Source organism: Telmatherina bonti, assembly GCF_933228915.1.
Source record: "Telmatherina bonti genome assembly, chromosome: 7".
In the NCBI taxonomy this organism is placed as follows: Eukaryota; Metazoa; Chordata; class Actinopteri; order Atheriniformes; family Telmatherinidae; genus Telmatherina; species Telmatherina bonti.
Genome location: NC_136625.1, coordinates 13022639 through 13094383, shown reverse-complemented (window position 1 = coordinate 13094383; position 71745 = coordinate 13022639). Strand labels below are relative to the sequence as shown.

General features: G+C 38.2%; 5 protein-coding genes across 7 annotated transcripts in view; all 5 read right to left on the bottom strand.

Moving 5' to 3' along the window:
- Positions 1–17928, bottom strand: part of st6galnac3 (ST6 (alpha-N-acetyl-neuraminyl-2,3-beta-galactosyl-1,3)-N-acetylgalactosaminide alpha-2,6-sialyltransferase 3) — a gene marked incomplete at both ends in the record, with an annotated part of 100396 nt that extends 82468 nt beyond the window's left edge. The window contains one exon of one of the 2 annotated variants that reach the window (XM_079243373.1): positions 17881–17928. In XM_079243373.1, the coding sequence (XP_079099499.1) occupies positions 17881–17898 (18 nt within the window). The remainder of the gene's footprint in view (positions 1–17880) is intronic. The other variant, XM_079243374.1, reaches the window with a different exon arrangement.
- Positions 17929–35565: 17637 nt separating this feature from the next.
- Positions 35566–44134, bottom strand: rabggtb (Rab geranylgeranyltransferase subunit beta). Its single transcript, XM_079243972.1, has 9 exons — positions 44100–44134; positions 43652–43759; positions 42255–42452; positions 41689–41794; positions 41120–41172; positions 40646–40756; positions 40280–40405; positions 36926–37075; positions 35566–36637 (listed from the first exon to the last, which is right to left on the bottom strand). Exons 1-9 carry the CDS (start codon positions 44100–44102, stop codon positions 36497–36499), a joined length of 996 nt encoding a protein of 331 aa, XP_079100098.1. The 5' UTR covers positions 44103–44134; the 3' UTR covers positions 35566–36496.
- A 472-nt stretch (positions 44135–44606) lies between these two features.
- acadm (acyl-CoA dehydrogenase medium chain) lies at positions 44607–53404 on the bottom strand. The gene is made up of 12 exons (XM_079243093.1): positions 53331–53404; positions 52044–52152; positions 51689–51786; positions 51384–51453; positions 50978–51078; positions 49063–49143; positions 48409–48539; positions 48046–48154; positions 47214–47354; positions 46396–46491; positions 46032–46280; positions 44607–45947 (listed from the first exon to the last, which is right to left on the bottom strand). The coding sequence occupies exons 1-12, from the start codon at positions 53343–53345 to the stop codon at positions 45876–45878; spliced, it is 1272 nt and encodes a 423-aa protein (XP_079099219.1). The 5' UTR covers positions 53346–53404; the 3' UTR covers positions 44607–45875.
- A 1519-nt stretch (positions 53405–54923) lies between these two features.
- rps8a (ribosomal protein S8a) lies at positions 54924–58411 on the bottom strand. The gene is made up of 6 exons (XM_079243228.1): positions 58374–58411; positions 57196–57302; positions 56858–56957; positions 56449–56624; positions 55860–55989; positions 54924–55077 (listed from the first exon to the last, which is right to left on the bottom strand). Exons 1-6 carry the CDS (start codon positions 58375–58377, stop codon positions 54968–54970), a joined length of 627 nt encoding a protein of 208 aa, XP_079099354.1. The 5' UTR covers positions 58378–58411; the 3' UTR covers positions 54924–54967.
- A 986-nt stretch (positions 58412–59397) lies between these two features.
- On the bottom strand, positions 59398–69656 carry hectd3 (HECT domain containing 3). 2 transcript variants are annotated; one of them, XM_079244288.1, is made up of 20 exons: positions 69591–69656; positions 68782–69229; positions 67605–67858; positions 67389–67524; positions 66695–66816; positions 64622–64735; positions 64438–64520; positions 64162–64327; positions 63901–63982; positions 62931–63113; positions 62785–62837; positions 62525–62693; positions 62314–62427; positions 61404–61493; positions 60913–61119; positions 60665–60794; positions 60201–60344; positions 59985–60066; positions 59798–59869; positions 59398–59628 (listed from the first exon to the last, which is right to left on the bottom strand). In XM_079244288.1, the coding sequence occupies exons 2-20, from the start codon at positions 69133–69135 to the stop codon at positions 59544–59546; spliced, it is 2640 nt and encodes an 879-aa protein (XP_079100414.1). In that variant the 5' UTR covers positions 69136–69229; positions 69591–69656; the 3' UTR covers positions 59398–59543. The 2 variants fall into 2 exon arrangements, with proteins under 2 accessions (XP_079100414.1, XP_079100415.1); XM_079244289.1 differs by having other exon boundaries at positions 60201–60275.
- Positions 69657–71745: the final 2089 nt, after the last annotated feature.

Below are 71745 nucleotides of genomic sequence, written 5' to 3'. Positions count from 1 at the left end.
GGGTGATCAATATGAATCAATTAAAAGAACAATCAGAAAACAACTAATTCAAACCGTTTTAACCATGAGCCTCACTGAGTCGATGCAAACTTACCCAGACTGCACAGCAGCATTTTAATCTGCACAAAAATGACCAGAGCAGCTGAATGTTTCAGAGCACACTGCAGATTATGTCAGGAAAAAAAACTGGTCTTTATTTAATTCCCTCATTTAACCACCAGCCTGTATTTATGCCTCTGCAGCTGGCAGAGACACTCGGCCCCCCCAGTGCTGTAGACCAGAGCATCTCCAGCTTCCACTGGAGCAAGTAGCTGTGACGCTGCAACCTTTTATTACCTGGTTTGGTCAGTAATCCTCAGGAAGGATCGCCAGAACATTTTCCACTGATATTCCAGTCAAACTGAATCGGGGATCTTGGAAAGGAATATCTGATGCTGTATGTTTGGCCATGATTCTGCAGAGGGATGAAAATAAATCCTAATATGTCAAATTAAGCTAAAAAAGCTGGGCTTGGGGGAGTGGGCGTGGCACACAGCTCGCAGTTGGACAACACTAATGCAATTACAGGGATTTTCTGCTTACTCAGAGGCTCGGTTCAAGGGCAAACTAAAAGCTGAAGGAAGCTGCACAAAATCTGGCATTACTCTGAGTTACAGCCGAGCCTGATTTTGCCACCTCACTGTCAGGAAAAGCTGATGAGGAAATGCATACGGGATCACAGCAGCGTGCCTCTAAGATCAACGCTATCTGCTTCTCTCTGACGGACCCAGCCTGCATCAAACTCAGCTTCACTACTCTGGATTCTTGTATGTTGTGAAATAAATACTTTGGGGGGAAAAAGCACCAGGAAGGGTGTAAGTAAGTCAAGAAAATTTCACAAAACTACCAAAACTAAACGGAGACTCTAAAGAAGGGATTTGCTCAAAAAATGATAACAGAGTTGGAGAAAAAACAGCTGCAGCTAAAAGAAAAATAATATACATTTTTCTTCTGTTAACTACAATATTTGCCATCAGTCTTCCATCTCCAGCTGCATCACTGATCCCAGTCTTGTCATTTGGACAACATCTCTATACCACATGAAGGTCTAGAGAACTCTTCACCAGCCTCTGTTGATCTGTCGCTTTGGTTTGCCACTGAGCCAGTGGGCAGCTGGACCTTGCCAAGAACAGAAGCTCACAAGCCCTGCCAGCCACACAATGTGCAAAGAGAGTCTTGCCAAACCTGATTCAGCATTAGTGAAACTCACTCAAATGAATCCAACTGGCTGGAGATTGTCTCGGTAACCACTTCACGTTTGGAGAAAAAAAAACACCAACTGAGGCCATGAACTCCTAAAATGTGACTAATTTGTCTAATCTAAATCTAAATGTGACAATGACTGAAATGTGACGAGGGAGTTCCAGAGAGAACGTAGTACACAGCAGGGCCGTCGCTGTTCCCCAAATCTCAAATTCAGACATTTATACCCAAACATCTGTCTTTAAAGTCACTTGTTTCTGCAACTATCAAAACATGGAAACACAAATGTTTGGCACAAGTGTCATCATAATATTCAACGACATACTGATTTTACCTAAGTAATAGAAAGCAGAGAACTACAGTCTTCTCAACTCACATTTATGTATAAAGCACTGTGACACAATGCTAGTTGCAACAAAGTGCTGAAGATAAAATGTTAAAAGATAAGATAAAGTGCAGAGTGAATCAGAATAAAATAAAAGAAAAAGGAATAAAGTCTAGACTTTAGGACTCTGTGTGTCTCCAAACACAGTAAAAATATCATAATATTTACCAATGTAAGTACAAAAGAAAGCCCAAAGTAAACTGATAGCATTAGCAGTGGTGTGATTCACAGCCTTTATTCAGCTCCAACATTCATGAAGCAACAATGCCGAGGACCTGCCGATCCAACCCTTTGAATTAACAATATGCGTTCTGTTTTATAGAAGTCATGATGTGAAAAACTGTTTTCACCAAACAACATGAAGACTTTTCATCAAGCTGTTGAAAGTTGAAATACAACTCCCATCACAAAGTTTTGGGGTTTTTTTACACTAAAACACTTTTAAAGTTCAGCAGAAAAACAATGATGCATGAACATAATGATGCAATTGTTCAAACAGAATTATTTAATGGTATTTATTTACTTTTATTTACTAGCTATCATGATTTCCACTCAGTAAGCTACTACAGCAGCAGGCACTACTAACACATTGGCACCATCCGGTATTAGTCATTTCCGCCACTGCTGTTATGGTGGAAAACGGCTCATCCAGGGAGCCATCAGGGCCGGAGGATGCCATCTAACCACCAGCGGACTGTTATCTTGGCACCTTTGCCCCCGTGTTGGGACTGTGCTCAGTCAGACGCTTGTTAATTCCTTACCCACAAGTCAAAGCTGAAATCCAACTGCCTTGACCAGGCTCGTGTTAATATGTGACCCTTTAAGCTCTCAGGAGCCGTACAAGCTCAGTGTCTCTTTTCTGCAGGAGGTTCAGACAGGTATACTAACAATTACTGACAGTTATCCTGTCACCAAAACACGACTAAACGCACTGTTATAGTACCAGAATCAAACTAAGAGCTATTTAAAGCCGTAAGGACCCAAGTAAGAACGTCTTCACGTTTGTATCTGACTGATGGAAAACCTTTTAACACAGGAGCTGAACTAAAACAACTTTTACATTATTATGCACTGATAGCTTAAACATAACAGTATAAACTAAAGACATTTGGATTTTTTTTTATTCATATTGAACATTCTTATATTCAAAGCAAGTGTCAGGACTTATTATTCATTTCGATGGCACATTTTCATTTATTATGTACATTCCTGGAGCTGTCATTACTCTGCCGTATCCCAGGGCTGAGAAAACACACTTCACAACTCCTTTTTCCAGCCCGGCACATCATGTGACAGCTATGCTTTGCTTTAAGGCACCGCATCACAAGCTAGCAACACACTGGCTATTTGGAAGATTCACCATAGCTGATGGAGCAAAGAAATGCACGAAGGCATTGTTAAAAACAGAAAAAGTAGCTACAGATAAGCCAAGAGTCAACATCAGACTGACTTCTACTGGCTGGAGAAGGCTCAGAGAAGAGAGAGGATGCAAGCCTGATGGTGAATTAGCTGATTCTAGGGGGGCGGCATTAAAGTAAGAAAATCTGCTTTAGTTCAGGGATGCAGTTTAAAAATGCAATTTGCAAAAGATAAATGTGGCAATTGGGTTAATTATAAAGATAGAAAAACAATTCAGCACATACTGACAAAGGCTGACTGATCCTCTGAATGTTTTCAGACATTTAGATGCAACAGACTTTAAAGAATTATATTGAACATTTGCACTTTATCATTTGAAAAAATTGTTTTCTATGAAAATTCTTTATCATGGGAATAATAATGCCAAACAGTGGACTTTAACTATATAGCAATTAAACAAAAACAGCATATTTCACAAATCATGTTAACAGTCGTGTCGTCAGAATGAAATGAACAAAATGCTAAACATTTAGTTCTTTAAGTGTAGCACAAATGTATAAAATATAAGGTAAAACCAAATGTGATGACGTGAAAATATCAAAAAGCAATTATCATGAACATATTTGCTACACAACATAGAGGACATAGTTTAAAACAGTAATTTTACTATTTCATGAAAAAATGTGCTGAACTTGACTGTTATTGGCTGCAAAATATATTCAAGCTGCAACAAAGCAACAAAGGAAGTGATTTATTCCTAAACTAAAGTGAGCATATTAATACGCATGCATTTATAAATATTCTATAATCAGTACAAAGCCTGAATGAAACGCAGGAATAAATTAAATTATATCCTCACTTAAAATAACCTCATGCATTTTCATTATTAAAGCATGTATTTATATTCCAAAAGGACACAATGCATTAACCATTATTGTCGCATCGGTTTGGTTTTTGACATTAATAATGAATTTATCAAAAGTAATAATTAGGGTGTAAAGATTCTAAATTACAACTGTGTCGCTTAGTAAAGAATAATCATGGTTTTAAATTATTATTTCTATTTACAGTGTGCGTGGGCTAAAATCCAAAAGATGCTTAATGCTGCTTTCCAATAATTCATTACATTTGCAATCACGTAGGCAAACTAATTATGATGTGCAATAATTGGGAGTAATTAATTTTCTCTGAAGGGCATGCCCTCACTCCCCCTTAGCTGGCTCCTTTTTTCCCTACTGGCTGTCTAGTCCATATCTTTTTGGAAAGCAATGCAGCTTCTTTTAACAAACAAAAGAAAAAAATTTGGACAGAATATTAACGGGAATCTTTCAAACTTTATTTGCAACCTGAGAGAAAATGATAAAACCAGAGTTAAATCATTTTTTACAATAAGCAGCACACTAAAAAGTACAGGTATGGAAATATAAATGGATTAAATGCAGAGCATTCAATGCAAGATTTACTTGTGTGATTAGACAAGAACAGCAACCGTACCAGCACGGATCACAACTCGACAGCTGCAGAAGCTGATTCAAGATGAAAATGTCAGATGGCCAATGGGGACGCCCTGATTACAGTTACAGCTCATATTAAACTTAACGTGGGAGGCGGTCAGTCTCTCATAACAATATTATCTGCTCTAATGGCTCGCTTGCAGTAAACACGATAACACATTTATGTCTTGTCTTAATATGAATCATCACCACATGTCAAGACAGAGAACTTAAAAAGGAATTGTTTGACCAAATGAAACAAAGAATAAAGTTTTTTTCAAGTTAATTGTGTGACATGCTTAAACCAGAAAACCCTGCACCAAGAGGCAACCTCCAGCGATAAGAAAGGGGAGTGGCAAAAAGTTTAGTCCCCCCCCTCACCGACGAGGGGCTGTGAAAGGAACCCCATCACAATGTTAAAAAATAACATTTCAGGTTTTATAGGTTTACCTGAGCAATTTGTTTAGATGTTTTTTAATCTTGAAGTTCTTCATAATTAGGTACGTGTCTTTTGAGTGACGGTGGCAAGAAGTCAGAGTGTAGCACAGCTGCTAATAGCCCGCCTCATCTTTAGCCCGCCTACCTCCGTTAGCTGGTTAGCTACCATCAGATCCAGGTTACCTCGCCTAGTTCTTAGCTCCTTGCCCATTTCCGTATCTTCTGGGAATGATGACATGCATGATGCTGCCAAGATGGCGTCGGTGGGAACCGCCCAATGAGCTTCAATTCAGCTTTTCAAAAATCTTTGTGTAACATCACAATCTCTGTCCATGTTTTATATGAACAGAGACTGTGTTACTTTATATGAGGTGAGCTGAACTTTTGATGGGATGAATGCTGCTTTGGTAACAATTATTCATTTGTGTGTTTAGAATTAACATAAAGTTAATTTTACCTGCCCGAAGTCCTGCCTTTACCATGGAATTTGGTCTTCTGGCCGGGTAAGAGGCTCTAGGTTAACTATAAAATAGAGTAAAATATCCCATCCCTTCAAGTTAAGTCAAATACATCATTCTAGGGTGTCAAGGTTCAGTTTTTTCCCCCAATGAAAATAAGACGAAATCAAGGTTTATTTGAAGGAGTTGAAAGGTCAAACTATGCTGCCTTCTATTCTGAAAGTGAACATTTAATTTCAGTCAATACAAGCTACAACATTCTTCACTTTCTGAAGAAAAAGCAGCCACATGCTCCACTGTATTGATTTTCATGTTTCCTCTGATGTCAAGAAGAACAATGGTAGATTAATGACTGCACCCACTTCTTTCCTGTATGAATTTTCACTTTCCTCTTGTTTTAGGGTAATTAAAGTGTAAAGCTTCCACCTTGACACCACAGTTTCTCTGTGAAAGCATGTACAGTAATAATAGGGGTTGTGGCCCAGAGGTTGATAGTGAGTGGCATGTAATTTCAGGCTGCTGACCGTGACTGCAATTACAAAGTGGAACTTAATTTGTAGCTTGCCATATCAACCCTTTCATTAAATTCTGAGGGTCTTTTCTTAGTGATTTGTCCAATAGCACTGACTGGTAGCTGGGCTCCTGTCTGACAGAGTCCAAGCAGCCTGAACTGGCAAAGCGGCACATGATTAAACACTGCAGGATTACAGACGATGTGAATAACACAACTAACAGCACTAAGTAAGATCAAGTAAAGCCCTCCCAGATGCTGATAAGAATCCCTTCGAGAGTGAAGCGTCCGCCGCTGGCCGAGTTACCACTGTGGATTAATGCGGTGGGAGGTTATCGCCCACTGTGAATAAGCTAACCTTGCTCTAGCTTCTGCGGCAGCATGTGAATGTCAGTGTGTTTGCACAACACATGTAGGTCACATTTCCATTATAAAGCATTCACACGCTTAAATGGTACCCTGTTGGCTCAAACGGGGGCCTGGAGAATGGACTGAAAGCAGAGCAAACACAAAGACTGTCTTTCAGGACGTTCAATCAGGAAGTGGACTCAGATCAAGCTGAACTGAAATGTGATTTCTTTTCACGCTACGTGGAAACTAAGTGGAATCTGAAAGACAAGAAACTTGTATGAAGAGTGACAGGGTTCGTTGGGAGCGCTGTTACATTGCAGCTCTGCTCTTCCTCACAGAGCTTTGCATTGTTTAGAGATTCAGCTGGGACTTTAACGCTTTGCCTCATTCCCACTGCACTCATTGTGTTGTTTTCAACAGAAAAACCCCACAGAGCGGCTCTTAGTTGCTAAACAGCAAGGCATTTTTAGTTTGGAGACGGAAAAAAAAAGGTAAAAATTGATGTTAGATTTAAACTCTCCGGATGGCTGGAAACAATACTTTAAAGCTTTTTTCATACATCTGCTGCTTTCCTTCAATCTGACAGCAGCTGCATGTGTTGCTATCAAGTTTAAACCGTCCCGCCCCCTCCAGTGGTTTTCTGTAAAAACCCTTTTCTGTCAAAGAGGCTCTTATTGGATGTTCAGAAAAATCCTTGAGATTGTGATTCTGCACCATAATAATGCAATTTAAAGTATCCGACTCAATCTGATCGGTATCATTCTGATTCGACCGGGTAAGAGAAAAGGATTAAAGGAACCTGAGCTCGCAAGCATTTCAGCTGCTCCTGTCTGCCGCTGATTTGATGCACGGCAATGTGATTGCTAGCTCGATGCAAATGTTTAAAGTGGAACTATTATGTGCATTTCAGGCTAATTTATTTTTATTTCTGAGACCAGAAGGGCTGGGATTGATCGAGTTATTGTCACAAATCGCTTTATTTACTTCAGACCGACCCTCTCCGTAGGCTGTCAGATCAGCCTGCGGGCAAAACGAGTGGATTGAGACTCTTCCGCATTAAGCCCCGCCTCCCGCCACTGCACTACATCGGGAGCGCGCACCGCACCTGCTTTCGCCGTCATTGTAACATCTCATAAACAGAAGGATTAGGCTAATATGAACTCAATTAAAAAAACAAAATACAATGTCAACACATAGCATACAGCCCTACATGTTGGAACCTGAATCAGACCCTGAAAACGAAGTGGAAAACAGCAACCCACAGCAACGAATGCAGCAGGATGTCTCTCTTTGGTAAACTCAGCAGCCATCGTTGGAAATAACTTTATCCCACGTTTTCCACCCGCCTGATGTATTTGTACATGCCCTTGTTAACCAGTAGAAGGTAACCAATCACCGAACCTTATCCCCCGGGACGTCACAAGGATTTCCAAGTAGAAAAAAACTCTCTAAAACGACGCATTTTCGTCGCCATGGAAACCGAGCGGAGAGAGTGCTGGAACTCAAACTCAAACACGCGTTTAGGTGATAAAAAACGGTGCCGTTCACATGTCTGATGAGGATTCAACACTGTAACACTGTAGAAAGCTCAGAAAACTCGAAATACCATAATAGGATCCGTTTAAGAAAAAGGATGTTTTCATCGTAAACTGTCACATGATGGGTTGTTTGTTCTCCCGCAGCAAAGACTAAGTTAAGTTCCCTGCTTCAGTAAAAGGTTTAAGTCTTACATCCCAGGCGGCATCACTTTTAAAGGAAAACAATACAGATATGTTTACATGAATGGACAGCCATGCTCTGTAATGAACAAGCTCCACATCTGGGAGATGTTTTGAAAGAATGCTTGTTACAATGCTGCTCTCTCTCATAAGCATGGCTTGTCGTGGATAATGCATACATAACTAAAATAAACTAAAAAGAGGGGGAATTAAATAAATACAAAAAACAACACAATACAGAAGGAACTGATTTGTCAAAATGACACCTTCAGTCCGATGGATCTGACTAAGGTGGACTGCTGTGGGACCCTCAGGAGCAGGACCCCGGCTTGTTTCTCAGTCTCTGTTTTGCTGATTTTAGGTAGAAAAACAGTTCAATTTATTTTTAATATTTAATTTGATCTCTTATTGCTTCACCAATATTCATAAATTGATGTGCCGTCGCTGGCACATCCAGATGCAGCACATTAATGTAAACATCACCTCGACCAAAAGCTGGTTCTTTCATACATTATTAAAAGATATTAAGAATTCATATCTTATGTCTGAAAAGGCTGAAGTAGGCCAAATGCTGGCTAGTTGAGGGGTCTGCAACCTGTGGCTCTTCATCCTTTCCTCTCTGGCTCTACAGGAAAATAAGTAGGGCTGTGACGATATGCTTTAGTCCCGATTCGATTAGATTCTGATTTTTTGGGTACCGCTTCGATTTACATTTAAATTCTCATGATTGCTCAATATTGCTGATATTTTAGACTTAAAAACAACAAAAAAAAATGTACAAAACCTTTTTTTGCTTGTCATTTTTCTTGATTTCAATGATGAAAAAACAACACAGTAGCCAGACCATCATTCTGCTGCTATAATGCCCAAGAAGACCAGTAAAAAGATCAACAAAAACAATAAAAATGACAAATATTTTATAATGATTTTTTTATTTATTTATTTAAAAAAATAGATTTTTTTAACAAAAAAAAATCGATTCTAAAATTGTGAAGCAAAAAAAATCCCGATATTTGATTTTTTGATTCAATTTTCTCACCCCTAGAAAATAGAGTGTAATTCTGCCTGGATAGATTATTTTATGGTCATTGCCAGTCATGCTGGCTTATCTGTATGCTTGATCCGTGCCAGGAAATCAGCAAATAGCAAAAAGTGTAGCATTGAAAGACATTTCCACCATAAACACACAGTATTTTCTGAAAAGTACCAGGCTGAAAAAAGATGAGCAAAAGAAAGCGATTTTAGGGAAAGCTGATCAGTGAAAACAAACACGTGCATCCAGTTCATAAAACCCAACTCCTGCTACAGGTCAGGCTGGAAACTGTGGGGATTATAAGGCCGTTCAGAAATGGAGAGAGCATGAAAGAATCATTCACTAAAATCTCAGAGAATCTATCCTTAGATAAATCAGTAAAATTGTTCAGAAAATAAAAAGTATGTCTCTCTCTGCAAAGACATGAAGGACGGACCATTAAAATGACAACAAACTCATCAAACTGATGCAGCTTCAGCACCCTCAGTCATTTATGATGAAGTGAGCGATGATGATGATGATGCCCAGAAAGCCCTGTTGTGTAGAAATATGTGAAGCTTTGGTATTTTCTACTATTAACAAACTATAAAATGTTAAAAGTTTTATTTGGGTATAAATTACTTAGAATAATCAAGGTTTTGTGGCTCTTCTGTGTTTGTTAGGTGGTACAGCAGTAGAAATGGCTCTCTAGCCTGCCCTAGAGCCTTACAGCGACAGGACGGGTAAATAAGCATTCAGTTCTTCCCTCATGCTGTACCAAGTAATCACTGTCTGTTGACAAATTTTCCATTTTAACATAAAACATGATCAAACATATTGATCAACCCCAATCAAAACAAATAATGCTCTATGTTTTCAGATGAGCTGCTTCCAGAGGTGCAAACACAGAACCAAATGGTTTAGTTTACTTTTTAGACACATCACAAACATTTTTTAAAAAATTATTTAGTTTCTTATTTCTCATTTTATAAATCTGGAACTGCTGAAAAGTTTTTTGAAAGTAATTTGAAAGAAACGCATCCAAAATCAGAATGCTATCAGCCTATTCCACTCTTATACAAAATTCCTAAAATAAAACATTTATGCAGAAATAAGGCGTCGCTGCAAAGATTACACAAAGATTTTATGCCAGTATTTATTCACCTGGTTTTGGTTTCCTGCCACATGATGAATTTACACCTGAGATGACAACTAAACCATTGCTGAAGTAGGTTGGAGCCATGAAAATTTCATCTATAAGGTTTTAAGAAGCAACCTATTTCATTTTTTGTATTTCTTCTGCAAAAATCAAACTAGAGACAGAGCAAGAGATTCCCAAGAGTCACCTGTGAACTTCTAAATCTAGAAGCGGAAACAGAAAAAAAAGGACAGTGACAAAAAAAAGGGATGTAAGTACAAATTTGATGACGGCTTAAAGATAAACCAGAGTATCAGGCTTAGTCAGCATCCTGTCAGGGCCCTGTGCTTTCCCAAAAAACTGTGACGGAGCACTTTATCACCCTGCTTTCTGCACTAACACTCACACGGGACAAGAAAGACTCAGACAAGAAACACAAGAAGTAGTGCTCTCTACATTCGGAGTTGTTACAAAATCACTCAAATACAAGTTTGTTTGGGTCGACCGGCTCATGTGAAACTTTAGTCAGTTTCTGTTTTAGTTGCTGGTGACCTTGTCACTAAAACTGCCTGCTCTGGCCTTGTTCTGCCATATGTGGTTAGAAGAAATAGCAGCATCCCTGTTATTTACTGTACACCTTTGTTAAATCACAAAACCAGGAGTAAGCCTGGAACCAAAGCTCTCCCTGCAAGCCTCCTGCAAGAGAAACTGCTCGTATTTACAAACTGCTGGATTAAGAAATGTTTTTTCACATCTTAATGAGTTTTTACCATATAACTGGCAAATTCATTATACAACATTTTATCTACTTAATGTTTTGAGTGGAAAACTTTCAAATAAAAATACATATACCAAGATTTGTGGTTGATAAGAATGTAAGTATATTTACAAAAACATACATTTCTTCTAACTTTTACGTTTTATAAAACCAAACTATATTCACTGGGGTGAACTAACAAACAGTAACTTAAAGGGATCCTATTATGGTATTTCAAGTTTTCTGAGCTTTCTACAGTGTTACAGTGTTGAATCCTCATCAGACATGTGAACGGCACTGTTTTTTATCACCTAAACACGTTTGAGTTTCAGCACTCTCTCCGTTCGGTTTCCATGGCAACAAAAAACGCGTCGTTTTAGAGAGTTTTTTCTACATGGAAATCCTTGCGACGTCCCGGGGGATAAGGTTCGGTGATTGGTTACCTTCTACTGGTTAACAAGGGCATGTACAAATACATCAGGCGGGTGGAAAACGTGGGATAAAGTTATTTCCAACGATGGCTGGTGAGTTTACCAAAGAGAGACATCCTGCTGCATTCGTTGCTGTGGGTTGCTGTTTTCCACTTTGTTTTCAGGGTCTGATTCAGGTTCCAACATGTAGGGCTGTATGCTATGTGTTGACATTGTATTTTGTTTTTTTTATTGAGTTCATATTAGCCTAATCTTTTGTTTATGAGATGTTACAATGACGGCGAAAGCAGGTGTGGTGCGCGCTCCTGATGTAGTGCAGTGGCGGGAGGCGGGGCTTAATGCGGAAGAGTCTCAATCTACTCATTTTGCCCGCAGGCTGATCTGACAGCCTACGGAGAGGGTCGGTCTGAAGTAAATAAAGCGATTTGTGACAATAACTCGATCAATCCCAGCCATTCTGGTCCCAGAAATAAAAATAAATTAGCCTGAAATGCACATAATAGTTCCACTTTAACATGACTCAGACAGTAAGAACAGGAACATAAATTAGGGAAAAAAAACGGTAACTTGAAATTAAATATTGTCGTCCACAGAGTTAAACTAAACGATTGCGATGAAAACGTGCAAAAACCACAACATTTCTGGACATTTCTGGGTTTTCTGCATTTCATACTGATATCTGAACTAATCTGTCCTGATCGCTTGGCTGAGCAGGAATAGTCATAAAACACAAGAAAATCTGGTTTAGTCTGCAGTGAAGATGGTAAAACATAAGATCTACGAGGAGCAACGGTGGACTTCCACAAATTCCTATTTAGAGCAAATGTAAATGTTAGATTTCTTGTATGCATTTCACCATTTCATGCATGATTCAGTTCCATGGCCTCCTTCTACTCTCATGTTGAACAGCTGTAAATGGACAGAAATGGAGAACTGGTGCCTGGTACATGTTTTACCTCTATGCAACCAAGATGGTTCACTTAAAATAATTCACATTTTCTCTTGTTGGCTGTCTGGAAGTTACTTGTGGCATGCTCAAAATAATAGCCAGAAAACAAGTTTTAACTAAATATATTGTTGGAAAACACAAACTTACCAATTACAGCAATGCCTCAGTTTATACATCCATTACTGCTAAGACTCATAATCCACACAGAAAAGCAGAAAATCCACAAAGAGCCACAGCAGACGTTATAAAAACAAACAAGATCATATGAAAGCAAACTGTTGCTGTTTTTCAGAAGCTGTTGTTTCTGCAGATGTTTACTTTTGCAACCAATCAACCAGTTAACACAGTGACGCTGGAGAGCAGTGTGATGACTGGTTCACTGAGACCTTTCAGCTACACCTGATTAACATTTGTGAGATTATTATATAAGCATTGCATTGGTGTCCTGGCAGACTCTCAAAACAATTATCAGGGAATTTAATTTTTTTGTTTGTTCTGGCCACTGCAAGACATCCAGACCCATTAAACCATGAGGCCAGGGTTCCATTGTCTGTTTTAATTTACGTTTAGAGGATGTGAATAAGACAAAGTGAATGAACACAGTCAATTCCAAGCAACACAAAGGCATGTATGCATGCATACATCCATGCATACATACAAATACAGAGGGCTTGATGCCTATTGGTAAGAATGGATACAGCTGCATATATCAAATCTGCTCCAGCAAAGATTAAAATGATATGATTCACCAGCTGTTTCCGGTCTGAACTGGAACACATTCATGGGACTGACCTGTATTTTTCTAAATATTACACAATATCCCAGATATTCCCAGAGATTAAAATATTCCATGCAGTTCTTTTTTTTTTCATTTTTTGTTGCTGCTATTGACGTCCACTACAGCTGAAAAAACCTCTCAGTTCATTTCAAGGAACAATCAAGGACAACTACTTTTTTTTTTACTGAATTACAATAACTACCAGTGTTGCCTTTACCAGCATCCACTGGGGTCACTTACCTTTTTTCATTCTACTCAAACCACATAAGAACAAAGTGCATGGGTTGGGTCTTGTTTTCTATTTTACCTAAAAATCTACCTAACAGAATGAAATTACTTCAGAGTATCAGAGCAGCTGCCAGGATAAGAGCTGTTCAGATTCTCCAAATACAAGAGCAAGATAGTTCAGCACAGGATGCACCAGGCCATTCGTTTCCAATATCACAACGTCACAAAAGTGATGTATCAAATTAGTATGATAAGAAATAATAAAAATATCACTTTATATCAATGTTTGGACAACTTCACTTTTCTTTGGTTTTATATTGAGGGGCTTTTTCTACAGTTAAAATAAGTTTTTCATGTCTTTATGCAGGTATTTTGTGTTTTTACACATCTCATTTAGGATTTTTACATCAAATTCCAACAAAAATACTTTTCTTAGGGTTACAAATTATGTTTTTTTTTTTCTCCGTAAGTATAAGTTTATGAACAGGACATGTTTGTTTTAAGTTTTATCTTTATATTATTTATAATTTATATTTACTGTGTAGCTCTGCTTCTGTTTCAAAGCGCAAGTAGAAGGCTAAGTTAGTATTTTTGCAGTTGAAAAACACTGATAATACCTCACACACCTCCATCATCATGATGCTGTGACTGTCATGATAGCTGCAATATGGAGACTCTGAAAATAAGATCAAAATTTAAAGGCAGAAATTAAAATGTTTCACATTGTTTTCATGCAAAAGCTACAGTTTATTCACTCGCGTCCACTGACAGATTGCATTTTCTTTAACTGCGTAATTATATTTGTTTTTTATATAAACATCAACACACTACTGTGTCAAATCTAGTGTGAAATTAACTGACGTCTGAGATAAAAAAAAAAGAACCGCCTGAACCAGAAGACGCAAGTTAACTTCAAAGTTTCTGAAGCAAAATGTTGTTGAACGATTATTTTCCTGGGGGTTTTTTCCTTCTTAACACCAAGAAGAGGATATGTGTGTGTGTGTGTGTGTGTGTGTGTGTGTGTGTGTGTGTGTGTGTGTGTGTGTGTGTGTGTGTGTATGTGTGTGTGTGTGTGTGTGTGTGTGTGTGTGTGATGAACGAGAGGTTTTAAAGTATATGAATGAAGTTTAACTCTTTGGCACCTGGGTACAAACTTTTTTATAAAAACATTTCTGTCAATTGTATATTTTCTTTTCATCTTGCAAATTTATTTATTTATATGTTTGCATTCAGCCCTGCGATGGACTGGCGAGCTGTCCAGGGTGTACCCTGCCTGTCGCCCAAAGCCGGCTGGGATAGGCTCCAGCTTCCCCGCGACCCTGAATTGGAATAAGCGGTTCGGAAAATGAATGAATGAATGTTTGCATTCATTTACATATATGTATTAAATTATTTATTATAAATCTTTATCTGTTAGCGATTATCAAAAGGCTGTAGCTCAGACCTGCCAGCTGAAGGTTGCTGGACCAATTCCAGGGTCTTCCTGACAACCTGCCTTGGTGACCTTGGTCACTGAACCCTGCAGTGAACCCTGAAGTGTCGATCAGAGTACGAGTGTGTATATGAACAGCTGAATGCAACATGTGTAAAGAGCTTTGAGTGGTCAATGTGACTGGAAAATCACAGTTAATTTAATTTCTTTAATATCTTTTTTAAAATTTATTCCAGGCTTTTTTTCTGAATTTCTCCTCTATTTATATTGTTTTTATACAATTGTAAATAGCTGTTTGTAAATAAATTTAGGTGTTAAGGGGTTCATGTGTGAAAATTAAAATGAACAAATGACAAAGCCAAACAGAAATGGTTGTTTGTCTCTCTGTGTGGCCCTGTGATGGACTGGCAACCTGTCCAGGATGTTTGCTGGGATCGGCTCCAGCTTCCCCGCGACCCCTTAACTGGGAAAAGCGGTTAAGAAAAAGGATGGATGTATCATGTTTTATTTACTTAAAGTCTATCTGTTTTTATTTCCTATTATTATTATGAAGCAATTTGTGACATCTGCTCTTGAACACAGCAGCATGTCCACTTACTTTTCGTGGTGGAAAAAATTAAAAACTTTTCATCTACATAAATCGCTTTATTTTCCATGATAAACCGTGTGAACCTGCCCTCCCTCTGATCCTGGAGCCATCGAGTGTGTTTCCCTGCTGCAACAGACAAAAAGCTGAATTACAATCTCAGCACTTATGAATTCTCAAGGACTCTACAGAAGAAACTGTAAAATCAAAGGATTTTTGGGTCTTTATGTTTTCCGTAGTAACGCCATGAAATGAGCAGAAAAGCACTTGAGGACAAATGGATAACAAAGCATGAACTTTCACCACCACACTTTTTATTTTTCTCTCTCTTGTAATTAAACCTTATTCCACTTACAACGCTTTCAACCAGAGTTCACTAGAAAACATTGTGGCCTTTTATCTTGTTTTTTTTTTTGTAATATCATAACTGAGCCTGCAAGATGTGTGAAATGTGCTGACAAAGTTTGCAGCATTTAATGCTGAAATTAGTTTTTAAAGAATCATTTAGTTATTAATTTCATTGTTTCAGGCTTTGTTGAAGTAAAAGTCAAAAACTTCGATACTTTCCATTTCTTCCTGGACAGATTGGTGGTGTCTCTGTCATAAGAAGGGATGGAGGAATTTAGGAGAAAGATTCTAATCAATGATACAAATTTGCATAAATTAAATATGCATTAACAACAGCATCAATGGCAACATGTGTTTCCTCTGGTTGGACAGCATGGCACAGCCCTCCTGCTGACAGCCAGCACCCAGCTCCTCCTCCAACCAGCACATGAGCACATCTTCAGTTTACACTCAGAGCTGCTGCTTAAAACTAACATCATACTGTTTTTACACTCTTAAAAAGTTCCATATTTTGTCAATCTGCTTTTGTGGCCATCTTTGGAGACACTGGAACAACTGTGTGTGTGTTTGTACTTTGTGAGAGAGACCAAAAAGTTTACACTAGCTTGTCTGTTGGTCATTAAAACAATTGGGGGGGGGGGGGGGGGGTGTAGACAATCAAAATGGTGTACGCATGTTTCAATTTACTTTCACTGAGTTGTTAACTGAGTTCACTTTGCCCAGAACTTTAACTATGGTGTATTTTTTTCAAAAGAAACAAGCATTCAAACTTATAACACGTCAGATTTACAATAATGATGAGGATAAGATGTGGAATGAACAAGCACAGATCTCCTGTTTTTGACATGTCTAAGATAAAGAATGTAAGATAACTATACTGAAGAGAAAGAAACACTTAACATGTGCAAGGTGTTGTGTAATCAAGTTTGAAATCCTACAACCATGACAATCTTGTTTTAGTTGATATTGAGATCATACAGACTGAGATCTGAAGAGCAGCCACTTGGAAAACTGGTAAATTCAGGTAAACACAAGTTAACACACACATGTGCAATAATAATGATAACCAACAGCTGTAGGAGTGTTGACATATTTCACATGTGCGTGTGAAGGCGTTGGAGTGAGTGAACCAGTACAATGCATGTCTGTGAGGAGCGAACACCCATTCAAACATCATAACATCAATTGACAGCAGAGCTCAGAAGTGAGCTGTTTACCATATCGGACTAAACAAATTGATGAACGTAATCGGTTTAGCTGTCTAACGTCAAGCTCCCAGCTGCATCTCAATGGGAAATATGCGAGTTTTTTTCTGCACAAAACACCTGAAAAATGTTAAACTGTCCTATTCGTTGATAATTATAGGCAATATTTCTCATCATGTAATAAACAAAAACATCAAAGTGAGAAATAAATATGCATTTGCATAAATGAAAGATATGTTTAACTTCTCCACTGTTAATTTCACAAAACAAGGATTTTAAAAAGTTTACTTGGCCTTTGGGAAACTGATACGAACATTGATAGTTTCAGGATGTGGTTACAATCATGTGTGACCCCAGCCTTTCAGAGTAAAATGTTACTACTTTATGAAACTGATGAATGTTTTTTGTTTTGGTGTTGTTTTTTTTGTTTTGGTTTTTTGTTTGTTTGTTTTTGTTTTTTTGTTTTTTGCTTTTTGTAATTTCATGACATTTTACATTGAATAACTGGGAAATAGGTCAAAAATTGAATTGAACAATTGGCAATTAATGTTAGTTTTAAACCTTTATTATAAAAATGCATCATCTTGTGTCCCATTTAACTTAACCTACTTAAAGCTCAGTGTTATTTAAGGTGAGACATGTTTGGGAACTTTCCAACAACCCTGCAGGCTGTCTAACATCATGTGAACACCTGGACTTAAAGGATGTTGTGTGCACAGATGTTTGGCCTGTTCCAGCCTGTCTGTCCTGAACAAGCCTGATGAGCACAAACACTGAGACCTGCTTTCCATTACAAGCCCCAAATCAGGAAGTGGGCCTTCAATTAAACAAACAAACAGAGAAATAAATAAATAAATAATAATAATATTTGGGGGGGGGGCGGACACAAACCAAAGGAAGGTGAATCCTCCACAGAGCATCATCACCGCCACCACATGCTGCTCTCACATTTCACTCTGCAGAAAACATTCACTGACAGAAAACTGGCCACGTTTCAGGATTCATGAGTCTGCTTCACCGTTTTCTCTACAGGGACGTGTTGGACAGAAACCCCCTCTTACCTTCCACATCCAGGCCATTCTTATGTTTTTCCCGCAGACAATGGTGGACCGCTTGATTTCTTCAGCCCCAAAACGCGTTCACGGCGTCCGTCTTCGCAGCCATGAATTCACGTCTTCATCGCAGCAGGAGACGCGGATGCGGTGCGCTTAAATGCGGGGGAAAGCTCCGTACACGTTGGCGTGCACCGTTATTCCGTCTCTTCACGATTTTTTTCCCCCCATGGATCTGCCGGGACCTGGACCGCTGCTGCGCTGCTATTGGCCGGCTGAGACATGTAAGCCCCGCCCCAAGTTGCGTCACGTGACCGGCGATGCTTTCCTGATTTCTGGCTTTTAGCATCATCAACACGTGAACGTGCATAAATAAACACTTTTTTTTTTTTTTTTTTTTTTTTTTTTTAAATGAAAATTTTTTTTTGTTTATATTTGTCTTTTGGAGAGATAACTTTGAATTCTGTTTTTTTAGAGTTGGTAAAAAGTACTGGGAAGTTGAGTAGTTTTCTGCAGAACCTTAAAGCCCCCAGGTATTTGCATAAAGCATAGTCGATTTTTTTAAAAAGTATTGACTACTTTTCCAACATCGAAATAATGTATTGAAAACGCAGTATTCTTAGAAATATTCCATTTTAGTATTAATGAAACAAATCAACTTTATATATTTGGGTCCAAAACACCAGGGATGTTGGCTTTCTGTTTGGAAAGTAGCTTGAGAAAGCTTTCAGTTTGATTTAAATGGCACTAACCAAAATGAAAAAGCCATGTGGTAGACAGAGTGACTCCACTGTGACCGACAGGTTATTCTTTAAGTCAAGATCAACAAATTCACTTTTCTCTATTTAAAATAATTTAAAAAATTGATGTAGCCATTTTGTGTCAGAAGTAAGACAATGCAGAAGTAGGTGAAAGTATAATCCCAGTAGTTACCACAAGAGTACATCAGAACTAAACAGAATCTTTGTCACTGTCGAATGCTTTCTCTAATACATCTCTGGCACTTTCATAAAAGATCATTTGGAGAGGATTTGAGAGTGTTTATTTCAAATATGAAAAACAAAATAAATAAGAAAAAGAGAAGAAAAATAAGACAAAACATATGACATACAGATGCATTTTCATGAAGGAGTCAGAAGTATAACTAAGAAACTTCCACCACTTGTCCTTAAACACTAAATAACAATGAAAAGTTTCTTAGTATAAAAACCACATCTAAAATACATACAATACAATGCAATGCATTTTTTTGCTGCAATTATTTATGGTGCATTGAGGTTTTCTTACCTGCTAGAACAAAACTCACTTGGTTGATGCTAATGAATTGCCAAGAACTAACTGGGCATGAGTGTTAGCTGACTCAGTTAGTTCCTAGAAATGCAACATTTTTCAGTGCTGTCAGCCCTTGAAGATTCATGTTAAAATTGCTTTTTAAATGAGATATGGAAAAGCTCTCAATATAAAAGAGAAGAGACAGAAGAAAAGTGGAACAGCAGCAAAGTCAGAGAAAAGGTTGAAACAAGTCTGCAGTCCTGTCTTTCCTCAAACTTTTTTTTATCCCAGAGAGATCCCAGTAACACCCTGGTCACCACAGAGGATGCAGACGCCCGAAACCAAGACTAACAGAAGTTCATTGGATGATCAATGTTTAAATGAAGACAACAAACACATACAGCATAGGTAACCTTTAGTATAAACACTGGTTACACAAATGCAGCAACAAGACCATTTTTTCTTATTTTGTCCTGAGCCTGTCAAATTTGAAATAAATACTTTAAAAGATGTGATTTTATTTTCAATCATATTTATTCTGTTCTATCTTACATCTGCAAGAGAAAAACAAGAAGAAAACAGTTCAGTACAGTTTGTTGTTTTGGTCACAAATGCTTTCAAGTAAAAAGAAATGGATGGAGGAGGGGAGTAATAAATAAACTTCCATCTCATACATCCTGCACAGTGGTTTACAGTCCATTCACGTTTCTAACTGCCTCTGACTGTTAGGATTGGGAGTCAGCTCAGAAGGTGTTCCTGTCATGTAACAAGGGTGCTGCACTACTGGAAACAACAGCCAAGGATTTACCGCCATCACCGAAGTTCCACACTTAAGCTGTGAAAGTCTTTCTCAGTTTGCACACTTGTCTTCATCAGCTTCATTGCTGCTTCAACCTTTGAATTGCATTTGGGTTATGTTAAAACTGAAGTAAAATAGTATTTTCCAGGACCTTTTAGGCATTAGTTCTTCTTGACTGTTTCTAATACAGAAAATAATGATAAGATCATTAAACACACTTATTCAGCACAGGCTCAGGAAAACCTGCGATTGTTAAAAGATTTGTGGGTCGCCTAAACTCAAAAGGGGCTTTCCAAAACTGTTTGTGATTCCTAATGTGCTTCTATTCCAGATGTGTGTTCATGTGGCAGGTCTGCAGTGTGAAACTCAGTGTTAAGAGGCAGTGATTGATTAAAGTCCCACCTTGCTGAAGCTGACTTTGGGAGTTGGGCTGACGCTCAGCCAGAGTAGACAAGTCTTTCAAATGACAATTTCCTGTTAGACCTTTGCTTTTTCTTTGTTTTATGATGTCAGGTTCCAGAATTCTTTATTAATAAACTAAAGTATCTACCTTTTAAGTCATTATTCAGTTCCTTACTACTACAAATAACACAGTGTCACTGAGTATGATTAAATGAAATCTTCTGTCCTGCGATGGACTGGCGACCTGTCCAGGGTCTACCCCGCCTCACACCTGAAGGCTGCTGGGATAGGCTCCAGCTGCCCCACGACCCTTGATTAGATTAGGCAGTTCAGATTATGAATGAATGAATGAATGAACGAACGAATGAACGAATTAATAAAATCTCTTGTCTGGATATAATTTATACTGCAAAATGCTTACTTTGCATACTTTGTACTATGTTCCTGATGAATGTGGTGAATTTTTCCCTGTTAAAAGTTACAAGTACAAAAGGGGAAAAAACGTTGTTGGGTTTTTTTTTTAGTTAGTTTTTAAAAGAGCTGTGACTTTAATCAGAATTTCTAAAAATTAACATCTCTTTATCACATAAGTCTAGCTGATAAGACAGATCAAAGATTTTAGTTTGTTTGGCATTTCAGTGTTGGTTTCCTAAGATACAAATCACAAGTCCCTGCAAACATCTCCTTCTCCTCAAAGACTTTGTTCTTTCATTCTGCTGCATCTGGAAAATCACTACAGCTGTTGCTGTTCTCACAGAATGTAAACTTGATACCACGGAGACATTTCCATGAGGTGAAGTGCATTCAGAAGCCTTCTGTTGTGATCAGTCTCTATCTACTAATGTAGGGGAACATGAATCAGCTGTAGAGTTAACTCAGTGTTCTCACCAAATATGTTTTCTCTGCTTGATCTGGTGTTTGCTGTAACCTGAGTGACTATGTTCTTTACAACCACTTAAACTTACCTACAACGGTTATAGTGAATGTTTTACAGAGCATATTATGGTTTAATGATTAATGTTTGGTTGAGGTTGTATGTCACAGAAAGCCATGGCAATGGTGTTCATATTTAGCTATGTGTAAGGTTTATCATTCAAATTTCTTTTACTCTAAAATATAAATGAAAGCATAAAAAAAGAAAAACTTTGAAGATATTAATATGGAAGGTGTAAAAAAACTGGCCAAACATAACACCTGCTTAAAGGAAAATAGCTCAAACTCTCTCGGAAACAGATAAAGACATTTCAGCACAGGTGAATAAATGGATATTCGTCACATGTGATACTGTAGTAAATTCAGATTAAGCCATCAACAAATTCATCTAGTTGACTTTTTCTTTGTGTGTTGTTTTCTTTTCCCAAAGCAAACACCAGCAGAACAACATCTGCATCACACAGGAGGAATGAAACTTGGCAGCAGTATTGATACATCACAGCAGACTTTCATTATTTCAGTCAGAGGCAGTAAAAAAAAAAAAAAAAAAAAAAAAAACATTTTCTTGACAGTCCTAACAAAGAGCCATGCTGCTACCTGGACCCCACTGTGGGAATTACTGCAGCAGAAAATGTCAAACCTTTGGATAATTGAGGAAGCAGCAGCATCACCGCAGCGCAGACATTACCTAAACCAGCACGCTTGGTCCTACTGCTCCTCAGCGCGTGAAACTTGTTTTCCCTGCTGGCATAGTTTTGTTCTGGTAAATTCTTTTCTGGTTTTTCTAACAGAAATACTTAATAAATAAAATGGAGCTCAGTCCGAAAGAAACAGTCTTACTTGGTTCAAACAGTGAATGCGGTAGAACAGTCTAGTACTTGTGAAAATCTTGATCTATACATTTTTTACAGAAATTGATCATATTACACCCCAACTCTTTTATACACACATCTCGTTTCAGTTCAGCTCAGTTTTTTTCTTTATTTACAACAAATTAATCTCAAGGCACTTTTACAAACAGCCCAGTTGAATCCAGCGCTTTGTGGTCCAATCCCATGCAAACGAAGGCTTTATCCACATTAGTACAGTTGATACAAATTGCATTATAATAAGACAATTCATAGAAAATAATTGCAGAGGAAACTACTGGACTGAATAAAATTTTTCCTTTGATTCAGTCCTACATCCTGATTATGCTCAGGGCAGCAGCAGATGACAGTGGAAAGGAAAACCTGCAGCAGAACCAGACTGAAGAAAGCCAATCACCTTGCTCAACCAGTTGTGGGTGAAGTTCGGAGGCAGAGCTAAATCTTATTGGACATCCTAGGTGCCACCTCAGGTGATTGACGGCTCATTTGAGGAGGAGGACAGAAACAGTTTGGATGGCCAGTATTCCTAAACCAGTTTGAAGTAAACTTTCAAAACAGTTTCCTGATTAACAATTTTCTTTCTAAAGTGCCCCCTGACAAAGTCTTACCCATCTTTTGGCCATTGTAAAACTCTAGCTCAGCCAGTGGATGAAGATGACGGGAAAGAAAGGTCAACCATTAAAATGAAAATAAAAATGAAAATTACTTTATTAATCCCCAAAAAGAAATTCAATATTGTAGTATGTAATTAAGTAGAGGAGGTCTTGTTCTGGAGGCTGATGGCTGCTGGCAGGAATGATCTTCTGTGTCTTTCAGCCTTACATCAGACCTGAAGAAGCCTCTCACTGAACACACTTTGTTGTTTCTTCACTGTGTTGTGGAGAGGGTGTGAAGAATCCTCCATCATCTTCATCAGATTGTGCAGCATTCTTCTTTCAGCGGCTCCAGAGTTACTCCAAGCACAGAACCAGCTTTCTTGATCAGTTTGTTGATTCTCTTCAAGTCTCTGGTTCTGATGCTACTACCCCAGCAGATGCTGCAAAGCTGACTGCACTCTCCACAACAGACTTATAGAAGATATGCAACATCTTGGTGCAGACGTTAAACCATCTCAGCTTCCTTAAGAAGTACAGTCTGCTCCGACCTTTCTTATAGATGTATTCAGTGTTGCATTTCCAGTCCAGTTTGTTGTCCAGCTGAACTCCAAGATACTTGTATTTCTCCACCACCTCCACCTCTTCTCCCAGGATGGAAACAGTGCTTTGTTTATTCTTGTTCCTCCTGAAGTCAACAATCATCTCTTTTGTTTTGCTGCTATTTAAGATGAGATGATTGTCACCGCACCATTTAACAAACTGACTGACCAGTTCTCTGTACTCTGCTTCTTGTCCATCCCTGATACACCCCACAACTGCAGAGTCATCAGAGAATTTCTGCAGATTAATATGTAAAAGCAAAAGTTTCTGCAGCTTGAAGCAACACTAATTCACCAGCGTTGCAGTGTTTGGCAAGGTTAGCGCATGTTGATTGAGGGAAAGCTAAAGCTTCATGGTTCAGGAAATATGGAAATAAAACCATGGCATTGTCAGATTTATTCACAAAGGGACCCAGTTAAACATAATTTTCAGGCTCCAAAATGCCTGTTTCATGTGGAAGAAACATTCAAAAGATTAAAAAACAAAAAACACTTTAGCAAATACACATAAACCAGTTGGACATGGCATAAACCTACAACAGCACCACTAGGATGTTCACCCATGCCAGCCAGAACTTTAACCTTTTACCATTTGGTGAAACATATACAGAAAATAATGAAGTTGCAGTGACTGAAATAAAAAACAAGTAAATATTCTAGTCTACAGATCTTTCACATGCTCGTTCAGCTGGCTTTAATACAGTATTTTTATTTTGGTGATCCAGTTTACATTATTACTTACCACTTCCAGTACTTTATAAATTATAGAATATAGTACATGGTATCCTGATCTAACTATAGTTTTTGTTCAAGTGCAGAATACCTTAATCTTGATTAGAATTTTCTTCTGACCAAAACTAAGGTGAAAATAACAGAAAATAACAGTAAGCTGTAGCAATATGGACAGTTTTATCAAAGCAAACTGACCTCATTCAGATTCCCTATTTAACACACTGAACCTGTTTGATGGGCAGTCTGAATAAAATCCATCCATAATGTTCTGAAAATAATTCAATTCAGTTTTATCCACCTTGACAAAGCAGCCTTTTCATCCTCTATAGGAAAAAGAAGGCTTGAATTTAAAATGAATGAAAAAAACAAAACAAAAAGGAAATAGCTCCTGACCATACATCCAAAAAAATCTGTTAAATCTTCAATTTGTTGCATTTATTTTAACAGCATGGTAAATGATATTAAGTTTCACTGTATTTTCACAGAAACTGTTGGGATTATCAGACCAAATGATAGAAACCCAGCAAACATGCTGTCGGTCTTCTCCATCGTTTCATTCACAGGCGGCCTTTGTGCTTCTCAGGTCTGCATTGGAAACTGTAATTGAGTTCAGCTGCAACCTACCTCCCTGCCAGAAAACATGACACCTTGAGTAAATAGAAATTTTCCAAGATGTCAGTCTTGTTTGCAAATGAAAGAACCAATTTAGGTTTTTCCCTTTTTTTTTTTTTTTTTTAAACTTGAAAAAAATGGAAGTACACCAGCTGGAATCACTGATACACAAAAAGCTTGAATCCATGGTACAAACACCTGCTTGAGGAAAAGCCTCACATACGCATACATAAGCCCTCTAAGCACAAGCTGCTGGAACACTGCACTTCTTTAGCTTGGCTGGTGCTGCATTGATTAGACCCCTCAGTTATTTTCTGCAGGTGTGAAGCAGGTCCTCTCACCAAATCAATGCACTATTGAGGTTATCACGAGATCTCCCTCCATCTTTTATAGCTTTTCACACACAGCTTGAAAAAGTAATCCTTGAAGTCAGAGTGCCACATCATGGATTAAATTCTCAGCTTTGTAAGAGCACTGTGCCTGGAAAAGGAAAGTCAAGGTCACCTGCGTCTGAAATTTCCCTGTGGATGATTAAGAGTGCGTTGATGATACCTCCATTGTGATAAGGAGCTATCAGTCTTAGCAACGCTTTGGAGGGAAACACAATGCTGACAAGATGGAAAAGTGTCTTCGATTGCTGCCTTAGCTTTGTTCAGTAGCTCTAATGGCAAAGGATTTAACCCAGTCTAAAAAAAAAAAGTGTAATAAGTCACAGAAAGCTATGTTTGTGTAATTTACGGGCCAAAAGTCCATTGACACATTATCATAATGTCCTTTTTAAAGCATGCAGCGTTTATCATTGTATTTTTAAAAACAGTATTTTAAAATAACAAATACAGCTTAAAGCTGACCTGAAACTTAACATGTGACGTCAGTTTTCTGTTTTGGTTTTGTTGGTGATGGCTGCTGCCCAGATGAAGATCTTTCCCTAAACCTAAAGTTTAATGCCTAAACCTAACCAAACAGCAGCTGGAGATGTCAGTAACAACTCCTTAAGAATGGATTGTTTTTCGTTGTTGTTGAATATTTTGCCTTAAAGAGTGATCATTTCCATTTATTTTGAGAATCTCAGTAAGGAGTACATGTAAAAATGTGCACAGAGGAGAAACGTCCAGTGCAGAATTCTCCTTGCAGGATCTTTTGTCTACATAGTGAACACCACGTTGCCATGCAGGGCTCTGGTTTCACTGTCAGACAGGCTCTTCATTTTCTTGATGAGAATGCTCGGTGCTGGTCTGCTTCTCAGGTTTTACTCCAGTGAAGCAGTCAGACGATGCCAGAGTGATGATGCTCTGAAACCCTCCTCCTCTGCTGACAGACACAAACACAAAGACACCAGTGGAGGTCCCCATCTAATGGAGACGAGGCTGTGAAGGTTTAGTTTTTGTTTTGTTTAGTTTTTAGTAGCTTTATTTGGGGTGAAATTGTATGTGATCTTGTAAGTCTTGAAGTCTGAGACAAGAAGACTCTTCTGGTTCGCATCACTTTTCTAACTATTTAAAGGGGAAAGTTGTGTTTTTCTCTTGATATAAAAGTTTGTCTGAATGAATCGTTTCATCACATGGAGGAATCACAAAGGGGATGTCATTAGTTCATCACATGGACACATCAGGAGCCTGTGGATGAAACTTATAAATTTGTCCTCACTATGTTTTTTAATCAATAATCAAGTAGAATAAAGACGATCCATCCATTATTTTTTTTTTGCATTTTAGTTCAATTGAGGGCCACGGGAAGCTGGAGTCAATCCCAGTATTGACTGGGCAGGGAGGAAGAGTACAAGCTGGACAGGTTGCCAGTCCATCACAGGGCAGAAGAAAGGCTCAGTTAGCTATGAGTCAGATATCTCTTTATCCTTTGGAAACTTATTCTGTCACTTTACTCCAAGTAATGTGAGGATGCACCGAAGGAATCTATTGTACCAAATAAGAAAGAAATAACATGGAAAGTATAAAATGCAATAATTAGAAATAGACATATTGGATATTACTTTGCCACATACTTTCTAATACAAAAAATGAGTCCATAGAAAATATATTTGGTCTTCTCACATAAAACCAACAAACAAATATTGAAATTTGAAGACTTCAAAATCATTGTCATCAAAAACTAAACAATTGCCAAACACTATACAAATGGTTTTTTCTAGTTATAGGAGAGTAAGTTCAGCCTGAGGGGAACAGACATGTGTGGATACCAGCTGAACTTCACTGTATCTCTTCAAGAGAGGTTTAATTATGGAAACGCTGCAGTGAAGACATGAAAACATGCCAAACAACAGGTATATTTTAACAAATTATTTTTAAAAAAGACATGAAACAATCAATAAAGCTTATTAATAACAATTATGTTAGGAACATTATAAGTCACATATGTCGTAAATATGAACAGAAAATATGGTTTAAAACTACACCTTCAAACACAATATTAGTAACATCAAGCCAGCCTGTGGTTGTGATCACCTTGTAATGATCCACTGTAAATCGAGCAGTAACCTGATAGTTGCAGCTTTCTGCAGCTGGAGTCATCTCTCAGTGACCTGAATGAGTGTAACCCAAGCAGCTCTCAACCAGGTGAAGACTTTTCAAGGGATGCATTTAGATCCTGTTACCGAAACAGCAGATAGATTAATCATGTGCTCGTTCCTGTCTGCTACAGGGAGTGTGCGCGATGATAAATCATTGTGACTCTGACAGGTATGTCTCTCCTCAGAAGGATGCACAAACTAAAAGCTAATCACCACAAGGCCCATGGGATGCTGTGTCATTCTGTTAATGTACAAACTCCTTGTTTCATCCTGAAGCACAGGATTCACTTGTATCAATGAATTAATAACTAAGAGGGCAGAAGATTATTATATTTTGTAAAGAAGTCAGATTGAAGTCACTTTTACAGTCAGAATTTGTGCTGTACTACCTCCTAGTGAGTAACAGGAGAACTACATGTCTGAGTATGTTACTGAACAGTGATAAATATGACACTTGTTGCTTATAAACAGCATAAAAATGGAAAATTAAGGTGGGAGCAGACTACAAACTAATCGTTGAGCTGCTTAAAAAAATAGCCTAACTTAAAAAAATGAAAACTAAAACAGAACTAACAGTGACTCCCAAATAAAATCACAAGCAACTAAAACAACTAGTTTCAGCAGTGCAAAGCTGGCGTTGGTTGCTATGACACCACCAAATCTTTGTGTTTATACCCCCAGTTAAATATATCCAGCCAGTCGCTGATAAGTAAAGACAACATGTTAACCAGGAAACATGGACGCTGACAGAAGTCTCCAAAGTGTTCAGTTTTTGTCTCCGTGTGCCAAATGCTTGTCTAAATGTTGTTTAAACTTTAAACGAGCTTAAAGATGCTTTTCCTTCTGTTTGTATGGTGAGTGTGCAGACAAGCCGTGGCAGCTGACTGATCTTCTCATTGTTTGTGGTGAAACATTTCTACCTGGTTACAAGCCTTTCTGAAGTGGGCCTTGGCTCTTTAACAACTCTTCTAACAATGATATTCTTTGCATTTCTGGATTTTGACCCCCACAGGGTTCACTAGAACATTCAGAAGTATAGAAATCACAAAGTTGCAAATGTCACAAGAGAGAGCTTTCACCAGTCAGGAGACTTTCTTGTGAGGCGCCTTTCAATCGGATCATCAAATCTGGACTTCTTAGACTAGTGTCCTGACATTAAACTCAGCACTTGTCTGCTAATCAGCCATTGATACAGAGTCAGGTGTGTTGCACCAGGGAAACTTTCAGGACTGCGGTCCTCAAGAACCGGACTTGCCCGCCTGTGCCAAAAGGTTTGGATATGATGATCCGTACTACAGGGCATCAGTTGGGACTGAATAAGCTGATACTAATTTGCACTGACAAAGAGCCGAATATTTTTCTCATTCTTGATACATTTCAGCAGGTGTTTTGGGTCATGCCTTTTTGCTTCTCTCTCTCTTCACATGTTCAATACTTCTTCCTGTATCATTCCATTTTAATGCAAAACCTTCTTAACCCATGCTTAGCTTTCTTTGTCTTTAAGAACTACTTATATTATCACCAACATCTGGTGAAAATTAAATGTCAATAGCTCCATAAGAAATGCATTTACTGATGAAAAATGATGATGTACTTATTTTCCCCACTGAATGATCACAACAAAACTTTAATGATTGCAAACGGTTGGACATTTTTTAAAGATTAGTTCTACATGTATTACACCTAACATTTTCGCTCATTATCTTCTTACCCAGAATTTGCCCAGAGCAGTCGTAAAGATGTATTTTTATCAGCTGCAGATAAACAGGTTGCAGGTCTAATTCTTTGCCCAGGTTGCAGAAAAATAAAGCTGTAAATCTGAAATTATGCTAAATGACTTGGAAATTCTGTTTTTTCTGCTTAAAAGGCAACTGAGAATAAATTTGACAATCCTGCAAAAAGTATCATGGCTGCCTGATATTATTGCAATGAAGCAGTGATATAAGATTTGTGATAGGCACAATACAGGACACGACTTGGAGCCTGGAACAAGAAAGAAACAGCAACACTATCTTTAATGAAAAAACCAGAGCTCAGTATGTTATGTCCTATTTTTAACTTAAAGTTAATAACATGGATGACCTGCGACAGACTGATGACCTGCGCAAGGTTTGTCATGCTTCTCAGATGATGACTTTTAGGATTTCCTTTCATTTGCAAAGATTCTGAATAGAACAGAAAATGGATTGATGGAACAGAGGCTCTAAGAAAACTTTTTTGATTAAACATATCTGACTCTTGCTGACTATTTATGGATCTCTGAGTGTTTTGTAAAGGTTTTCTGGACGGCAGTTACAGGAGTTTTTCTTCTTTATTATGTAATAACAAATCGGACGCAGAACTAGGAAACGTGGCTAAAAAAGGGATCATTGTGTGTGACACTGACCATTCCTTCTTTAAAGTTATGCATTAAACTTGCAATTTGTTAGGAATAAAAAAATGTCAAGATAACTTTTTCCTTTTTGGAAGCACAAATACAGCCTGTTTGGTTTCTGCCATCACAGAGAAAGTTTTGTTTTGTACCAACCTGCAGTACAGATTTAGGCTGCTACAAAGGGAGAACTTATTTCTAACCAGAACACACACTTAAACAGCCATCAGGGACGGTGTGATGTGGTGGACTACATGTCTTCTGATCCTTAGCTTGTATCAACAGTGACAGTAACAACAGAACTCATAGTTTTATCTAACTTTCTGTCCATGCTGGCAAGACCTCATTTGAGTGTAAACCTGTTAGAGCTGGGATGCAGTCCTCTGACGGTTTTTATGTTTACGTAAAAGCTTTGTGCCGTTTCTCTTCATGTCAATTCAATTCCTGCTTTCTTCACATTGAATAAAATATCATTCTCAGAGACTCAGCTGAAAGATTTTGAACCCTTGATGATGCCTCACTTTGACAAAAAACTCTAAAAGTCTGTTTTTAAGTGCCAGGATGTTAAAACATGACCACACTCAGAGCAGCTCATCTACTGAAAAACACAAAAGTAAGCTGAAAGGTAAAAAATATAAAATAATACAAATGTAAATGATGAATACATTGGAAAACATCAAAAGACTTCTGTTCAAGCCAGAGCTGAAGTTTGAGCTTAAATACTTGAATAATATGTTGATTATAACCCCAAACTAGGTGACATTTATGACAATATTATTTATTTTTTTTCTCCAAACACATAAATAGTCTCCACACAACCCCGGTGAGGTTTAATTAAGCATTTGCAAAGCAGCTGCTGGCTGCAGCCTCGTCTCCTGGACTAATCCTCCGTATTTTGCTCCTGGAGATAAGAAGGTGACAGGACTCAGAGGAGGAAGGGAAAGAAAATGTGTTGCTGCTTTCACTGCAAACAAACATGACTGAGAGGTGAAAAACTGTGACACATCCATCTGTTTCTCTGCTTCTTCTCTCACACTTGTCTCTCTTCCTCCTTTCCACCTTCTATCGTCCTCTTCATCTGTCCAGTCCTTACTAATGAGCGCCGGTGGGGTTTCTCAGTAGCCTAAAAACAGGCTTGTTTTAGACTGAGCCCTGTGGCAGATTACTCCCCTCATTGACTAAATAAATGCACAAATACATAAGAAAAAAAAAAGAAAAAAAAAGCTGTATGGGCTGCCCGTTTGTTTTCTGAAGGTCCATGTTACACATTGCAGACTTAAGCAGAAGTGAAGGCTTAGACATGCATTCTACTGTCTGATCTGCTAACAACAGAAGAAAGTTGACTTCTTTGTATGTCTGATGGAATATTGAACAGACTGACTGAACAGCCAGGACAGAAACCTCTGCATGAAGCCCACTAGCTCAAAGAGATACACAAACACAAACACATCTACAAAGAGATTAAAAACAACCGAGATTCCATGCAACCATCAGGAGACAAAAAACCTCAGTAAGATGCTAATAATTCTCTAGAGATTAATTCATTCATTATCTATTCTGCTTCGTCCAGTTAAAGGATGATAGGGAAGCTGGGGCCTATCCCAGAGGTGGGGTACACCCTGGACAGGTTGCCAGCCAATTACAGTAGAGATGGATTATAACTAAAAAGCTGCGCAACAACAACAACAATGATGCAAAACAAACTGCAAACAGAAAAAAACACAAGATGGTAAGGAGACCCAAGAAGGAGATGGAGATGCTAAATAACATAAAACAACAAAATACTTCAAGACACAGAAAATAACAGCAGGAACACAACAACAAAGAGATTCAGCTCAATCATCCATCCATTGTTTACATCTCTTCGTTTCGAAGCAGGGTGATGATGAGGGCTGACCCAGCTGCTATCAGGCAAGACCCTGGACGGGTCACCAGGCCATCACACGACCAACTCAGAGGGGTAAACAACCTCACGCTTGTCCAAGGCAGAACCGCAACAAACCAAGTGGTAGCTTAACCTTTCATGCTAATCTGGAGCAGCGTTCCACCCTCCTTTTGTGGTTCTGCCTCGGACAATTTGCTGGTTTCTACTTTCTATCAATAGTCTGTGTGACAACCTGCAGAACACCTTTCACCATCTCAGCTTTTTCATGCAGTAATCTAGTGCTCCTCTTCCTCGGTTGCTCCTGCTTTAGAGTTTGTCTGGAAGCGTTCTCGTCTGAAGGCCTTAAAACTGGTTTTAAGTGCAGATGAAAACCAGCCTTGTGGTATTTTCACACAAAGATGAATCACAAAATAATATTAAGCCAATAACAACCATCAAAGGCCATCTGAGCCTCCAAATACAAGTATCTGGGCTTTATGCTGCATCAGGAGCTGTTTGTCTATGTTCATATCACAAATATGGTTCACAAAATAAAGGTGAAGTTTCAGTTTTATCATCACAACAAATTCGGCTTCTCCCTCAGAGCACCTACTGGCTACCTTTATGCCATTTCATGACTTTCAAAATGTCTTGTACTTAAGCATCACAATCAAATGTCTTCAATTTCTAAACTCCGTTCATCATTGCACTGGTTGTAGTCGTCTCACTCACCACTGTGACTTAAATGCTAAATGACCCTCTTTGAGTTCCCATCCGTACAATCGCCCCCTAGCTATCACTGACATAGAAGGCTCTCTGTGGATTGGTTCTAACCTATCTCTCTTGTCCTCTACAAGGAACCAGTAACCTTCATGCCAAACGCATGAGGGACAATTATTAATAGAACATTCCCAGTTTGGTCTGATTTGCAGCAACAAGCTTTTAGTTTTGCCTCTCTTACTGCTTGGTACACTTTACACACTGAGCTAAAAAACTTCTGAACTAATTTCCTTTCAAGTCAATTTGATATTTTTTTTGCTTTCCATACAGGAGAAAATCTTTCGGATAGTTCCTGTTTTTATTTGTCACTGAGCTCATCGTGCATCTTAATATCTTATCAACCGACTGACTTCACCTATTGCACTTTTAAACCTGCTGAGCTGCATGAAAATTTGCTATATTGTTGGTAGTAATTGTATTTTTCATGATGTGTGCTGCTGAATACTTGATCAGGTTGCCTTTGCAGGAGAAATCTCAATCTTGAGAGCACTTTAAAGGTGGAGTATGTAAGATTTTCAACTAAAGATATATCTACAATCATAATTAGGTTTTTAAACATGTAGGCTCCAGTCTGTCCATATTTGATGCGTTATTAAATTACAAGTTTAATTAATGACAAAGACCCATCTTGAATGTTTTCTGACCAGTAAAAAAAAAAAGAAGTACTTTTTCCCACCAGTAGGGGGAGTATAAGCCCATTTATTGCAGAGCGGCTCTGAGCTACAGCTCACAAGCGATTCCTGCCCCCATTGGAGCTGGCAAGGATGAGGGGTGAGGGGTGAGTTTTGCTCATTACTGCCAACCTGTGGTCATTTGTGGAGGTAGCAGTTTTGTGGTTTTGCTCACGACCTGGTGTTTGCCACCTGGTGGTGGAAAGAATCGCCTTGAAATCTTACATACTCTGCCTTTAAACTGGTTAAAAGAAGGTTTAATAAAAATAAACAACTACAATTTTTAGATTTCAGTGCCAACTTAAGCCAAACAAAATCCATGTACAGCTAAACTTTGGGAAGTGGAAAGCTGCATTTTTAACCAAAGAGAATATTCACTGTATCTTCTCTCATCTCTAAGTACTAACACACTTGCAAAACAGAAGTATAGCTTCAGACATGTGAGAAACGAGACATCCAGTATCCAAAGAAGATTTATGTAAATAAAATTCTGACTCTTTTTACTAAATAAATTGGGCTTCTGCATCGTCTGTGCTTGGACACCAAAAAACAGAAAATAAGTGAAGCAGCAACACAAAATAAACACACAAACAGAAAAAAAGATGCAAAAAGGATGCAAAACATCAACAGAGGAACAAAACAAAAGGCAACAAATGAACAAAACCAGCAATTTAAACCCGAGTCATGATGCATTTCTGTTTCTAAATGCAGAGGTGCATCAGAATATAAAAACACTGCATGTTGTGAACTATCACCATAGGAACTGGTCCAGATGATGGACCCATACTCTGTCCATCATTTTTAATAGAGAACTGGGACTTGTATTGTAAGCATCAGGGACCTTCATTGCTTTGACCCGTTCACACTCCGATCACTAAAATGTACACATCCAATGTTGTGGCGTGAATTAATGTGTGTGGACAATAATAAGACATAGAATTGCATATCACATTTGCCTGACTTTTTATGAAAGCCGGTGTTTGAAACTGTAAAGTGTAAAGTATCATTTTCCTATCCTGACTACACTGCAGGGGAAGTCCTTATCTTCATTATGTGAAAAAAAGCAGGTACGGGAGAATTAGCCAACTCTAATTACTCAGGCGGAGTTTATCTATCTTCATGCTGTTCCTTTATTACAGTCTGCCACTGCTGGGAAACACAATCTCTCACACAACATCAGATGTGGCATATCTGGCCTGCTGGAGTTATTACTACAACATGAACCTGGATGTGATGGAAAATGGGATTTTGCTTGTTTTCTGCCTTTAAACAAAAGCTGCATAAATAACCAGTGATGTTGCAGTTTAAATTCATGTGTTTTCATACTAAAATTCAGCTGATTGTAACAGAACACCTGCATTTATGAATATCCACAGTGTCCACAAACCAGCAGCAAAATAGAAAAAATGAGGTGCTAAGTCTCATAGTGGCTGTTTCAATGAGGACACCAAACTCGTCAGTATTAAATATGGTCACAATCTGCTCTTCAGCTCAACATTCATTTTATGGAAATAGCTGGTTGAATGTTGAAATCAGAAAACCACATTGATTACTGTACTAACAGAATCATATCTGATGATGTTGCATAAATGTCAACATCATGAAACACAGTGATAGGGAGACTGGACTAATTTCACTCACACTTCCAGTCTGAGTCTTCTAAATCCTTCATTTAAGCTCTTTAACTAGTCACACACACATTCTTTTTATATATATCTATCTCTATATATATATATATATATATATATATATCTCTATATATATATATATATATATATATATATATATATATATATATATATATATACACACATATATATATATATATATATATCCAGGTTATGCTCATTGATCTGATAGTTATGGGTAGTCTACATATTACTTATGTAGCAAAGGGGATGTTACCTGATGCACTGAGAAGTACCTCACTCTGTTTCTCATATATATATATATATATATATATATATATATATATATATATATATATATATAAAAAACATACATCATTCGTCAACAGTAAATAACCCATAACTGAATTTGAAATGTCAGGTTAATTGGTTACTCTAAATTGCCCCTAGGAATGAATGTGAGTGTGAGTGGTTGTTTGTCTCTGTGTGGCCCTGCGATGGACTGGCGAGCTGTCCAGGGTGTACCCTGCCTGTCGCCCAAAGCCAGCTGGGATAGGCTCCAGCTTCCCCCGCGACCCTGAATTGCTTCAGAAAATGAATGAATGAATGAATGAATTTGAAATATTTTAAAACTTGACAGAAAAGTTAAATCACAAATCAAAATTGGACACCATCAACCCCTTTTTAAAAAAAAAAAAAAAAAAAAAGTCTGAAATGGGAGAATGAAATAATTTAGCAGTTGTTTACTGCAGCGCAGTCTAACAGGTACCAGGTCTCCCAAAACCTCCTACAAAAACGGTCAAAACATAAATAACTGGCTTGCTAATATTTATTCTTCTTTTTAAGCTTATATTAACGCAATCACTATCATTTCAAACATGATGGCAATGGATGTTTTTTCCGCATATTTTAATGTCTATGATAATATCTGTCACTGGGGAGAATTCAGAAGTAAAAGTGATTTATTTAGTCTTTGTAACAACAGACAAGACAGCTGAGCAACAGATAAAAAAGAGGCTTTACAAATAAAAATCTGGATCTTTCTGAAAGCCTTTTCACAGAATCTGCTAAGCAACGTGACCGTAAGACAGCAAATATTTTATTATTTTACACAGAGAGGAAAAAGATCAAACACAGCTGCCCAGACTCACACGGATCTGAATAAATAGTGTAACTGTGACGGTGAATAAGACATTAAACAAACTCAGGATGATGTTTACAGTCACACTGAGAACGCCTCACTTTCAAACAGGCTCTCTGCCATCATCATCATCATCATCTTATTGAGACTGTTGCAATGCTGTGGCATGAAACGTTCTATAGGTTTTGTGATGAACTTCCAGCTGTGAAACCAATTAGCGCAGTGTGTTGTGACTGCTTTAGTGCCCTCTAAGTGCTCTAACTTCTCACATACACAGGACGCTTCATGTGAAACAGCAGCTGCAAGAATAAACAGAAATTCTGAGACGTAGTGCCTTTAAACTAAAATAATATCCACAAGTTTAAAGTGCGAGAACATCACAAAACAGCACATTTCGTATTCACCCTTCATCCCCCACAGCTGAACGATCTGTTTCTGCACAAACCTTCTATTCTGTCACACACAAACCTCCCCATCCGCTTCGTTTCGTCCCAACACCCCTGTTGGAAACTGGAGAAGCTGAAGGTTGAAGGCAGAAGAAAACATTTGAACTGTAAGCTCATAGTTTCCGCTTTAAACACTTGATCGATATTAGAAGTTAGGGAATGTTGTTTTATGATGTTCAAAGTCCCGCGACGACGACAACTCTTCAGAGAACCCCCCCTCCCCCACATCATCACTGGGAAATCTGTCTCCAACATTTAACTCGGCGAAGACAGCGATGTGCTGCCTCTCTGTCGGGTCTCTGTTTGCTGTGGCGGTTAGTGTGAGGCGGAGGGGCGTTGATGGGGGCAGCAGCATCTATCTGGTGTGCGGTGCATGAAGAGGGCTAGCTGAGGAGGTCAGGCTGCAGGCGGATCCTCTGTAGGACATCCTCGGGCATGCAAAGTACTGGATTCACTGCTTTAATCTGCTCGTCGCCGAGGAGGGACAGACCTGCAACTCCAAATAGTGTGTGGAAAGGATCCACCTGCAGAAGAAATGGAGGGGGGGGGGGGGGGGGGGGGGGTCGTGATGCCAGTTAGCATAGACAGTGTCAACATGGTGAACTGTGAGGAAGATGCTGAACCAGAGTCTACTGATCTAAAACCTGAATATAAATGTCTGAGAGGAAAAATACTGAGCTAGGAAAGAGTAAACAACACGAGGAGGGGTTGGGTCGCCCCTGGCAACAACAGGCCCTTAACAGCAACGTGTATCAGCAACATGCAACAGCAACGTGTTTATGTCAGCTCTTTGTTAGTGAACAGCGGCTCACCATGTCTCCTGGTCTGTCGGCAAAACCTCCCGTCTCTTCGTCTTGACATGCCAGAATGAAGGTCCGCAGCTTGGCCTTGTCAATCCAGTGGATCCTGCCGATGATTTTCAGCGACGCCAGAACCCACCACGAGTAGCACACATCTGGAAGCTGAGTGGAGGAAAATGGAAAGTCATCACACCCCATTTTAACCTTAAACCAGACACAGGACTCACATTAAACACCTTTCATCAATAAGGGCAGTATTTGACACTGATTCTGTGTATCGAGTGAGAATTCTTCATAACAATTAACTGAGAATCTTTCTTGTTTTATCTCATGAACAGGCTGCCGTCACGACGACAGCAAGTCTGAAAAGATTTTTTGAGAAGCTGCAAAAATGAAACATGATCAGCTGAGCTGCTGTGTGTCAGCAGATGGTGGTTCAGGCTACATAAAGGCAAAATAAAACTTAGGAGTTTTTACACTGGATGGATTTTTTAAAAAGTACTCGTAGGAAATTATGATAAATCAACAAGAGAGACTTCAAGTAATAAAAAAAAAAAAAAGAAGAAACTATGATGCAGCATATCTGTCCCTGCTTGACCAGTAATAATAATAATAATAATAATAATAATCAATGGTGGGTAATATTGAGACCACAGTATTTTGCATGTACCAAAATATTATCATCAAATATAATGAAGTATGAAGCCAAACAAGCTACAACTCCACTTGAGGACTTCTCATCCTGACCACATAGAAAAGCCTGCAGGTTACTTTAGAAATAAACTGTCCAACTATCATATGTAGCAGAGTTGTTTTACCTAAGCAGCTTCGTCTCATAGAAAACTCCACTCACCTAAAGTAGTTTGCAGAGATTCCTGGTTTAAAATGTTTCACACTGAAGCAGAAGAATGGATAATAATACTGACTGATTGGTTTTAATTATAGTTACCTACAATACAGCCACTAAAACTAAAGACGCATTTCTGAGTATGTTTCTTTGGTTTACGTAACGGGAGGGGGGAACTCGACATTATTGTCGTCGATGAAGAAAAAGTTTGGAAACCACTGCAGTAGAAGAAGTAGTTATCCTCACAGGAAACACGTTAATCTTAGCAATTTTTTTTTCTTTTTAATGCTGATGTTGCAGAGACCATTTGTCACTGTTCAACTGAGCACAAGGTGATTATAAGGACACGTAAAATGGCCACTTACTGCGCTGTTTAAACGTTTAGAAACAAATTATAACTTTCAATATTACCAATATTTCAATACTAACGATATATTTCAGACATGAGACCCAAAGCAGACATGATAATAATAACACAGATGGTAAAAAGGAGCAAAAGAGAATCCAAATGAATTTTTTTTTTTCCTCTCTCTTTCTTTTTCCTTTGCATTGTAGAGTTTGTATTGCTGGATCGGACCGGAGAGGACAGAAGAAAGACAGAAAGAGACAGAAGAGAAAACACCTCATAGGCAAAGTGAAAAAGATAAAGAGAGAGGGGAAAAAAAACAAAACAACCTGCAGATGTAAACAATGTAATCCAATTTAATCTAGCAAATAAAGCATCTGTTGTAGTTTCGCAATTTAGCCAAATTTAGCAAAGTTTTGACATACAATATATGTGTGAGTGTGTGTGTGTGTGTGTGCTTACAATAAACATGTACAACTAAAATAATCCAGAATAACGTTTTTATTCTGAACGAATCATCTGTTTCAATATAAACTCTGAGCACAGAGCTTGTGGTCCACGTGCATTGACACTACTGCGACATCACTCATCCATTTTTCTGCACACCTTCAACACGTTGCTACTCACTCATCTCTTCTCTCCGTCTCTACCACAAACTGCCACTTTCTGCTGCACGTCACGTTACTGTGCAGTTAAATCAGATGGTGCGATGTGACTGTTATTACACCTGGATTTGTCGCTTGACATCTGAACAACCAATGAGAGCCTTCAGCCACTGCTGAACATTTATGCTATAATTAGGGCTGGGCGATATATCGAATATACTCGAGATATCGTGGCTAGTCCTCTGTGCGACATAGAAAATGCCTATATTCGTCATATTCGAGTATCCTGTTGTCACGCAGTTGTTTTTAGCTGTGGGCGGGGTTTCCTCCCTCCTCCTCAACTCTCCACCGCTTTGCACAGAGAGTTAAAGCAAGCGCACCTCGTTACGTACATAACGTGAGCTACGTGCTACGTCATGAGAAGCAGCGTGTAGCCGCTGTTGCCAACTTGGTGACTTACTCGCTAAATCTGGCGACTTTTTTTGTGAAAAGCGACAAATCTAGCAACTTTTACTGGAGTTATTAGAAACTTTCCTGGTGTTTTGGCGACTGACTTTAAAGCGCATATTGTAAAGTTATTGTCAGAACGAGAGTCTCTCCCCGTCCTAAAGCACTCAGTCGCTCCAGCTGCAGCTGCAGCCAGAGGAGCAGAGGGGACACCTGCACGACTCCACCTACAGTCACAATGAACAGCCAAATCCGCCACTGATCCCGCTCTGGATTACAGAGTGGGACGTAAATTACAAAGTTTTTCACGTTACGCAAAAATAATTAATTCTATTTGATTACATTCACAGCCTCCGTCACTTACTCACCTCATCCACTGTGTGTGACACAAGCATACTTATCTAGCTTGTCATGTCTCTAGAAAGTACAGAAAGGTGTGGGAATCAAATCCTGAATTAACAGCTGACTGAAGCCGTTTATTGGAGACGATACGAGGACATTCTGCCTGTATTATAAGACTGATTTCTATGCTAAACTCTGCGATTAAAAAAATACACGACAACTCAAAAACGTATCCATAAAGCAAAGCCTTAAAATAGTTCATCATTTGAAAAGTCCCCCCCTAGAGCACCTATTTTCATACGTTGCATTTATTACATCATGCAAAGTCACTTTATTTTGTTTTAAAATGACATGTTTCTGCCACTGCTTTAACTGTTCAATAAATACGGTTTTGATCAGTTTGCTTCGTGACAATTTCATCCTTTTGGCATGAATGTTTAAAATCAGCATATCTTAATGCAGTATGAACAATTATGTTTTAATGGAGACACAAAATCATCTTACTGATTGTATGCACCAAAGCATTCATTCAAGGCTGAGGTAAATATCGAGATATATATCGTATATCGTGACATGCCATAAAAATATCGGGATATTACTAAAAGGTCATATCGCCCAGCCCTAGCTATAATCCTGTTGTGCACATAAAAATCACACACATTATGAAAACACTGGCTATCAGATGGAAGCTGACCCCCATTCTGCATGTAAATAAGCTGGTACCAGCTCTGGGATGTTGGCGTGTCGTGTTAATACTCCAAAATCAAGTGGGCACAAACCTTCTCAGGTCGTCCATTCAGGCCTCCGGATGGCAGCTGCCTCTCGCAGAGCCACCAGCCCAGCAGGTCGGCGTTCAGCTGGTGCAGCTGCCCAGTGAGCGACAGGAAACCAGTGCAGCAGTAAATCTGACAGACAGGAGGTTTTTATTTTAACATCACTACAGGAACAATATGGCAGTAACAGCAAACATTTCATCCAATTACTGTCTCAGGTATGACTCAGCCTCGTTCCACTGAGGTCAGCCGGCAGGTTCACGTCTCCTGGGAGATTTCCAGCTGCTTTCTTTCATTTTAGCTTACATGTGAAACTTTGGATTTTTGGGAAATTTCATCTAAAGAATCCTCCCCCCCCCCCATTAACCGTACCTGTCCAGCGTGAGACTCTGAACCAGGTCTGCACCCGAAACCGCCGTCAAAGTTCATACAGGACAGGACGAACTCCACAGCTTTGTCAACATTTATCATGTCCATTTTCCCCTTGGAAACAAAACAATTCAATCATCATCACATCGTGCATTTATAGAGTCCAGTTACCAGTTAATCAGGTACAATGAGCTAAAACTAACAGTTTAACACAAGTCATGTTTGTAGAAATTGTGTCAGGAAATTACTGGTTCAGCTCTTGTGGTTAGTAGTGTTTTGCTGCACTGTTTATATTTGTTATAATGTTCTTGTTTTGGTAAAATACCACGAAGATATATGTATAGTTGACTGGGAAAAAAAAAACTTGACCAAAACAAGCCTTCCTACCTCCATAAAGGAGGATTTACTACAGGACTGATGTTTTACACTGCATCACTTTCACAAGAACAAAAACAACACTTTTTTAAGGATACATACCAGTAACGCTAGTGTTGCAACAGCACAGAAAGAAAACCGTGTATCTATTTCCCCTGGAAAGAAAAACAACTCTGATTACATTGGACTCAATATAATAATATTTATAATGTATAAATAATATTTATTCTGTATTTGAAAATGATGCATTATAAACACGTTTTTCATTCAAGCCTTGACTGACACGGCACAACAATCGTTTTAAGTTAATTTCTTTCAAACTAATTTAACTCATCTTTTGCCAGAAAATCCTTCTGATGCTGTTACAGCTGAAGAATGCTTTGAGATTAAAAAAAAAATTTTTTTTTAAGTTTTTTCAGCTGTTTCCATTTCTAATATGACGAAGAACAAAGAAAAAGCTGTTCTGATTAATATACAGTAAATATAAAAGAAATGTACCTTGTCTCTCTCTCTTTTACTATAATCTTGGTCTCAAACAAAACATTTGCATTCCATTGTCATTCCAACAGATGTGCAACATGATACACGAGTAATAAAAGTACACAAACTCTTCATTCTGTCTCTCTTGCTCTCTTTAAACATTAAAATGCATTTAGGTAATGACTGCTCACCCCATTTGTCCCCGGCAAAAGACCCGTCCTCCTGCTGAAGTCCTTGCACATATTCCACCACCTTGTCCACATCAATTGCATCCATGCTGTCGTACAAGCACAAGATCTGAGGGGGTTTGTCAAAGAGGAATAGAAAAATCCACTTAGTTAAAACTAAATGCCAAAATGTTAGCATGAGAGCTAAATAAAGATTTTCTTCCAAAAGTTATTAAAAAAAACTTTTCTCAAAGTGAAATATTAATACATTTTTATCGATAACGCACTATACATTTGAAACCAAATCTCAAAGTGTTATATACATACACACATATATATACATATTTATATATAAAATATTTGCCTCAGAAATGCTAGAATCTATATTAAAGGAGATCCTAACAGGCTAAATTTATGCAACCCTGAATAATCTAATAGTTCAGTCTGTTATCAAGAATTAAAATCAGCTAAAAATCAGCTGCCTACATTATTTTTATCTATTGGTAAGAGGATGAAACTTTATCAGACTTCAATCCAATCAGCATTTTGCTGTGTTCCAACTTAAAATAATAAGGGGAGACGGGAGTCACCTGGACAGCACTGAGGGTGTACAGCAGGTGTGGGTCGTGTCCGATGCTGGCGCTGAAACCTCCGCAGTCGTGCTGACAGGCTTTGATGAAATCTATAATCTCCTGTCGGTTCATTCTGTGCAGCTGGCCCATCAAGTCCATCACCGTCAGCCCCCAGTAGATGCCACTCATCCTCAGGTACTCTGACAATGTGTACTCCTAAACTCACAGCATAAAATACTCAACTGAACGCAACTTTATGAAACAGTTAATTCTTTTGCACTTTTCTTTTCCATCTATTACAAATATTATTTTATTGATTTGTTTAATATAGAAAAAAATAGCTGCATTGACTTTTACTCTGTTAATCTAATGTTTCCGGTACAGATGCCACAACAAAAATGTAAAAGATAAGATCTATGGATGTAAAGTAAAATAATGATTTCAATCTATTAAATAATGAATCAAACAATCTTTCAATTAAATGTATGTAGTTATATTGTTTTTACAATCACAACATAATTCATTTTCAGTTTTATTACTTTGTGCAACCAATTGATTTCAGTCAGTGATTTTAGCAGGCTAAATAAATGAACCTTTGAATCACATACAGCACCCGCCAAAATGCACACAACTGATTCACTGAAAAAATCTCGAGTCACTCATCATTCCTTTAAAGTTTTCCTCCAATAAACCAGATTTTTTTGTAACTTTTTAAAGTTGTTTTGAGCAGTGTGAAGCCTTTCTTTTTTAAAAAAAAAAAAAAAAAAAAAAAAAAAAACACTTGACAAGTGGAGGACAAAAGATGTGCCAGACCTACAGCAGACCTGACACAGCCTCTGAAAGATGAATCTGGGCCTCCAGCTAATCCATCTACTCTTCACTGAAACCCTTATCAGATGTGGTCATGGAAGATCTCTTTTGATGAGGTATGCCAAGTGAAACTAGAACTGGCCTTAAATTCAGCAACATCAGGTCTTATATTCACAGTGTTGAACAGAAGACTACCAAAATCTAAGAGGAAATTTGATATATCCTTCAAGAAGCCTGGATTATTCCTTAAAACTACTTGAAGAAATTACAAGAAATCCTGTCTCATGCTGTCTTTCAATTATAAAAAAAATGGTTATACCAAAATATTGACTTTAAAGCTTCGATTTGTTTTGGTTTTTTATCTATGTTTTTTAATTAATATCTTCACATACTGCAAAATTGCCTGCAAATATCTCCTGTGTTCTTGACAATACATAGAAAACAAGGGAACCTCAAGACTTTCACCCAGTAGTGCATAACTGCATGTCTGTCAACATTTACTGGATATTAAAATTTTATGACGGTGAAAGAGTCAATACATCATTGTATCTCAGCTTTACGAAGAGTAGAAGCACCCTAAAACAGGAAACTACAACTTTACTGACATAGTCATCCTTCTTGGAGCCGTAGGCAGCGATGTAGTCCGCATGTTTGTCCAGCATCAGCGCGCTGGGGGCATCAGGCTTGATGATGACATCTTTTATTTGTGTGCCCTGAGATTAAAAACACAACCACGTTCATTCAGGTTACAATTAAAAAGTCAAATGTTAAAAGCCCAGCTGTTTCCTTCACTTCAGTGGTAAAACAAACTTGTCCTATAAATCTGTAAGAATTCTTTGGACGCGATAAAAACAAACCTTTTTGACAACCTGCTACATGCTAAAGCTAGCTTTATTTTATCTTTAGCTTATCTCCCAACTGATTTAGCAGATCACACTAAATCGGAGGCTACTTTTGGACACAGTGGAGATAAAAGTAAATTTATACCTTATCTATTTAAATGAAATACAGCAATAAGGTTATTAAAGAAAAAAAAAAAAAAAGACGGATTACCATTGTGACATATTTTGCAAGAACAACTTCCTCCTCCAACTCTTCTTCGACTGACGCTTTTTTCATTGGCAACTTCTAAACCCGCTACCGCCACCTACTGCCTCGGAGTCACCACCGCAGGTCGTGCATGCAATTGTTCACACCATATATTTTAATGGAAAATCATCCAATATATTTTCATTTAATAGCTAAGGGTTCATTTTTCATCTGAACACAATAGACCACACAATGGGTTTACTCCGAGGGTTCTGCTCAACATGTCTCTCTTTATCTAATCATTTTGGCTAATACTCATATATAATTATACTTTATTTTCATGTTTTATAAAGTATATTTTATCCAAGCCATGACTACTGGACAGAGCTAATCATGGAAATAGAAAATATCTATTAACAGAACTGTATACACTATTCCTCTTTGAAAACTATTTAATCTCCAAGGACAAAATGTTTTGTACAGTTGAATGTCAAGATGTTTGTAAATGTTTAGTTACATTAAAGAATATGAACCATTGTGTAATATTTGCTACAAAGACCAACAACTGTTCTGTATCCCTCAGTCACAGATTAATAGCTGTATGCTGTTCTGATCATCTCTGCAAACATTTAACAGTACTCCAATATTTAATGCTCTATAAATAGATCTGACACATGTTCTCTGTCTGCAGTTGTTTGGGTGATGAAGTTTATCTCAGAATATGACAACATTGAAAGGAGCATTTATGGAAAGCACACAATCACTTGTTTGCTGATTTGGTTTTTAAGTAATCCCATAGCAAGACTGTGATAAAACCTTATTAAACCTTGTTTTCTCGTTTCTAAGCTGTTTCATCTTGTACAGCAGCTTTGGACATTTTGTTAAATGCATTATATAGGTATATTCTTTTTTCAAATGTTTTTTTTAAAATAAAAAGAACTTTTTAATGGAATAATTTATTAAAAGGAAGGCAAACCAGGGGACAGGGACGGTCTGAATACAGTAATACATCCAACATCGCCTATCCAATCTGAACTGTAAAGCTGAGGCCACAAAGTTAGAACTGGCAGAAGAGAAGTGATGAAATAGAAAATATCTTTAAAAATCATGCAGTTTAACACATTACATACATCTACACATTCTGGTGAAAAATGCATTTTCACGTTTGATTTGTTATTTTACAAATTTGATCTTTTAAACAGGCGCAGAATCAGATGTGAAAGGCAGAATAAGGCATGAAGAAAAAGTTGGATTTTATGGCAAATAAGAGCAGTAAATGCAAAGAAAATCTAATTCTGACAAGTGATGTTGTTTCAGATTATCTGATCTTGTGGCTCAAACCCAAATGTGCACAACAGATCCTTGGAACGAACAGTTGGTGATAAGATTATCAATTGATCAAGTCACTCATGTCCAAGTTTATCATCAGCAGCTTTAGTTTAACACAGCAGCTCCTGATTACATGTTAAACAGTATTTCTTAAAGCACATTTTAAAATGGATTTGTTCCCTGCTGCCAGTATTTCCAGCCTGCTTAGGGTTCCTCCTACAGATTACAGAATTATATTTACCACAACGCTAACCGGTAGACAGGTTATATGATGACATCCACACGAGTTATCAAACATTTTGTTCGCGATATGCGACAGTGGTCTGCTTTTAGCATCTTGATCTGTGAAGCACTACATTAAGGCAAACAACATTTTGAGCTGCATCCTGAGTTTTAGAGGCCGGATCTATTACGATACACATTATGTACAGAAGAGCTACAAGTAAATGAGGACGAGTCAGGCAGAGGGACTCATTTCTTGAATCTTCCCAGGTGTTCTCTGGCGATGATGAGCCTCTGGATTTGAGCTGTTCCTTCGTAGATCTACAAAATGAAAAGAAATTACGACTGAAGTTTGACCACAAACTTACTGCGAGCAGAGATCAGATGCACATCATCATTGCCCACCTGGTAGATCTTTGCATCCCTCATCAGCTTCTCTACTGGGTATTCGCTGTTGAAGCCGTTGCCTCCAAATACCTGGACGGCGTCTGTGGCCACCTGGTTTGCGATGTCTCCAGCAAAGGCCTTAGCAATGGAGGCGTAGTAGGTGTTCCTGCGACCCTGATCCACTTCCCAAGCAGACCGCTGGTACGCCATTCTGGCCAATTCCACCTTCATCGCCATCTCAGCCAAAAGGAACGACACAGCTTGGTGCTGTGAATCATAATTCAGTTTACTTATACTTGATAGCAGAGTTTCTACAATTCTTTTTTAAAACAGAATTTCACCCATAAATTTAGATAAATATAGAACTTTGGGACCAACAAACCTCAGCAATAACTTTGCCAAAAGTCTTCCTCTCCAGCGCGTAGTTGGTGGCTTCATCGAGAGCTCTCTGTGCCAGGCCCGTGGCTCCTGCTGCCACCTGGATTAAAGTAGGCATACTGATGATGTCATCTTCAGAGGACATTTGAGCTAAACTCCAGTATTAACAGCTGAAAAATCCTTTTAACTGTTTCAACATTTTTTGTGTGTTTTAATATCTAAAAGCAAAACAGACAAAAACAACAAGTTCTTCACGCACCACCAGACTCTTCATGGTTTACACTGATGAAATATTCTGGTTATGTCCTGGAATACTGAATATTCAAATAAGTCTACATGAGACTTAATATCTACATGCTGTGTTCACTTGTGTGTTTACAGCTGTTCACTTATGATCAGCTGACAAGGACAGCTGAACAGGACCGTATTATTTGGTATTTTCATGTTTTATAAGACAATACGTGTCTGAGCTTATCTGTGAGAACTGGAACTCATCTGACATATTACCATTTTCCATCATGTCTACATCTACGTCTGCAGCAGACCACATTACAAACCCCTTTCATATGCTTTAAGTGGTGAAACTATAAATAAAAAAATTAAAAAATAAAAATTTTTGGCACCTGAATTGTGCCAAGAATGTTCAAAATATTTTCATATATATCTCAGTAGTTTCTCAGATGTTAGTTTGTATGTTTTATTTTGTTTTTATGGATAATGAGTCAAAAAGCCAGTTTCTCCCTCTGTGCCACTACCCTGTTGTGATCCTAAAGATGATAAATGCAAATCCCTCAGATGACTGGTCGCAGCTGGAGTGCTTACCGGGGGCCTGGTGTTATCAAAGGCACCCATTGCTACTTTGAAGCCGGCTCCCTCTGCTATCAGGACGTTCTCTTTCGGTATCCTCACATCTTCAAAAGTGATACCTCTGGTGTCAGAGCACCTCTGGCCCATGTTCATCTCCTGCAAACACAAGGGAAACAAGGGGATGTTAACTCTTAGTGCAGATGTCACATCCACAGAAGGTGTTTATGCACATCCTGGGAAGAAAGCAGATGTGTTTTTTCTTATCTAGATCTCATTTTATTACATAGGAGGCAGTCAGCAGGATTTTGGTTTAATCTCACACACAATCATTGTGTCCAGTTCTAATTAACACAGCTCTAAAAACTCATGGAGTTTGTCGCAGGAGGATAATTAAGTTTATCTCAGATTGTCTACACAATAACCCTTTCTCTTAAATATGCAAGTGTTTTACTCAGCAAGATAAACCCAAAAGCCCAATAGAGCCGTTTTACTGAACAAGTCTTTAGAGATTCAGCTTCTATATTATCCACTTAATTTTTGTGTTGAGCAGCAGATCTGATGCTCCGCTGGGCCTGAGGAAGTATTTTCTCTGCTTTTCAAGGTTGTTTTAGTGCTTTACAGATGATTTGTTTAACTTTAAAGAAAAAAGGCATCTGAGCCTACTTTGTTCATTACATACTTTAATGTTGCCTTCATATAAAGACATAAAAAATGTTTACCATTTCCATGTTTGATATGTTTTTGTTTCAGCACGATTTCACCCATATGATCTGATAAATACTTTTTCATTTCATAATTTAACATGACCTCTAATTTTGGATTCACAAAAGACAAATACTGATCATACCTTCCTTCCCACTTGAATTCCTGGAGTGTCTGCATCTACAATGAAGCCAGTAAAAGCCTTGCCAGCAGAACATTTAGGATCTGGGTTGGTGCGGGCGAGGAGGAAATACCTGGCAAATATAAGATACATATATTATTAAAATTACTATTTTAAGCTCCAAATTCAACTGAATCGGCTTTAGGTTCACGAGTTTAGATTCATGGTTTTTTTTGTTTGGGTTTTTTTTTTTGTTTTTTTTCTAGTTTTTAACGGTAATTAAAATCCAGCACCATAAAGGTTAGTCGATCATCTGTTCCTATTGATCCTCATTAAAATAAACTGCAAAAGGTAAACATTAAAACATGAGCAACAGTGAGTGCACACCAGTTAGCTTTTCCTCCATTGGTGATCCACATCTTCTGGCCATTAACAACGTACTCGTCTCCCATCTTCACAGCTCGAGTCTTGATGCCGGCTACATCTGAGCCCGCTCCCGGCTCAGTGACGCAATAAGCCTGCCAAAAGAAAACAGACAAAAACTAAAGTTTGGTCTAAAAAGAAATAAATAAATACCCCTCTACATAGTAAAAGATATTTATACTTGATAAATATTACAGGAATATCATAAAGACTTAGAGTCTGTCAAAATTAAGATCACTATTTTAGTGACACAGTAATTGCTATGAGCCCCCACCATTTAAAAAATATATTCTTCATTTGCTTCATTTAGAGATATTCCCCTGTCTGGTAAAAGTGCCAGAAACAAAATGTAGAAAAGGATTTCTTTTCCCAAAGCTTTTAAAGGTCAGACCAAGAACTCAAAACCTTCTGCACCTCATCAGATGAAAGCAAATTTCTAGCAGCTAAAACTGAAGAACAGTGAAGAGGGAAAAAAAATCTAAGCTGTAACTAAAGTTGCTCACTATAAAAAGAAAAGTACTTGAAGTGTAATATTTTCCTCATCATCATAGCAGAAACATGCAAAAGCAGATTTTAATGTGCTCTGGTGCAGCATGAGTCCATTTAAATGACACTTACACACATGAGAGGCTCCTCCGTCATCCTTCCCAGATATTTCCTCTTCTGTTCATCACTACCGGCAATAATAACAGGCATTTGCTGTGTGACAGAAGGAGTGTCAATTCAATTAATAAATTCTTACAACAGTCTTTCTTTGTTATTGTCATAATTAAACACCAATGTGACCTCCACATCCGGAAGGACTGACTAGACAGGTCACAGCACAAGTTTAATAGAAAATTTTAGGTTATTGTTGCTACATTTCAGTTACTATGTCACTTTACAAATGTCTTTCTGCTTCAAGTCTTTCACACTGACTGAACACACAGATGTCTAAGAGGTAGGGAAAAAAAAGAACAAACTTTTTCCCCCAAACTAAAGACTAAAATATTTCAGATATCACATCAGATGTTGCAGAGAGACTCTCAGAGAAATCTGTTAATCTTGTTACATCTAATGTTTTAACAACCCTCATCTGTTAAGAGCAGCAGTAACTAAGTCTATAGAAGAGCAAGTGCAGAAATATCCTAAGAAAAAGCTGAAGAATTTAACTTTTATGAGGGCAGAATGCTGCAAAGAAGGATTGTTCTTGAAACCAGCACCCTTACTAAAGGCGGTTACACCAGGTAGCACAACCAGTAATTAAAGTTCCCTGCAGCAGTGCCGGAAACATGAAATATGAGTATCAGTCTCCTTCCACCCCTGTCATCCTGCTGATCTTCCAAAAACTATTTGTCCAGCAGAAAGAGAGTCAAGCCAATCCCACCTCCTGAACCAATGCTAGGCAGCTCAACAGGGCATGTTATTGGAAGAAGCTGGTGGACTTGCACAAAAAATTCTGCTTATCTGGTGAAATCACATCCAACTACCTGCGACCAGACCTTGTGATGTAATCAGCTTCACTCCGGTATGTAAACGTCATCGAGCTTATGGCGCCTGGGTATACGTTTTGTAGAGGAGACCTACGAGTGTAAGAGTCTGATAGCGGTCAAATAACTCTAACAGCTGAAAAGGGGAGTCCGTGGCTGTTGGTAAAGAGGAAAAACAGCAACTGGACATTCAGATGAACTAGTGGCACCGAGGGGGTAAACCTGGGATGTTGTGATTCACTGCTGAACCTACTGGAGGTGGCATGGACCAATCAGCAAGACATCGGAAGGAGGAGATCTACTTTTTAACTGAGGGTGATATCACTTACATAACCATCCTACAGAGTCCTTTTCCATCAATCATTAGGTCGATACAACCTGACAGTGTCAGTGGTATCTCAGGTATGTAATATGGGATAACAACAACTAGTCCAATGCAACACATTTCCTCATTCAGCTCATGTGGCTTCATCACCTGGCAGCTGATGCTAAATTTAGCTCAGTTCAGTGGAAGGAGGGCTCTGTGGCTTTAACATGCCGACAGGCAAAATATCTATCAAATATAGTTTAATACATTTCTACCCTTTTAAAAATACAAAGTTAACTATCTAACTGGATTAACAAAGTGTTTTAGAGCATTTATCAAAAGTATCCCTTAATTTGAAATGCTTTCTAATACTTGAGACAGCAGACTCCTCCTGTATTTGCTTACATAAGGCTTTGCTTGTTGATCACGTAGTCAGATGAAATGGTCCTACTGGCTCTTTACCCACAGACATTTTATCACACTAACAGTAAAACATTACTAAGGTGAGTAAAACATTTTCTTTTTAGTTATTTCTAGTGTAATCTCTATTCTCTTGACTGATTCTTATATCTTTAAAGAAGATGATACATGGACAGGATAAATGCTGGCCTGACTTTCTTCACATTCTTGGAATTAAAAGAGGAATTGTAATCACTCATTTTGTGTCATTTATAGGCAGATTTAAATGATATTTTTCTTAATGAATGAATGAACCATTAGGTGCTAATTAACTGGCAACTCTAAAAATCAAACTTACTCCGAGAGAGTTTGCCTCCATCGCGGTCTGCATTCCCGTGCAGGCGTAAGCCAACTCCTCTGTGATGAGGCAGCTGTCAAAGATCGACAAACCCATGCCACCTACATACAAAAAAAACAAAAAAAAAAACAAAAACAAAAACAAACCCCAAGGTTAAGGCAAAAAATCCACAACCCTTTAAAAATACAAGACATTTGTCGAGCCAAGACACAAACATTTTTATTCATTCATATTAATGTCATACAAACACATCTGATCTTGTCATTTTTAGATAAGCAAATTTTTTGTGGTAAAATAAAACCTAGCTTTGTCATGTCTAAAAACAAAATACTCAAATTAGCATAAATAAAAAGAAAAGCAAAATTGGAAAAGTCTGAAATAGTTGAAAAGAAAGAAAACAACTTACCATATTCTTGTGGGATGTGGCCATTCACCAGACCAAGCTCCCATGCCTTCTTGATGATGGGAAAAGGATACTGAGAAAGAAATTTTAGAAATGTAATTGCTGAAGGCAGTCAAACTGTATAGGTCTAAAAAATTACTTTAACAGCAGAAAAGCTAAAGAAAACAAACCCATAGCAGATCTAAAAATAATCTGCTAAATTTCAATGCATGTAAAATTTTAGCACATTTAGTAGTTTTGATGCAATAAAATTTCCCTATGCATTCAATCAGGCATATATACTGTAGCTTTATCTTCGCTTTACTTACCTCACCACTCCGGTCATAAGCAGGTGCAACAGGTATCATCTCTTCACGTGCAAATCTCCTCGCAAGCTGCTGGAACTCTTTCTGCTGATCTGTCAATTCTACATGCCAAAACACAAACAACAGTAAAAGAAAATAGTAAATGATAAACTGGTCTCTAATGATGCTTTTACTTTAAGTAGAGATTCCAATTTTTAAGGCTCAAAGATAAGAACTTTTCCCCACTTTCACCACAACCCCATCTCACAGAAGACAGAGCTATTTAAAATCTCTTTACAAACAACTTGAACAGGGGGAACAGTTCAATCACATATACATAACAATTCCCATTTGATTCATATTCTCCATATCGACTCACCAAAAGAGAAGCCAAAGGACCCTGCATGGCTGCTGGAAGTTGTTGCTTTGGCTGCAGCAGTACTGGTGCTCTGCAGACAGATCCCAGACTGCAAACCAGTTCTGAAGACCTGTATGGTAGTTGATATGAGCTTTAGAGTAACTTTCACACCCTTAAAAGTCTTCAAGCTTCCAGCATGACCTTAGGAAAGTGCCATTTGTTGCAGTTCAGCTGTATGCAGCATCCAAGCGAAAAAAAACAACTAAAACATAACTTGAGGCCAAGTACTAACTTAAGGGATCTTTATCTTAAAAAATGTGTATATCATATGTATTTTCATTAAAGAAAAGGCTGAATTTACAACAGTCACTCAAATAACTGGAGACTTAAAAAGGAACAATAACTAAAAATTTGCACAAAAAAAAATAACTTAGTCATATAAGATACTGTTTTTCATGTAATTGAAAAAACAACAACAAACAAATTGGTCCTGGACAATTAGAGCACTTTTCTGTTGAACAGTGGGACAAAATACCTGTCAACAGGTGCAGAAGTCTGACTGAGAGGAACAGAAAACACCTGACTGGAGCGGAAACATTAAAGGATTGTTCAACAAAATATTAGTTTATGAGTGACGTAATATGTAATAAACTAGCTTATTTGTAAGATAATTGCTTTTTTTTAAAAAAAAAAAAAATATATTTCTATTGAACCAGAATTAGAAAATAATGTAATAAGTTTCATGACATTTTTATTTATTATTACTTTAATCAATTTCAGCTTATTTTACAGGCAGCTGTTTTTCTCTCTTTTTTAATGAAAGGGTATGGATAAATATGAGCACAACTGTATGCAGACTTTGGCCTCATGGATGACTCTGTGGAAGGCTTTTTGCTTCAGTAAATGTGAGGAGGTGAGAGAGAGGGCCATTACAAGCTCGCACCATTACAAACACTGGTGTCAACTGGTATATTCACTGGACCTTCACAGGGACCTTGGGGTTGTCAGAATACATTCAGCAAAGAGAATATAATTTATATGTATGGAAAAACAGACATGCAGCACCGTGAACTGGCTGTGAATTACCAAAAGAGCACGACAGCTTAAAAATGTTTTGTTCAGTAAAGACGAGCTACTGCTTTAGCTTGTAGCATTTAGCTACTGCTAGTTTGTCACGTAACTACCAAACCTTTCGCTTTAATGTGACTGGAGTAAAAAAAATAAATAAAATATCAGTCTAGAAGACAAGTAGAAGCTTAAATTGGTCAAACTTATTATACCAGTTATGTTTAATGCATAGAAACCTACCTTAGTGAGCAGCATTTTTAGAGCCCTGATGAGACCTGTGGTATAAACAGAACAAACTGGAGGCTACCTCTGTCCCACATCTACGTTAGTATCTTCTCGACCAATCACTGCAGTGAGAATAGTCACGTGTCGTGTCTCGGCATCCGCTCTGTGCCTTTTGCCCCAGTTTCACGTTATCTAACTATCTCCTCTACTTACATATTTAATTGACTAGTACGACCACGGAAAATAATGTCAGGTGTCGTTACAGTCGACAAATCATTATAACAATAGGTAGTGATGCAGCTTAATGTTTGCTGAAATAGATTTAATATATACACTACTGACGTTTGCATTAAACTGGCAGTATGATTATTTGATGACGGGACCTGCAACGGAAATGACAAAAGATGGATATTGTCTTTCAAAACTATCTCAAATACCCAAAAATACAATAGAAAAAGAAATCTACTCTAAGGCTTGTAATATCTATTAGAAATAATGGCCGCAGAACAACATAAACACACCCCAGAGACTCGGCATATATACCCTCTCAGAATTACATTGAAGGCACACCTTAAAACGGAATAGGTTAAATAACTGGAAACAGATGACAAAAAAAAAAAAAAAAAACCCTCTTAGAATTGCGCATGCACGCGAAGACAAAAATTACTAAAGCTGATGTAGACAATTTTATTCTCAAACTAACAAACTACTCTGAATTATTTCGTTGGAGTAATAAAGCAGCCACAGATTATAAAAAAAAAAGTCTAGTGACTTAAAACTACAACACACACAAAAAAGCTAGGCTACTACATGATGCTTTGTGATAAATATTAATCTATGTAGTCAGATAAACATTGGGTACCTGGTAACACCACTAGTGGTGCCTAAATTTGGTCCTTGAGATCCACAATCCTTCAACTTTTAGATGCAACCCTTGTCTAACACACCTGAATCTTGTGTAAGGCAAAGAATGCATTTAAAAGTTGCAGCATAGATCTTAAGAAACGGATTTGGGTAAATACACTAGACTGTTAGGGATTGTCGTCTGTAGGAACTGCATGAAAAGCCCCAATACTTTGCTGCATCTTTGTCTATCAGCAGAGGGCGCCATACCCTCAAACCCAAACCCAAAGTCAAGGGGACAAAAGATGTCATGAGTCTGCACCTTTCTGTATAGTCTATGGTCTGCACATAAAAATTATGGACTAGAGATGCTTAGAAATAAATTTCAATCCACAAAAACCCTTTCAGAGAGCAATCAATCCAACTGAGTAACTGAAATACAACAGGGTAAAAAAAATAAGTTAACAAAAATTTCCAAGTACTACAAAAGTTATTCTTACAGGTATTTAAATCCAGTGTGATTATGCTTTAAAAAGAACTACACACTACAATGGATATTACATCTCACGGCTTTGAAAATCTACCATATTTACAGTAGCCTACATTACTGATGGAAGTTGAATTGCTTTTATCCCAATCAGGTCTTTAAAACTTTAAATGCTGTTTCATATCTTCTCAGCTTCTACAAAAGTCTTTCAGTTCACCAAACGATGGGAGCCAAGTCACTTCCAATACAGATAAAATAAAGCACCAACAGCACATCCATATGGGACACTTGTATTTTATTGTTGTATCAAACAGCTGTACATCTATTTGCCTTTCTTGGCCTTGATCTTCCTCAGATAGAACTCGAGCTCCTTGCCCTCCAGGATGTAGCCGTCTGCCCTGCCGCACTGTCCAGGTCTGGAGGCGATGCAAGCTTGAGGAAAAGATGAAAACATAACCAGATGTCAATACATCAATTGCATTCTAAGAAATGTGTTTGTAGCTTAGAAAAAGCATGGGAGATGCCTACACAAATAGTTTTTTGTTGTTGCTGTTTTTAAGTTAAGATGTTGACACCTTCAACCATTTCTAGACACCAGTATAATCTGTGTGACCATAGGCTGCTGAGTGCCATCAGGGAGGCAAGAACTGCAACCCCACACAACTTCCCTACAGAACTGATCAATAGAGCTCATTCCTCAACTTACTACTGCAAACAAAAATGTATAATTTGAAAGCTTTATTTACCACAATAAGGAATTTGGATTGAGAAACTGATGCTGAAGTTTAATTAGTGACAAGAATTTCAAAAAGCTTGTGATTTTAAAGTGGTTCTTTTCATTTTTTGTCACACTGTACAAATAAAGCTGAATTGAATTTTTCAAGTCTTAAATCAAAGGCAATGGTCCTCACATTTCCGTATTTTCTGGCAGAACACAGGCTGAGCCGTTTGAAGCTTTGAACACTGAAAGACGTCTGTCATTCTCAAACTGTTTGAGCCAAGTGGTTTTTGGTGGATTCAGTTCACTGCTGTAAAAATTCCCATATGTTAAACATATGCTTTTGCAGATCATGCTTCTTTGCATTTACATGATAATTTTGACATTTTGAAGGCCTGCAGCTTGTTATCTGCAATTTAACTTTCTATGAAGCACATGACCCAATGTGCACTACGAAGTTGGTATGATCAGCAGAGGGAAACCAGTTGTTACTTACCGAGCAGTTTTCCCTGCTGGAACTGCTCCTCCAGAAGAGAGCTGATTTTGGCTGTCTTTTTCCGCTCATCGTATTTCTTCTGGGTCTTCTTTGACCTCTTCTTGTTGAGGACCTCCTCTTCTTCTGGAGTCTGAAGCAGGAGAGGAAACAAGACACATTTAAGACTATGAAACACTGAAGTTTTACTTCACAAAACCTGATGATGCAAATGTAAAAGTGACAGCAGCTGTCACTGATGGGTAACAAGTCTTTCTCAGAGTCTCAAATATCACCACTTCCATTCAGTAGCAGAACTGGACAAAGTTATCATCATGGAAAGACTAGCACCACAACAATTCATTTTTAATCTAAGATCAACAAAAACTGCTACATGTTAGATTAGTCTGCACCAATCAAGATCAAACCCTTAAAAGCTTACATTTCCAAATATCTACAATTTAGAACTAATGCAGAAAATTCAACCAGAAACTGCAAAACACCCCAGAAGTGAAATTACAACAGTAAATGCCATCTTTATTTTTACCAACACAGGCTTGCTCTTTTTGAGAATTTAAAACTAAAATAAAAGAGTTAAAAGCATTTTACATACCAGCTTGGCTCCCTTCTTGCGTCCCAGAGGAGTGGCGTAGTGGGACTCATACCACTGCCTGAAGGGGAGACTGTCGATGAGGACAATGCAGTTCTTCACCAGGGTCTTGGTTCTGACCAGCTCGTTGTTAGAGGCATTGTAGACCACATCAATGATCCTGGTCTTGCGCGTGCAGCCTGAGTACAAAGTCAACAATGTAAGAAAACAAAATCTTTTTAATATTATCTTATTAATATTCCACAACCATATTTCAATGTATATTTGGGGGAAAAAAGGCAATACATTAGGCAGGTCTTTCTCAGAAGTCTCAATGTCACCACTTGCATTCAGTAGCAGAACTGGACAAAGTTATCATCATAGAAAGATTAGGATCACAAATGGCTTAACAAGTGCTAGGCGAGAAACTCACACTCAGAGCCCCATGAGAAGTTTCCAACATCCAACCTCAGAGCACGATACTTCTTGTTCCCACCACGAACCCTCACCGTGTGGATACGACGAGGTCCAATCTATTAAAAACAAACAAACAATTCATTAGTGTCCAGAAGTTAAGCTGCAGCAAGAATAAAGCACATCACGATTCTGCACTGAGGCGTGTCAGTGTAACTATGACAAGTCCCAACATTGGTAAGCCCAAAGCTTTGAACCAAGACGGCTCAAAAACAGACCTACCTAAGGTCAAGTTTTCATCATCCACGCTGAAACATTTAACATTTTTAATGGAGCAACCTTCTGATTCTAACCCACCTTTGTGTTTGCAGGAGGACGTCCGAGCTCATACTTCCTCTTCTTGTGGTAGGGCTTGCGTTTACCACCGGTCTTACGGCGTTTATGCCAGTTGTCCCTTGAGATACCTGTATGAATAACAAGGGACAACAACAAGCATGTTAGATAGCAAACCATCACCACGTAACAAAAGCAAGAAAGTTGCTAGAGGCTTGAGTGATCAGTTCTCCAAGGTTAAGGTTGTCCGCATTTCTTATTTGGATTCCGCATCAAGAGATTCATCACATCACTCAAGCAACTAAAAGCCATTTTAAAAGGCTGAATTCCATTAGATGCAAGCTCAGATAACAGAATTTTACTAATAACTTCAACCATATTTACATTAGATAGTTCAGATAACAGAATTAACTAATAAATTCATATTTACATTGGATACTAGCCCAGATAACAGAATTTTACTAATAACTTCAACCAAGTTTACATGAAATACAAGCTCAGATAACAGAACTGTACTAATAACTTCAAATTTACATGTTTCCGGATTGTGCTGCAGAGCAAGTTAAATACTTCGAGCAAGTCTGAGCTTTAAGATTTGCTTCTATGTTAAGATTTATCTTATTTTAAAAATCTTTAAATAACTGTATACCTTAGCGACGAACCACAAAGGGAGTACTGTTGTACCTTAACGCGACTACTGACTATATATAAGTCAAAGTCTAGACAGGATTTCATAGGAAAAACGCCAAATTTATTTTTTGTTGCAGGTTTCCCTCAAGTGCTTCAGCCTAAAGACGTGATCACGACCAGCATGCTAGCTAATGCTAACACTACAAGTTCACCTGCAGTCTTCAAATGCTCACAAAAAACTACTAAAAATAATCATATGGCAAGCAAACTGCATAAACACCCCTGGTCTCAACTAAAAGTCGTAATATTACTGAAAGCAAACAGTGGGGCTCCATATTTTAGCATATGCAGCTAGCTATTTAGGCAATGTAAGCAGCCATCTTGTAGCATTTCTGACAACCTCTGTAAATTATTTTTTAACACAATAACGTGACATCTAACAGCAAAGTTAGACATTTATAAATGTAAATAATATTTAGCTTTAATATGGCAAACCATTTAAAGAATATTTTCGGGTGAAACCATCAGATGGAAAGAGATTGTGCCCCCGACCCAAGCATGAAAACACGTACCCATTCTCAGGCGCCGGCTAGAAAGAGGAACCGCAAAGGCTCATGGGGAGGTTTCAAGCCACCAGTTCTCGCGAGATCACTGACAACTGCGGACGAGGTTTCCTCGTTCGTAGCTTAGAAGTTTAATTAGATCACAATCTTTTATTTATAACATAACTATCGTTGTTTTATATCCAAATTTTAAACCAACAAATAAATAAAATTTAAAATAAAGAACCTAAGTAAAATCAGACAGTGTATTCAAGAAATATTCAGATAAAATAGTTTAAGTCAATTAATGATCAGTCTTAAGTTTCCCTTAGTATTACAAACTGGAAAACTTATTTTACTGTTCATTCATTATTCTAACCTCTTATCCCAATGAAGGGTCGCAGGGAAGCTGGAGCCCATCCCAGCAGTCATTGGGCGAAAGGCAGGGTACACCCTGGACAGCTCGCTAGTCCATCGCAGGGCTTATTTTACTGTTATTCAATATAATTTATTACATAGGTACTCATAAAAATAATCTTTATGGCTGTTAATATGCAATTAAAGTAGGTAAAAAAAAAAAAATCGGTTAAGGTATGTCAAATGGCACAAGAACTGGACTGAAAAATCAGTGGCACCAGGTTTGAGGGAGTTTTAAATTCTCCCCAGATCCTGGCCCTGACCACATTGAAGCAGCGTGGGATCAGTTTGACAGAACAGGACGAAGAGCAACCAGCATTCAAAGAAGACCTTTGGAAATTTCTTTAAGAAACCTGGAGACCTATCATAGAGGACTGCTTTAAGAAATTGCAGGAACGCTTATCCACAAGGCTTCATGTTGAAGATTAAAGGTGGTCATTCCAAATGTTGACTTCTTTAGCCCATTAGAATTGCACCACCTCTGAATTTGCCTGAAATACTGTATTTCAATTAATGTTTTAACATATTGATGAATATTTTTTCAAATTTAAAAAATGAGGGGTGGCTAAATAAATTTGCACAGCATTGCATATGGTTTAAAGTAATTATGTTGTAAACAAGAATCTCCATCAGTCACTTCCATGTTTCCATATAGCTCTTTATTATATACAGCTATTGTTAATTGGCAGTTGTGAAAGTATAATGATAAACTTGGCGAGATTTCTCCATTTTGCTGTGATCTGTGGGCTGAGGAGCATTCAGTGTTGCAGGAGAGAGATGACATCACTCCTCCCAGGGACTCATGTCAGTGTCAATGGCCACACAATTGTACGCAGCATAACGCAGCTTTTCCTCACAAACCTTTGCACTGCAGCACAGAAAAAGAAGATGATAAAAATATAATCATTGTGACATTATTGATGCAAGTAAGTAATTTATATGGATACAATAAAGGTGACATTGTAAGCATAAAGAGACAACTGTTTAACAGTGTAAAATTTGTAAGAAAGCATAAAAAAACACACAACTCTTTGTACCTTTGATAGTTGGGTAGATAAAGGGAGCTGGAACATGTGGAGGACTGTGGAAGTGCATCAGTTGTTTCAGAGCTGAATCAGGAAACACAAACATGTTGCAATGGTGTTTTATAAGCAAATAATGTCCACATTGGTAGAAAAAAGCACTTTATAAAAAAAAAATTAACTGGGATCTACTTGAGCTCACCCTATTTTGTCAGGGAAGATGTAAATAGGTGCAGGAAGACGACTTCTACCGGTTACAAACCTCAGAAATCTGCTGCGATCCTCTGAAAAAGAAGATGAAAATAACTGTGATTAAACCGTTTCACTTATTTAGACACAAGTAACGCAAGAATAATATCTTCATACGACTACAATAAAAAGAAAAAAAAAGAGGTGGCGTTAAAATCAGTGAACTGACCATTGGTGAAGTTTGTCAGCGCCTCCCATAAGTGTTGTACTCTAACATCACTTTGCTCCAGGTCTTCAAAACGTGCTGGCGGGGGGGGGGGTGTCAAAAGGTTATCATCATTTAATTTATTCTTTTCTATGTCTTTTCTTTGACCTGCAACAAAAGATGTTAAATCTGCAACAACGCAACATGTAAAAAACAAAAAAATAAGCTTAAACTGCAGTTTAAAAGCAAGAAATGAAAACAAAACTTTCACAATATTTGTGTTGCCCTTGGCATGAAAAGCACTTTATAGTTTAATTTGATTCAATTTAACATTTTTACCATTTTGTGCTTTTCACTCTGTGATGAGGCAAACTATCTGCTGACCAGAGCTAAAGTAATCTGGCTTTACTACTTCCCTTTGGTCCTCTGGTACAAAGGTTAAGCCTTTACTCTTTAGAGCCAGTTTTTTGTTAATTCCAGATACTCACTGAGCCGTTTCAGAGCTTCCACTGAGATCTCTGGGTCTCCACACACTTTCTTTTCCACTTCCTGCCAGGTTAGCAGGTCCAACACAGCCTGAGGAACCACCTTCAGCAGCCCCGCCTGCATGGCTGCAATCTATGGTGCACATTAACAGATAAACAAATATTCAGGCGCACACTCTTCACAGTTACTGAAGGAGATTAAACTAAAAAATGGCAAAACACAAAAAAGGAGTGGATAATAGAAGTCTCACCTGTTGCTTGCTCTCCTCTAGACGAGCTTTCTGCACTAGGCGGATGAACTCGCTGCGGTCCTCATAGCGAACTGCCACGTTACTGCCACCAGGGATCAGCTCCACCATTTGACCATCAATTAGCGGGGTGCTGTAGACCAGCTCCTCCCCAAACCTGAACTCAAAGGTCTCTTTGTCCATGTTCTCCATGGCCTCTAGTAAGTTCACCTGAACACACAATTGATTGGATTTAACTGAGAGGGAAGAAGAATCAGTGGCCAGTCCAGTAAAATCTATCTGTATGCCCTAAAGCAGAGATGAGAAAGTTAGAGGAGGATGTGTGACATGAAACTAAATCTATTTACCATATTCAGAACTGTCAGATTACAGAGGTAAACATCATGGGATGTAACATATACCGAACTGTTCAGAAACGTTTGAGGTTCCTTCTTCTCTATAAGGAGAAAACTGTAAAACAATTTACAGTGTGTGCATGACTTGATCATCCTCACCAGCATTGAGTCCACTGCAGGGAAGTCTGTGCTCCAGCTGACGGCCTCACCAGTCAGCTGCTTCCACACCAGCCCAGGCAGAGCCAAGACCTGCAGGACAGACACACAGACTTAAAATCAAATACACACTAATGTAATAACTCATCTATAATTGTTTTAAATCTCAATAGAATAGAACCAATCAAATCTATAGCTACTAGCTTATATCACTCTAAATATTAACTTTTTGATTTTTCTGATGATGTTGACAAGACGTGTGTTTGTGTCTGCTTGAGTTGGGGGGTGTAATCATATATGGCATTTGTGAGGGCAATGTGCCCTGCCAGAGGAATGTAGATGTGAATTTGTACATGGCTAATTCCGGTGCTGTGCATCAAAAGTCAACATTTATATTTGAAAATGCACATGGTCCCTTAGAAATAAAAACACACAAATTTAAAAACAACAAGGAAATGAAAATGAAAAGCAGATTTGCAGAGCGTGCAGATAAAACTGACTGTCTAAACAGAGAGAATACCAGTTCAAATGAACAGAAAACGGACGGCATCAACAAAGAATATCTTATAAAAGTTTAAATAAAGCTGATAAAAGTCGATAAAGTTGTAATATTTGAATGCTGATACTAACAAATGGCTCTAAACTTCTTGGGAAGGTTTTTAGTTTGTTGCTACAAAGATTGAAAGGCTAGCTTTATGATAACAAACTAATCTGTAAATATTTAATATTTTTCACAGGGTTTTATGGCTGATTTGTAATTCCTTTAGAATCACCGTGGGCATTTATCCAGCCTTAAATACAGATCATTTTAAATCTTTCCCCAAGAGGTGTCACATAAATGTAAATACCATAAATTATTATTATTTCATAGTGATACAGATGTCCTGAGACAGCTTGCAATAAGATTACTCACCAAGAAGTCTTTCCCCCTGAGCGCGGCCCCCATGAGCTGACCGATCCACTCATACTTGTGAAAGTCTTTACAGGAAGGGGTGGGAACGTAGTAATCTCTGGCCTCCAAGGCGCCCTGACATAAGACCAAATGACAGAGTGAGTAAAGCGAGGACATTGAAGTCCTGTCTGATCCTGACGGCGTGTCAGCAGCCATGAGAAGAAGTGACTACCTGGTGGGAAGTGCGAGTGAAGAAAGACAGAGGCATGGGACACTCGGCTGAGCTGGGACACAGCTCCTCCGACATGTCTGCCAGGCTGTCCCGAAATCCTCCACCTTGGTCGATGATTCCCTCCGCGATGAATTTGCATTCCCACCACTGGTCATAGCGAGCGGGCCATCTGATGGATTTTAATGATGTATGAGAAATTAGATTTTAACTTGAGTTACAGGTTTGAAACATAAAAGGCATAAAGCGATGGGAACACACACCTATAATCCAAAGTCTTCTCAAGTTTATCAGATGGCTTCAGACCCTCAAACACCTGCAAGAGAAAAGATAAATTAAAAATTAAATTAAATAACAAACAAAATCAGAGGAGCTTCCTTTGTCTTTCCGGCTTCGCGCCAGTCAGTACCTGACTGAAGACAGCGTTCTTGCAGCTGGGGTCCAGAGACGGGTTGTCTCTGTGCTCCATGGCCAGGCGTCTGTTTATGTAAAGCCGAGGCATGAAGTTTGGCTTACTGGTCTCCGAGTCCTTTAGGCACTGGGTGATGAGGGCGGAGCGGCGCTTGGACAGCAGTAAGAACTGCTTTATGTTCTAGATGGGGACAAAGAACACACAAGGGATGAAAAACAAAAACCAGCTGATTGTTTATTTTTATGAACAAAAACTTAACTTCATTGGAGTCACTTCCATTATATTTGATCAAATATTATAACATAGTCATCATGCAAAACACGTCCCACTGTGGCTGTTCAGGATTCTCATCTTAGTGTGAGACATCAGAGAGCAAAAAGGACAGATTGACAACAAACAAAGGGAAAATGACAATTGCAAATACAGACATATGGCTTGTTTTTCCACATTAGTTTGTAACAGTGTCTGTGTGATGAAGAGAAAAGAAAGAAAAGCAAAAGACATGAATCAGTACACAATTTAGTCAGTTTTGGTAAAAGGAGGGGGGTAAGACTGATGCAGTGACAGATAAAACACCAACATTAATACAAATCAGCAGCAAAAGAACAGTTTCTGGATTCAGTAGCAGAAGTTCCTCCAACATCAGCAGAGAAGCTGATGTAAAGCAGGGATTCAACAATGAGCGCACAAGTAAGTGGAAATAATAGAAATATCCTAAAATCACACAGAAGCCTTTAAAGATGCCAAACGAGAGCAGTGGCTACAGAAATATTAAATTAATTAAATAACAATTTAAATAGAGATTTCACAGTAATCTGCTGTTTTTCTTTGCTCACAGAACAGAGCAGAACACAAGATAATTGGGATTTTCTTCGGTCTGTGGGAGTTGTCCTTGGGATGTACCTCACCAGCCCTTCTCATAACAGAGTGGCTTCAGAGTACATTAAAAGTTTTGGGCTTGACTCACTTTAATCTGGCTGAAGGTCCCCAGGCTGTAGTCCCAGGCAGGAACCAGGTGAGGCAACACGTTGTCCAGGAGGCAGATGAACCTGCAGAGACAGAAGTAAATATTCTCGGCTTAAAATACAGCAAATACAAAACTTTACTGCTTTTACACCGACGATGTGACTTCCTAAAACAAAAAAAACAAACAAAAAAAAAAAAAAAAGGGTCTAAATGCATGAGACGTGACTATAACAGCATGGAAGTTTAAAAAGCGCCGGCCGACCTCTGGATGACTAAAGCTCTGCGGTACAGGACTTCAGGAGGGGTGCCCTGCAGACGGGGGTAGCGCACCAGGTTAGAGGGCTGAAAAACATCTGCGTTCAGACCCAGGTCCCTTTCACATGATGACTTGATCTTTAAACCTCGGATCCTGACATCTATTCCCTCGTCTGGAAAACACAAAGGAAAAACAAACAAAAAAAAACAATCTGGGGTCACTTACAGAAGCTACTGCATTAAACATTGAAATATAAAACACAGAGATATTAAAAAGTCTGACCTTTACATTCCTCAATTCGAACCTCGATGACAGGCAGGTAGGAGGTCATGTCCTCCAGTACGCATATTTCCCCAATCAGGTTACTGCGGACAAATGAAACAAACATAACTTTTTTTGGCCCAAGTCTGTAATTTGAAGCTCTTATTTGTGAATCGAATTGTAAACATCATGGGAGGAAGCTCACTCGTCGATGGTGACGTCACTAAACTTCTTCAGATTGTCCCCTTCTCCTCCGTACACTGTGACTCTCTTGGGCATGTAGTTGTCGTCCGTTGAGTCCACAGTCAGTAACAACTTACTAGTGGAAAACAGAAGCATAAGCGACAACTTGTTTGGACTTTACCAATTAGAAATCCAGCCATTATGCAAATGAGGATAAGTGATTTGCTGTTTTGCTTCTTTTTTTTTCTCCTTGTGCTGCAGGGAAACACCAAGGATGCAAATAAGTGGTAAGAAAACAAGGTGTGAGGTTTCATAGAGAAGGTTAAAAGTAAAAGAGCCCCAGCAGGTTATTAAACAGGAGCTCGGTCACAGAACGAACCAAAAAAGTCATGCAGGGAAGAGTCCAGAGGAAAAAAACAAATAAATCAAATCAGATGAGTTTGGCTAATGACACAATCTTGCTTTAAAAAAAAAAAAAAAAAAAATCAGTGCATCGATCTATGGAGACAGTTGTTTTAGACAAACAATGTTGCCTCTACAACACACATGCAGAGAAGAAAATTCTTTAAAATAAAAAGTGTAAGATTAAACTGGATAGAAACTGGCAGCTGGACCCAAAATAAATCAGTTTGCAGGGGCGATGACACGAGTAAGGAGCCGTCACAGTGTGATGCTGGTGTCTATAGAGAGCCGACGAATGAACCAAATCAATGCAACACTTTCATGGTTTCATTTATCTTTCGTCGCTGCTTCGTTATTCTTGTTAAACCTTCCTTCATGCAGGGACGAGAGTAAAAACCAATCACCTGCAACACTTCTTTTATTACAGATTTATTAAAGTGTCTCTATTATGCACATGTATTGATAATAAAAGTGTATTTCAATATAGAAACCAATTTAAAAATGTGTTGGTTTTTGGTTTTTTTTACACACAGTCGACAGATATGATCTACATTTTGTTATGAGGATTAAAAATGAGCTGAGATATCATTTTACAGACTGACCTTACAGTTTGCACATAGAAATTCTGATCTGAGGTTAGAATTTAGGGTCTATGTCTGAAAAAAAAAAAGAGCATGCCTCAGAGCAAGCATGAATAAAATATGATGTCCAAACAAACCAGTGCATGACATAAACTTGATAAAAGTCTTTCCATAGAAGTGTAACAAAGATAAGGTCATCTTAAACCCAGCAGCAGTGTTTAAGCTCACTGAACGGTTACTTATTTACTTGTGACGGTTTAACTGCACCAGAGGAACAAAATAGTTGTTACAACTTCAGAAAAACTAACAAACTAATTTTAAGAAACCTTCTCAGCACCATCAATGTGATAAAGTCAGATCAGGCTGTAGATGATTCTCATTAATCAGATGAAAAGCCACAGCATCGCATAAAACATCAACAGCATCAACATTTGCGGTCGCCTTATAAAATCTGGTTTTACTGTGACGATTTTTTTTTTTATCAAGCTAACAAACATGGTGGTAGATGGAAGCTGTATAAAATATTACATATTCAGATCAATTAAATTAGGTGCAGTTCAAAAGCATGTCTTGCTCATTTGGCAGAGAAGAAAACTCAACTCAGAGCTGCAGCTAATTGTTGAGGTTAGATTAAAAAAGGGAAGTTTTAAATTTACATAGTATCTGCTGACAGAGATGCATCTGTACGTTATTACTATAGTTCCACAGTCAGACTGGCATCAGCAAATATTATAACACTCCCAGATGGTGAGCATGGCATGTTCACCAGACTAGCATTGTTTGTAAAGAACAGCAGAACATCTCCACAGATTTGTGACAAACTGGTGTCATTAGTCATCAGAAAGGCCAAAAGTAGAAGAAGAAAAGATTTGGCTGAAAAAAGGTAGATTTGTGTCTACTTGGGTTGTGACTGAATAGATGAAAATCATCTAGTTATGCAGCACATTAGAGATGTTTATTAGCATGATCTCACCTTTGGTAAATATTGTGCAACAAAGTACTAAACTAAACCACAATCTGAAGAAACTGGGAACCCTTACGCTCCTTATCAGGGAATAATATGCAAACACAGCGCAACTGGTCTTCACTAAGTTTTACTTGAAGCTTCTTACTTGACAACCGTGCCTCTCTTCATGTGCAGGCGGATCCAGTGCTGTCCCTGCATGCCGTCGCTCTCCCAGAAAGTTTCAGTGTCGCCGTCTGTCAGACAGCTCACCCCCCCGGTGGGATCCTCCTGTCAGTAAATATCATTGTAGTTTGATTAGTGAATTTTTAAAAAAAATCTATAATCATGCTGCAGAGACAACCGGGATTTACTTAATCAGTTAAACATCTTGATAATACTCTTGCAATTTCATCCACAACTGATTAAAAATAATCTAGTTTAATTTAAAGATGTCAGATATTATCAGCCTACCGATATTATTGGCCGATATCAGTACAAAAGTGTAATATTGGAAATTTTTGGTATCAGTTTTAACTTTTTTAATCAAACAGCTTTTACACAGCATGCACATATTATACATCAAACTCTTCAGATTCTTCTCTTCTAATTCAAAATGATAAAATATAAGACATGTTGTGTGAAGTTTTACAGATAATTTTGTTTGTTAAGAATAACCCGTTCCAGAAATATTAGTATTGGAAATATCAGAAATTAGGAGTTGGACAAAACCAGTATATTGTTACAAAAAAGCCAATATTGAACATTCATATATATATATTTTTTTTTTTAATTTTTCAAACAAGATGAGATAGTTTAAGCCTTACAGGATAAAGGAAACTGGAAATGTAAGTGTAACTCACTGAACATGAGGACACATCGATGCTGGTCACACACTGCTTCACACTCCCCAGGTTCCCGTCCTCTCTTCCTATGTGGTCATAGAAGTAGTGCACCAGGTCCTCGTCACATTCGTATGTCCAGGTAGGAGGAACATACCTGCAATGTAAAAACTTTGCATATTAATTAAACAGTCGGCAGCACCATGATGATGATCTACTTTATGTAAACAAGATAACCTTAGCTTCTGGATAGCGGCGGTGTCACACTCTGCAATTTTGGGTTTGGAGCCAATGTGAAGCGCATTCTCCACATCCACCACCTGCTCCCATCTGTTACAGGGTTTGTGGTCGTAGCCGAAGAGCTGCTGGTGCCTGCAGACAGACTCCGGAGACTCCACAGGCACCAGCCTGTCACCTCCCTCTGTATGTTTACACACCAGGATCCATCCTTCTTCCAGCTCCTGGCCTGGACGATACTCTTCCAGCTGTTCCTGGGAACACGCACAGATCATAAGGTCATTAGAAATATCACGGACAAACACTAGCATCACGCTGTAACTCTGTTATTACAGGATTATTATTTTAAGATTTTATAGATTTGACATTTTTTTTAAAGTAAAAAATACAGTTCTTTTCAGTGTAACCCATTTCAAAACTTATTTCACGGCATAGTTATTATTGTAAAACTGACAGCTTGAACAGTTGTTACTTCAGCTTAACACACTTTATTTCTGTTTAAGACAAACTAAGATTAATCTCTGTCACAAGGATTTCCCATCCACCTCGCTGGCTGCTGGGAAAATTTAGGAATAAAGATTGATTTGCAATTAAAAGCAAAATACTGGTACAACACAAGCAATGGCTAAAGCATTTATCAGTGATATTCAGAAGACACTTATGCTTGTCAGGTCAGCTAAACAGGCCTGATTCTGGACATTTAGGATCAAATTCATTTAGTTGTTTTTTTTTTTCTGAAAACTCTGCTTGGATTTCTTTGTTTCTAAGAAAGTTTTTCTGTTTTAGTTGCAAACAACTTTTCCAGTTTATAGTGTTAACATTAAATATACTGTACACCTGGGTTCTTCAGTAAATCTGCATGAATAGTTACAGGAAGGTTTAGATTAGTTGTAATACCAAATCAAACATTTACTAATTGTATTTATTACAATTAAAAATAGATTTTAAAAAAATCACAAGATTTTAAACCATTTAAAAGTTTTGTTTTATCTGTTGTTGGGCAACTTGGCATTACAGTTGGCATAAAACTGAAGATCATCAATCTCTTGGTACAAAGGTTAAAAGTTGCTATTGCAGCTGTTAAGCAATGAATTATGGCCACGGTGTTTTTTTCTGAACCTGTAGAAAAAAAGTAGAGAGGAATAGCAGGATGACTGCACCAGTAACCGTAACTCACTTTATTCATTTTGACCCAAAGGCCCTGGCTGTTGCAGTATTCTTCCCCTGTAGTCCGGATGCAGGTCCCTTTCTTTGGTTCAATGTTACACTTGCATGTTTTCTTGTTTTGGGGAATCTGATGTGGACTTTCAAAGACAGAAATGAGGGTTTTCCCGGTGGTAGAGCCTCCTGCAGAGGCACCAGTGGAGGCAGAGGAGCCGGATGATGAATCCTTGCAGATTTTGTAGCACACCTCTTTAGGGACATAACACAGACACTCGGGCACCGGCTCGCTCTTCCTGAAACTTTCAATGCATCTGTTCAAGAAGCGAATCCTGCCGAGAAGCAGGTGAGGGTTGTCTGCCAGAGACATGATGAAGACTATGAGGATGGCAGGAGCAGGGGGGCGTCTGCTGACATAGCACTACTGTCCTGTTTAGTCGTCCTGCTGCAGGGATGCTCCTGTCCTGCAAACAAAACAACATTCCTGAGAAACAGAGGGCTCACTGGATACTAAAATATCCTACATATTACTTTGATTTATTGCTCGCTCACAGTAGAAATGTACACCATGTGAAAGGTCACAAAACTGCAAATCATCGTCCAAAAACTCCCCCCCCCCACACCCAGTGGCAAAAGTATAGCCTCATTTCGGAAGGTAAAAGTGAGTAAGCTAATGTTAGCATGCTAGCTAGCAGTTCGGTAATCAGTGGATTGTTACGCCTTTAGTTGTTATCAGCAAAAACGGATGAATATTTATATTTGTCAGACGTTTTAGGGGACAACGGTTTAGTAGTCTGTGTTTAGCGACCGTAACCTGTAACATACCTGCCGACAAGTATTTAGGTGAGTGAACTCGTCTCTGCCCGTGTTTCACAGATTTCTCTCAACGCGGAAGCGCAGAAACAAATTTTGATCCTTGTCGGCTTCCGTCGTTTTTCGTTTATTCAAAATAAAAGAAAATATTTTGAATTAACTGACAAACTAATATATAATTACATTTTACATTATTGAAGCTGGAGCTATATTTATTTCAAGCAATTCAATAGATAAATAGCTTCCCACCCTTTTGCAACAGCTTCTTAAAGGGAGTATTCTTCCCCTTTTGTCCTACCTTTAACATTTGTTTGCATTTTTCTTCAATATATAAAGTTACATATTTTATATTTTTTTAAAACATTTAATTTTTTTATTTAGTTTATTTTTACTCATTTACATCCACGTTACAATTTCCAGGTCAAAATGGATCTGAAAGGTCCTAAAACATTTAATCCCAGATATCTACGACTCAAAAATCCAGTGTTCCCACCACTGTGAGAGCAACTTTTCAATATTTTGAAGTTATTTTAAATGTACATACCTGTACATGTAAGTGTTTGTGAGTGTAAATGTCACTCTGAGAATATGTATTTGTTAGATTTTATATTGTATTGCTGTCAGAAAGAGAGAAATTCCCCCTTCTTATATGCTGCTTTTCAATCAACTAATAGTTGCCATCTAAACCAACCTTTCCTTGTGTAATATTGTAGCTATATGTGTTATCATTTTAAAGCTCCAACAGGGTGAAGAACAGCTTATCATTCATCATTGATAGAGGAAAACAAAAACAACCCTAGGTTTCTTTTCAGCACTGTAGCTAGGCTTACTAGGAGTCGGAGCGCTGTGGAGCCATGTATTCCTTTCTCACTTAGCTGTGATGATTTCATGTATTTTTTCAGGAATAAAATTGATACTATTAGAGATCAGATCCACAATATTCTTCCTTCTACTTATAATGTTGAGCCTGTTGTGATCTCCAAAGCATCCCTAGAACCAGGATCTGACTTGTATCTAAATAGTTTCTGTCCTGTCCAACCCTCTGAATTAAATAAAATAATATTATAAAATAATCTTATAAAATAAACTAATAATAAAATAATAAGCTTCATCTAAACCATCCACCTGTATCTTAGACCCTCTCCCAACAAGCTTCTTTATGGACATTTTCCCTTTAATTGATACATCACAATTAAATCTTATCACTATGTCTTTAGTGGCAGGATATGTACCAAAATCATTTAAAACTGCTGTAATCAAGCCTTTACTTAAAAAGCAATCTCTGGATCCAGAGGTGATAGCAAATATATACCTATATCTGATCTCCCGTTTATGTCCAAAATTCTGGAGAAAATAGTTTCAGCTCAGCTACATGCCCACCTAAGCAGAAATAATTTATTTGAAGAGTTTCAGTCAGGATTTAGAGCTCATCATAGTACTGAGACAGCATTGGTGAAAGTTACTAATGACCTTCTTATGGCCTCAGACAAAGGACTTCTGTCCGTACTTATCTTGCTTGATCTTAGTGCTGCATTTGATACAGTCGATCATAACATTCTGTTACAAAGACTAGAACAGGTACAGCGTTAAGCTGGTTTAAATCATATTTATCTGATAGACTTCAGTTCGTTCATGTAAATGACAAGTCCTATGAAGTTATGAACCTGGATAGCTTCCAGTGCTACAGTGAGAAACCTTGGAGTAATATTTGACCCTGACCTGTCCTTTGGCCCACATATTAAGCAGGCTACTAAAACAGCCTTCTTTCATTTACGCAATATAGCCAAAGCATGAACCAGTTTTCCAGATGCAGAAAAACTGGCTCACGCTTTTGTTACTTCAAGACTAGATTACTGTAACTCTCTATTACTGGGCTGTCCTAAATATGCCCTGAAAACCCTTCAGCTGATCCAGAATTCTGCAGCCAGAGTCCTGACCAGAACCAGCATGAGAGATCATATTTCTCCAGTTTTAGCCTCTCTTCATTGGCTGCCTGTTGAATCTAGAATAGAATTTAAAATCCTTCTCCTTACATATAAAGCCCTCCACAACCAGGCACCACTATATATCAAAGACCTCATTGTTCCTTATATACCAAGTAGAGTACTTCGTTCGCAGACTGCAGGCTTACTTGTGGTTCCTAGAGTCTCAAAGAGCCGAGCAGGAG

Bases quoted from the DNA above. Each gene is read 5' to 3' on its own strand.
- rabggtb (XM_079243972.1), bottom strand. The intron at 40,406-40,645 runs GTACGGTTAATG...CCTGTCTGTCAG, and splicing joins CAGAGTCTCACGCTGGACAG to ATTTACTGCTGCACTGGTTT. The intron at 37,076-40,279 runs GTTTGTGCCCAC...TCCTCCACTCAG, and splicing joins TGAATGGACGACCTGAGAAG to CTTCCAGATGTGTGCTACTC.
- acadm (XM_079243093.1), bottom strand. The intron at 48,155-48,408 runs GTGTGCACTCAC...TATATTTGCCAG, and splicing joins AATGGAGGAAAAGCTAACTG to GTATTTCCTCCTCGCCCGCA. The intron at 45,948-46,031 runs GTGGGCAATGAT...TTCATTTTGTAG, and splicing joins GGGATGCAAAGATCTACCAG to ATCTACGAAGGAACAGCTCA.
- rps8a (XM_079243228.1), bottom strand. The intron at 56,625-56,857 runs GTGAGTTTCTCG...CTTTGTACTCAG, and splicing joins CTTCTCATGGGGCTCTGAGT to GCTGCACGCGCAAGACCAGG. The intron at 55,990-56,448 runs GTATGTAAAATG...CTCCTGCTTCAG, and splicing joins GCAAGAAGGGAGCCAAGCTG to ACTCCAGAAGAAGAGGAGGT.
- hectd3 (XM_079244288.1), bottom strand. From the start codon at position 69,135: ATGTCTCTGGCAGACAACCCTCACCTGCTTCTCGGCAGGATTCGCTTC. The intron at 67,525-67,604 runs GTTATCTTGTTT...TTTACATTGCAG, and splicing joins GCCGCTATCCAGAAGCTAAG to GTATGTTCCTCCTACCTGGA. The intron at 64,521-64,621 runs GTGAGCTTCCTC...ATTTGTCCGCAG, and splicing joins AGTGACGTCACCATCGACGA to TAACCTGATTGGGGAAATAT.